The 72,089-nt window shown below is 38.9% G+C and overlaps 1 long non-coding RNA gene across 1 annotated transcript; it reads right to left on the reverse strand.

The window, feature by feature from the left end:
• Positions 1-1,200: 1,200 nt before the first annotated feature.
• LOC122813546 lies at positions 1,201-28,291 on the reverse strand. The gene is made up of 3 exons (XR_006366704.1): positions 27,989-28,291; positions 14,209-14,307; positions 1,201-1,230 (listed from the first exon to the last, which is right to left on the reverse strand). It is a non-coding gene; the product is annotated as an uncharacterized LOC122813546 (long non-coding RNA).
• Between the last annotated feature and the right edge of the window lie 43,798 nt (positions 28,292-72,089).

Genomic DNA, 72,089 nt, shown 5'->3' on the forward strand with positions numbered 1-72,089 from the left:
GGGTCAGTGCAGGGGTGTCACACAGCTCATCACTAATTCTCAGCAATAACTGCTAAAAAACATGAAAGTGAAAAGTAGTCCACACATTAGCAAGATCATAATTCTGTTCAGAAATCCCATCTGCAGCACTGTTTAGATTGGCTGCTTTGGCATGCCATATTTTTATTTTATTTTATTTTATTCACACTCTGTTTACTGACATAAGGTGCTGGTTAAGGTATAACCATTTGCAATGCCATCCTGGGTAACTTGACAGTAACAACAAAGGTGTTGTTGTGTAAGTGCAAACAATTAAACAAGTGTCCTAGGACAAGCAAAAATAGTTAAAGAAGGACAGAAAGAACATACCAGGCAGATAGAGAAGCAATATTCAGCATTAAATGAATCACAATTTGACAAATAGTATAATCACAGGTAAACATAGGCAACAAAGAAAATATATGTTCATAGAAATAATATTTACATAAGTATACATTGTTGAATTAATTGGATTACAAGGGGGCATTGCAGAGCAAAGGTGTTATAAGACATGAATTACATATGGAGGATTTTTTTCTGTTTATGTGGTATGTCCTGCAGTGGTTACATAACAAGTTAAATATCTATTTGTGCTGTTAGCTTTTTACAAGCAGGTCACTATGAAAAGGAAGTCACCTAAAGCCATAAGTAATGCATTAACTGACAACTAATGTCAGATATAGCAGTGCACATGCTAACCACATTTATCAGATGATATAGACAGCAGCAGATAAGGTCTTGCTACTCTTCCATATTTAACTGCCACACAATGAGGCCAGTTCTTATAGACGTTCAGTATCTGTTATTTGTGTCACTAAGCCTTTTAACAAAAATATAAATACGTGCTATATAATGCATGAACGGTTGAAACACCACACCCTTTGCTAGAAATGAACAGTGCTATATTTGGTAAATTACATATATCAAATAACATGAATAAAATCACTGGTATTTCCATTGTTGTAACTTCTGGCATCTGTCTCACCCCAAATATTCATCTCATCTTATTGTGCAGATTGTTAGCTCACACATGCATGGGATAGTGCAGATTGTTAACTCACACATGCATGGGGAAAGTGCTGAGTCATAGAACAATTACAGAGGTATATGGAAAAGAAATAAGGCCAGCATGCATAATAGGGAAAGGAAATGAGGTCAGCACATATAATGTCAGATACTTACCTGATACATCTTGCATGAAGACAGCAATAGCTAAACCAGGGAAGGATTCAGACAGACATAGAGAAAGAAAGAGAAAGGGAGAAACAACATAAAAATAGATTTACACAAGAAAAGCTGACTGGTTATATATGTATAAAAGTATGTACTGTCATTTTTTTTTTTTACTTTCATCCACTGAACCATTTTTGAAATACCAGCTTGCAATGCAGTGTTGAAGTGCAATCTTGTAAAATGAAGAATAACAAAAAATGCAGTCTTCATACAATCAGTGGTCTCACACATACAAGTCTGCCATCACAAGCTCTGTTTCTCACTCCCTGGATTTAGATTTAGTATCTGTGATACAATGCAACAGTATCCACCTACAGGTATTAGTTTTCTGCTAATTGTAGTAACATTGTAGCAACAAAATAAGTTTTAGTCTTTAACTCAAGCAGGGTAAGTTTCAACAACCAGCTTAGTGTAACTTCTTCTCTTCAGACATTTTTAACCACTATTGTCCTTAACACAGGACTCAGTAAAACAGGAATATATCCCAAAATGAACTTGTTCTTCATTGGGATTTGCCTGTGGTCTCTGTTTTTGCATTCAAGGCATATGCTGAACAATATCAGCAGTCAGCGCTGTGTCACATGACCCTTTCCGCATATCTGATGCAGCCCACACACATTAAGGTGACTGCTGCCCGCATAGTGTTTAACTCAAAGATTATGGGGCTGGAGATTCAATAAAAAATTAAGACAATTTAGAATTATTCCATTTCTTTCTTTATTTCTGTTAAGCCACGTAATGGGGGCATGGTCTGCTGCAGGTGTAACTTCTCTTCCTAGCAAGTAGTATTTAAGGTGCTGCATGTTCACTTAATCAATGGGCAATCACTTCCTATTGCTCAATAACATTTCCCGGTGTAACTGAGCTCCACATAATGTAAAAGACAGGATTATCCTCCACAGCTTTTGAAGCCAGTAGCCTTTTCTTAAATTAAAAGTGGACAGAAATCTTGTTTCACCAAATTTTTCTTCCAAATTCGGGGATGGGACAAGAATCAAATTTAGACATGCTATTTAACTTTTTGAAGGTTTTAAAAAAACATATAGAGCTATCAGGCTTGGAGACCCATGCAATATGGAACTGAACTGTTGCACTCATTTTGTGATTCCTCTATAAATCCATGTTTAATTTTTTTTTTTTTTTTTTTACTTTTTCTGTAACTGCATAGATATCTGGTATTGTTTCAGATTTTCTTTCTAACCAGACGTTTTTCTGTTGTACTGGATCATACTGATTTTGTCAGGTAACTCTGGGAAAATATCCTTATTCCCAAAGGCAAATTCCTTTACTTTTTTGTTTCTCAGACATTGACAATGTTTTCTCTACTTTCACTTCAGGCCATGTAATGGAAGACATATCTTCCTGTGCAAATATGCTTCTTACAGATGTTCTGCTTTCCCTCCCTTGTCATAATATGGTTATATAAGTGTTCCTTTTTCTCAGCTGTATTCCTTAACATTCAATTGTCTTTTTCTGAAATCTCTGAAGGTCCTTGACAATTTACTATGAATTTGTTTTCAGTAGGGGGCATTAACACAAGTACTTTAGCTGCTGGCCTGTATTCCCTGATATATTCATTTTTGCTCTTTGCAGAACCTGCTGGAGGGGCAGATTTATCTCCCAGAGGTTACCACACCTTTGGAATGGACTCCCACTTCATGTCAAACAGAACACCTCATTGGTCATCTTCAAATGCAGTCTGGATGATTGGATGGGTAACTGTAAATTCACAATGGCGGTTCTACCTGTGTGCTTCTTGGACAGGGGTAATTGGTGCTGATTGTGGAAATAAGGTAAAACTTGGCTAGGGTCATTAGCCTAGTAACTTCCTATGATCATATGATCCTATGCTCTTTAGCATGTTTACTCTGTTCTTTCCACATGCTCTCCTTCTATAGGCTTTATAGTTCTTAACCTATAATACTGGCCTGTACAATACTCTATCACATTTTAAAAGGATAATTTTCCTTCTCCTAGGTTTGATTTCATACATCTAGTAAGCATCAGTTTCTAGTTACATCTAAGTACTTCTTTTACAGAGAAGAGATTATTTCAGATGTGGTCCCATTTCCTTCTATCAACTTCTACAGTGTTTTGTAACATAAATTTTTAAACATTTGTTAAAACACTCAACTACTCTTTTAGTTTCATAGTGTACATAGACGTGCTTAGTTGTTTTACTATAACAAAGTGAAAAAACTCTGTGCATAAATGGGCTACTTTGGTCAGTAAGTATTGCTTGGGGAAATCCTACCCATGAAAAACAGTACTAGACCCTTTGTAGGAACATTGGCTCTGGAAATTGTCATGCATAGTTTGTAATTATTAGAACATATTGGTGGTGGTCCTTACTCAGGTTTTATAAGTGAACCCCCAATGCTTATTGGTCTGCATTGAAATGGGATGTCCCCAGTTTTTGGGAGTGTTGGCATAATGGTTAAGGTAGAAACACCAAAAAGCATTAAAATGAAGAACCAGCCAAAGGGAAATCTACAGCCACTTTATTAAAGGAGTTAAGCAGTTTCTTCCCACAATATTTAGCAAGGGACTTCATCAGAACTAAAACCACTTAAAATCCACAGCTTTAAATACAGAAGTATAATCACTAAAAATGATGGCCAATGAAACAACAAAACAGCCTTGTAAATGCTTCAGTTTTAGCACACAATTAATACTAGCATAATCATTCAGCTCAGGGGAGGTAAAAGCATTTAAACGTATTTGTCACTTAAATTCACATAATTTCTAGATGCTCAGATAATATTTTGCCCTGTACATCAGGGACAATCTGCTGAATAACAAAAAAAAACAAAACAATGATCTTTAAATTCCTGAATACTTTTACATAGGGCAATTGTCAATCTAACAAATGTTCATACATCCTTTCACATAGGTACCTAGAAGTTTTTCCTATATAAAAGGCAGAACACTGTAAGCACTTTGCAAGGTACACCACATTCCTGGACTAACAATTAAAATGCCCATGAATAAAAAAATGAAAGTTACTCATTTTAAACTTATCTCCTGTAGGTATTAGATGGGGGCATTGCTTACACATCCCACATTTGAAATTACCTTTTTTTTTTGGACAGCTTGAAGGGTATGGAATTTCTTGTTTAGGCTCCTAGCAATGAGCAATAACCCTTAAGGTTCCTTTGGATTTTATTTCTTATGCAGGAAAGTTTGTCAATTTGGCATTGCCTAAAACGGCTCTAAGGGGATGGATACAGTTTTAATCAATATTTGGAAGCCTAGGGGAGAAAAGTACAGACTGTCCTCTGCAAAGCAACATGGTTTTTAACCATGTCCTCCCATGTGGACAGTGTCAGTCATAACCCAAAGCAGTTGTACATAAACTCTTAGAGTTAATCACTATATTGCATACATATTTGGATGGTGGTCTTGTGGATTTGGGCTTTGTAAATCTTGTTTCCCTCATCACTCTTGTAATTAAAATAAGCAGCTTTGCTTGGATTGCAGTGGTGTCATTAATTTCCTTTTGTTGTATTATCCATTTAATTTAGCCTAAAAGTAATCGAACTGCCTCACTCAAATATTTATTTTCTTGCTTATGTACTACCTATCATTTTAGAGAACTTCTTTTAATTCATTTGCATTTGTCTTTTTGATGTATGCCCTTTATAATACTGTCACCAGCAATATTCAATTTGGTTACAAAGGCAAAATAATTATTGCAATAATATTATCAACTATTTCCTGCTTCTAAATTATGCAACTAATCCTGTCTAAAAATAACTGAGCAGGCTTCACCATAGTTTGTCTTTTTCATTCTTCCCAATGTTTATAATGTCAATGTACAATCATAGTATGAGCTGGATCCTTAGACCTTTATATTTCCTCCCTTTACAGATATTTCACTCAGCTGAGTAAACTAAGTCCCTGTGCACAACTGTATTTTTTGTATTTACATTTGTTGACTGGGAAACTCTAACTAGGACAGAGCCTATTTTCAGCGGGGGTCCGAGGAGAAACTCTGCAACCCCATGTCTTTGGAATGTGGAAGAAGACCAGAGTACCTGGATGAAACCCACACGAATGCAGAGAGGACATACAGACTCCACACAGAAGAAACCCCAGCCAAGAATTGAACCAGAGAACCTCTTGCTGTGAAGTGACAATGTTAACCACTGCACCACTGCACCTGTATGTCAGTATGAAATTGAATCTTGTAACACACTGTTAAATTTGAATCACCATGCAGTCCCTTCCTTTCCCTGGTTATGCAGATAATTTAAGTGTGATTTACATGTTTTCTTTTTTTTTTACCATCTTTGACCCAATGGTAAGACGATCACTGACCCCCTCCTGGTTAATCAGACAGTTCCTTCCTCATACAGGAAGGAGCTGTCATTTATATAGCAATCATGAGTGGTTCAAGATTTTCTGCCGTTTTTTTTTTTTTTTTTTTTTTTTTAAGTCCTATCCCCACTCACACATTGAAGGACTTGGGAGGGATGTGCAATTGGCTGGACATGGAAGATGTAGCTTCACTTCTGCAAGGGTGTTCTCTGCAAGAATGTCCCCTTTGGTATGTACCTAATGAGGCATATCTAACAATTGGAATGTCCACAGAGGTTCCTCACTAAAAGAATACAACGCATAAGTAATATGTCCTATGCAGACTGCCTCAAGGCCCTATACATGTATTATGTCTCCTACAGGCCATTGAGGGAAAATCTGTGCCTGGCATACAAGACATTGTCAGACCCCACTCTGTTGAACATTTTGCATATCTGCAAGACAAACAGCACCAGAATTACCCATTCTAAAGACTTAAACCTTGCCTGTGATATAACTATGACATGTTGGAGAGATAGGTATGTTTCTAGGAGACTACCCCATCTCTGGAACAGGCTCCATATCCATGTGAAGCAGAGTCTGTCCCTAATCCAATTCAAGTGTAACTTGGACAATTGGATGGGGAACAGGAAATTCATCACTGGTTTGGTACATATCTCTCTAATGGACACAGGCAGCCTGAAAATGCTTCATCTCCTGGGATCCTGTTTGTAAATGTTTAATTTTCCAATTCCCTGCTTACACTTATCAGGGGTAACAGAACTTGTCAGATATTTGGGATGCATGGCTAGGCTTAAAAGCCCCTTGTGGTCATTAGCCTAGTAAACACCTATGAACCTATCTGCCTTCAAAGCAGAGGTGATGGGTTTTCTTTTTTTGACCTGCACTGGGAAAATCACATTGGCTCAGTGTGTCCCTGATTCCATGAAACCCACCAAATCCCCAAGTATATGACTGGACCACACCCTTTACTCCTGTCTCTCCATCCCTCTGGACCACAAAATGGACTTTCATTGGATAAACATTATTACAACTCTCAGACATTTATTTGCATGTAACTCACACATAATCAGTTAAAATGAAAATTGTTTAGACATTCTGCTTGTAATATTGGTTAGGTAAAAATCACTCACTCACACGTTTTTCCTCATAAATGAAAACACCTAGTGGATTTTTTTTAATCCATAGTACAGTACACACACACACACACACACAAATATATATATATATATATATATATATATATATATATACATACACATATATATCTTTTTTTTTTTTTTGCATGTTGTGGGCTTTGCTTTTGATGACTAATGGAGGGTCAACTCCCTGTCAAGGCAAGGGCAAGGGCCCCAAAGGCCCCAACACATTACTCTACACCATTGGTGGTCTACTACCTACATACACCAAATAAAAAAAAGTGCCCTCTAGAGACCGCGCCTAGGCGGCCGCCTAGTTGGCCTATGCCTAAGGCCGGCCATGCTAATGGAATAACAACATTCCAGCAAAAGTCCTTACTAAAGCTTGAGCAAACCTGGTTAGGTTGCAGTACAGGTAAATGCCTGTCTTCAAATAATTAACAATTTTGTAGCACTGAGCATTAAAATCCATTTCTTAGTTCACAAGTCAGATATCATATTGGCACTTTGGCCATACCTTCAAGGTAAGAAAGAAATGCCATGTATTTTGAGATGTGTCCTGGTAGTAAGTAAATAAGTCACAGCTAGCCAGTTCATTAACTCAGTTTCCAACCAAAATCAGAGCTGTTAAAGTATTAATTATCTGGACTTGTACATTTTTTGGGAGCTATTTTTAGTGATTATTTTTGGGAAATGCTTAGTTCCACCGTAACCTGTAAAGTGGAAATAGCAGAAATGAGAAGGATGTTACTCCATTTGGCATTCGGTCAGTTTAGTTTATCATTCATTCTGCAAGCTGCTTTGATGCAAGAGTTTGCTGGATTGGACACATTGAAACTGACAGCTACTGTTCAGTTATGTGGCTACTTATCGGCTTTATTATGTTTCTTTGCTGCTGCTTTTTTTATGCACTCCTGACTGAACAGTGACAGGCTAGGGCATTTGTCATTTAGTACAAGCATAATATATACACACACACACACACACACACACACACACATATATATATATATATATATATATATATATATATATATATATATATATATATATAGGCTCCATACACTAGATCAAATTTTCACTAATTTGAAATAGTGCATGGAATGCTCACTGCAGCGAAAGTGCACTTAATCGAAAGTGCACTTACGTGAAGTTCAGTACAACGAACGGGTGTTGTAGTGAACGTCCATGCAGTACTCACGGACCTTAAGGTTAGGGCAGGGGTCATAGTAAGTGGATGACCCGTACCCTAACCCTAAGGTCCGTGATGACTGCAACGCAGTGAAGGATATAGCAATGTCCTCCACTATGGTGCGATAGTCACGAACTTTAGGGTTAGGGCATGGGTTAGGGTAATGAGAGCGCTTTACTAACTATCCCCTTACCCTAACCCATGCTCTAACCCTAAGGTCCATGACTGTTGCACCATAGTGGAGGACATAGCTTGTTTTTTTATGTCCTCCACTGTGCTGAGGTGTTTACAGTGAAGTGCACTTATGCAAAAGTTCACTTTCTTTAAAGTGAACTTTCGCAGAAGTGAGGCTTCCTATTACAAGTTCAAAGTAGTGAACTTTCCTTCTTGTAATAGGAATATATATATATATATATATATATATATATATATATATATATATATATATATATATACACACACACACATATACATATACATACATACATATAAAAGTGCAAAGTGCACTCCTCTTTTCTTAATATTCTTTGCAGTGCTTGTGATGTGAACACTTCTTTTCAAGCTGATTAGCTGCCACATTCATTTGTAAATACTCTGAAAAATATTAATCCTGTTTAATTCAGGGAAATACTTCTGCTGTCTGTATTTAGCTGTTACTTCTGAGAAGTAACTAAACAAAACAGTGATATAATGGAATATACTTTCCTAGAAAAGCATATAAATAATATGATAATTTTAACATTAGTCTTCTGATCTCTTTCAGGAAAGCAGATACTACCATGTGAATGTATACAGTTTTTATCAAAATTTCAAGATGTGATAAAAGTTTTACTGACATTGTGAGATATTTCTATATTTAACACATTTATGTTCTTATTTCTCCAATCTTACTTTAACCTAATATTAGTGTGTGTGTGTGTGTGTGTGTGTGTGTGTGTGTGTGTGTGTGTGTGTGTGTGTGTGTGTGTGTGTGTGTGGAGGGGGTGTTTATGTTTGTTTGTGTTTGTGTGTGTCTGTTTGTGTCTGTGTGTTTGACAGAAAGATGCAATAAAGGAGTCTGTTTTGCCATGATTTTGTGTTCCATTTTCTCATGATACCGGGTTTATCATTTTGTTACCTTTTCATTGTTTGCAGATTATACTAGGCATGTAATGCTGTTGTGACAGTTAGCTATGTAAGCACACTGTTGATGACGTGTCATGGTGTGACATATAAAAGTGATTCAGAATAGCTGGGGCAGTTTCCTATTACTTCGTCCAAACTGTCATTCAGTGACATTGCCACCTGATGCTTACTGGACAGAGTTAGAGGCTATCAGCTGTTTAATGGTAGGTTTTCTTATGAATAATTTTCCACTGAAAAAAGTAAGTTGCAGCAGACTTTTCCTGAAGGTTCTTGAGAATTTATGAGCAGTATTTATTGAGCGCATTATAGGAACATCGGAATAATAAGCAATCACAATGAACAAAAGATGCCTAGTCATATGTACCTTTAAGGAGACACACTTAAAATATTGTGTTTCCCTTCCCAAACACTTGATAATGCTAAATTCATAAATCATGATAACCCCTGTGTAAATTAGTGAATACAGTTGGAGTTGGCGTGTCATATCATCGCCTTTCTCAATTCAGGGCCACTCTCCTACCTTCTTATGCAATACCATTTGAGAAAATACTTCTAGAGTTACTTCATGAAACTCTGTGTGGTTTATTTTATGTCCTTCAACATGTATTTATTTAATGTGATTGAACCTGACCCTGCTGTATGGAATTCATCTGCTTTTATACTTTTAAATGTCCACATTAGCCACTCCTCCCCTAAAAATGTTATTTTAATTTTATAATTCACTTATTTATTTATTCATTTTTATTTATTTTATATTTGTTTACAGGGAAAGACTGACTGGGAAAAATTGCCCGTTTTCAGGGGAGGCCCAGGGGGAAGAAAAGCTCCACATAGTACATCACAACACAAAATATATCCAACATAGCCATTACAAAATACATATACATAATGCACAGAAAGCAAGATATAGGTGGTTAATGTGAGACAGGAATACACACTAAAGTGTCATGCATTATGCAACTGTAGAACTTTACCATGGAATACCCCATTTACAGCTAGTTATGAGAAAGGACTAGATATTCATTAAGTAAGTTAGTTTGGGTCTTGCTAAATACTGAAATAAACAATTGCATTGCAGTATAAGACATGTGTATGAGTGTGTGTGTGTGTGTGTGTGTGTGTGTGTGTGTGTGTGTGTGTGTGTGTGTGTGTGTGTGTGTGTGTGTCTTAATTGTGGGAGGGTTGAAAATGTTTATTTATTTGATCATTTGTTTGTTTAATTTATTATTAGTTGATTTATTCATTCTTGTAAATGGTAAATGTCCTGGTCCGTGGGCCATTGTCGGCAATAGCTATGGTCAGCAGAGAAACACAGACTGACATAACAACTCAGAGTGCCCAGTAAAATATATAAAAACATATAACTGTTACATGCTGCTGACTGACAAGCTTCAAGGCTGTCTTCAGCACTATCAAAGCGTCAGTCCTAAATGTTCACCTGGTTTCTGCTTTTTCTTTTGTTTTAGTTTCATTTCTTTGCAGCTTTTCACATGCATTCAGAGCAGAGTACATCCCAAATTTCCACATGTATTGACTTTTTTCTTCAAAAATTGGCTTAATAAAAATCTGTTTCACCACCCTTTCTCTTTATCATGGAAGAGTGAGAAAGTCTTCTTTTTCTTTCCGCTGTCCCCATTAGGGGTCGCCACAGCAGATCATCTGTTTCCATTTCTTCCTGTCCTCTACATCTTGCTCTGTCACACCAACCACCTGCATGTCCTCTCTCACCACATCATATACTTTATCTTAGGCCTTCCTCTTTTCCTCTTACCTGGCAGCTTCATTCTTGGCACCCTTTTCCCAATATACCCAGCATCCCTCCTCAGCACGTCCAAACCAATGCAATCTCACCTCTCTGGCTTTGTCTCCAAACCGTCCAACCTGGGCTAACCATTTAATATACTTAGTCCCAATCCTGTCTATGCTCATCACACCCAGTGCAAATCTTAACATCTTTAACTTTGACACATCCAGCTCTGATTCCTGCCTTTTACTCAATGCCACTGTTTCCAACCCATATAACATAGCTGGTCTCACTACCCTCTTGGAAACCTTTCCTTTCACTCTTACTGGTACCTGTCTGTCACAAATCACTCATGACGCTCTTCTCCACCCACTCCACCCTGCCTGTACTCTTCTTCACCTCTCTTCCACACTCACCATTACATTGAACTGTTGATCACAAGTAATTAAACTCATCCACCTTTACCACCTCTACTCCCTGCATCCTCACCATTCCTCTCTCCTCCCTCTCATTCACACACATATATTCTGTCTTAGTCCTACTGACCTTCATTCTTCTCTCTAGAGCATATCTCCACCTCTCCAGGGTCTTCACAACCTGTTCCCTACTCTCACTACAGATAACAATGTCATCCGCAAACATAGTCCATGGGAACTCCTGTCTGATCTCGTCCGTCAACCTAGCCATCACCACTGCAAATAAGAAAGGGCTCAGAGATGATCCTTGATGTAATCCCACCTCCACCTTAAACGGATCTGTCACTCCCACTGTAGACCTCACCGCTGTCACACTACCCTTGTACATATCCTGTACCACTCATACATACTTTTCTGCCACTTCCTCATACAATACCACTCCTCTCTAGGCACCCTGTCATATGCTTTCTCTAAGTCCACAAAGACACAATGCAACTCCTTCTGACCTTCTCTGTACTTCTCCATTAACACTCTCAGAGCAAACATCACATCTGTAGTGCTCTTTCCTGGCATGAAACCATACTGCTGATCACTAATCATCACCTCCCTTCTTAACCTAGCTTCCACTACTCTTTCCCATAATTTCATGCTGTGACTGATCAGTTCTATCCCTCTGTAGTTACTACAGCTCTGCACATCACCTTTATTCTTAAAAATTGGTACCAAAATACTTTTTCTCCACTTCTCAGGCATCCTCTCACTTTTCAAGATTTCATTAAACAATCTGGTTAAAAATTCCACTGCCCTTTCTCCTAAACACCTCCAAGCTTCCACAGGTATGTTAACTGGACCAACAGCCTTTACATTCTTCATCCTCTTAATAGCTATGCTTACTTCCTCCTTGGTAATCCATTGCAGTTCCTGATTCACTATCCCCACATCATCTGACCTTCTCTCTCTCTCTCATTCTCTTCATTCATTAGCCCCTCAAAGTATTCTTTCCATCTGCGCAACACACACTTCTCGCTTGTGAATATGTTACCCTCATTATCCTTTATCACCCTTACCCACTGCACATCTTTCCTAGTTTGGTCCCTCTGTCTAGCCAATCAGTACAGGCCCTTTTCTCCCTCTTTAGTATCCATCCTTTCATACAACTCTTCATATGCCTTATCCTTAGCCTTCACCACCTCTCTCTTTGCCATGCACCTCATCTCCTTATACTCCTGTCTACTTTCTTCATCTCTCTGACAATCCCACTTCTTCTTCGCCAACCTCTTTCTCTGTATACTCTCCTGTACTTCCTCATTCCACCAGCAGGTTTCCTTGTCCTCCTTCCTCTGACCAGATGTCGCACCAAGCACCTTTCTAGCAGTCTTCCTTCTAGCTTTGCTGTAGTTACCCAGCTGTTCGGTAACTCTTCACTGCCACCCAGTGCTTGTCTTAACTCTCCTTTGAACTCCACCTCACAATCACCCTTTTTCAATTTCCACCATTTGATCCTTGGTGCTGCCCTCACACTTCTCCTCCTCTTCTTGATCACCAACGTCATTCTACAGACCACCATTCTATGCTGCCTAACTACACTTTCCCCCATCACCACTTTACAGTCTCCAATCTCCTTCAAACTGGCCCTCCTGCATAAGATATAATCCACCTGTGTGCATCTCCTACCACTCTTGTATGTCATCCTATACTCCTCCCTCTTGTTAAAATACGTATTCACCACAGCCATGTCCATCCTTTTTGCAAAATCCACTACCATCTAACCTTCTGCATTCCTTTCCTTAACACTACACCTAGCCATCACTTCCTCATCCCCTCTGTTCCCTTCACCAACATGCCCATTGAAATCGGCTCCAATTACCACACTCTCACCCTTGGGTACAGTCATCACCACTTCATCCAACTCACTCCAAAATGTTTCTTTCTCATCCATCGCACACCCAACTTGTGGAGCATGTGCACTAACAACAGTCATCATCACACCATCAATTTCCAACTTCATAAACATCACCTTATCTAACATTCTTTTCACCTCCAAAACACTCTTGGTATACCATTCCTTCAGGATAACTCCTACCCCATTTCTCCTCGCATCCACACCATGATAGAACAATTTGAACCTGCCTCCAATATACTGGCCTTACTTCCCTTCCATCTCATCTCTTGCACACACAATATATTAACCTTCCTTCTCTCCATCATATCAGCTATCTCTTTCCCTATACCAGTCATGCTGCCAACATTCAAAGTCCCTACCCTCACTACTACACTCCTAACCTTCCTCCTCTCTTCCTGCTTTCGGGCATGCCTACCCCCTCTTCTTCTCCTTCTCCTCCTTTGGCCAACAGTAGCCCAATTTCCACCAGCACCCTGTTGGCTAACAGTACTGGTGGTGGTCATTGTTAACCCGGGCCTCGACCGATCCGGTATGTAAATCTGTATTGTTTTCCAAGATTGAGAAAATAATATACATATTTTTTTTTTTTTTTGCATCTGTGCGCTCACAATATAAAGAGTCACATTCAAGGCATTGGATATACGTTTGTGTTTATATTACACATCTCTTCATTCAGTACTATCTTAAAAGTAGACTGATAGAAATGCTGATGATGACTTCCCCACACCCCAGGAGACAACATGCTGCAGTTATACAATGTTAGCTTGGGACCCTTGTAGGAACAGTACAGGTATTCAACCATGAAATCTCTAGTCTTGCAAAACTGTGTGTATAAATGCTTGTATATTCTCCCACTTAAAAAAAATTACAAGTACAATATCCTATTCCTTCTAATGCTGGAACAAATAAAACAATTCATTGCTCCTTACTAAGAATTAACTCTTGGTAAGTTATTAACATCACTATCATGAAATATTTACGCAATGAAAGGTGACTTCAGTATGTTTTTTTCTTACCGATAATACATTAAAATACAAAATAGTTATGCTTCAAAATATGAAAAAAAAAATCAGTATTTGTTTTTCTTTTTGATAATACTGGAAATATAATCTACTCACAGACAGAAATAAGGATGACATTGACATGTGCCATGTTTGTGCTTCTGTATTTGATGACTGTTTTGACAGAAAAGGAGTTTCAGACTTCCTGAGGAGATACTGACGAAAAAGAAGAAAAGAAAGTGATTATGTTAGCAACTCCATGACACTTTAACAACTCCAGTTCTAAGTTTCATTACAGACACTTTGTTTCTAAGTCTAGGTCCCTCTTTGGCTTCCTCCTTCCTAGGGGATCTTCAAGGTCTATAACTTCACTATGAGAATCAGCTTGTCACAATGATGCCCACGAAGTTAGTGGGCTGAGTATATGTGGCCTGGTTTAGCCTGTGCAGGTGTGGCAGAGTTAAGGATCATGGGCACCCTGGTTACACCAGGAATCTTACTGATATACTTCTAGCAAGGAAGGTACACACTTATTTTTTTATTTATTCATTTAACATTTGTTTTAGCCCTATTCTCAAATCAAATAGCCAAATTAAGGAACTCTCTACCCCACACCCTCCAAAACACACCTGAATGTAGCAGTTTTAAACAACTACTATTTGAACATCTATCCTGGAACTGGTATTGCTCCTGTACCAAACCTGACTGACAAGATATCTATAACTCTCTCAAAACACTGTCCACTCCTTACCTCATTTTCTCCCTCTCCTCAGTGTTTATTACTACTCAAAAATAAATATATATAAAGGAAATCTCATTTTGTCATAACAATTATTTAAATTGTACGCACTACTAACTTTATTTTTCTCACAGTGATCTTCACTGAAATGCTTATGTTTTCTGTATCTACTAGAAAACTGTATTGAATACTACTTTGTATAGACTAACTAGACGATGTGCATTCTGCATCTTACTGTATGTATACTATTGTACTATCTAATTATTGTATATTGCTTATATGTCTGTGGAGCTTTTCTCCCCAGGCCTCCACTGAAAATGGGCTTCTGGCCCAGATGGGCTTTCCCGGTAAACAAATGTAAAGAAATAAATACATTTACCAGGATGGTTGAACTGGACAACAGTGTCCATTTTCAGTGAAGGCCTAAGGATAACAACTCCAGCAAAGTACATTTTTACTAACACGTCTAGTACAATAAAGAAAAAGTTTACTATACAGCTTATATGTATCTACTTACAGTCTAGCAGAAATCACTAAAGCAATGTATATACATAGAAGATTAATCAACAAAAATATATACATGAGAGATGAGATTAACACAAAGTACAAATACAGTACAGCATGTCTTAGATTTTCTTAATGCTCTACAGTTCATCTAGTATGTCATCTGACAGAATACAGTTTACAACTGCGAGGAAGACAAAGGGATATAGCTAAGCGAGAAGGAGGTTACAGGACTTATATAGAGTGTATAGAATTGTAGTTAGAGGTTATATCTGATCTGTAATCTGCTTGCAAAGCAGATCAGTAAAGATATAAGTGAAGATGACGTTACTCATCTATACTGCGTCAACAGGATGTACTGTCTATTTTTTTTTCCATAATAAATCTTTATTGTTATATTATTTTCAAACACAAGTAAGAACAAAAATAACATATATTCACAAATCAAGCATTAACTAATATCACTAATAACCACACTCTATATACAATGTTTATAAGAATGCTTCCATGTAATACAGTTAAATATAAAAAAGCATAAGAATAAATGCAAGTAATAGACAGTTGATTACTAAATTCTCTCCACACACATAAATAATTATTAATATTTCCAAGTTGAAAATACTATGCTAGTATAATATTAAAAATCTGTTCCCAAATTTTTGGATTATTGACATTTTTATTTTGTGGGTTTAATAGTAATTTATGAGCCAATATATGTTTTGTCGCTAGAACTCTAAAGTTCTGCCATGAAATTTTAGATGGGTCTAACCAATTTGAAGCTATATAAAGCTTCATTAATAGAAAAATATTAAGGTACTGTCTATTTTACTTTAAACAAACAATAAGTTCAGCATATCACAGAGGAATACACAATCAGTTCCTTTGCCAACTTCTAGCTGAAACATTGAAAGTTACCTCTGTGTGAGGAGACTGAGACTTATACACTTTAATATGAGAGGGAGTGCAATGACACCAGTGTTTGCCCTGTCACTGACACCTTCCAGTACCTGATTGTTAGCACTGCCATAATCATGCACAACATGGAAAAGGAGACAGTGTCTGCAAGCATTGGAAAGGGCTGCAGTGGTGTAAATCCAGGGGGAAAGTCATAGACAGAAGAGGTAGTGAAATGAATGAACATGTGAAAGAGATGAAAACTTGTAAAGAGAGATATGAACATTTGGTAAGTGTAGACCTGGTCACTAAGCAGATTATGCATACCAAGGGAGATACAAAGGCCTGGTTTCATTGAAATGAGCTTTGGGGCCTAGACTTTGTAATACATAAGAGGAATTGCAGTAAAGGTAACAGATCTATGACTAACTGAAATGTCTTGGTACTAACTGAAATGTCTTGGTACTAACTGAAATGTCTTGGTAGTCTTTGCTCCTTCCCAACTGTCTGTCTGATGCATTTTAACATGAAGTTTCAAAATTTTAAGGCCAGCTAAAACTTGGCAAGGGAACTGAATGTGTATTCCTCTGTGATATGCTGGACTTATTGTTTGTTTAAAGTAAAATAGACAGTACATCCTGCTGATACAGTATAGGTGAGTAACGTCATCTTCACATATCTTTTCTGATCTGCTTTGCAAACAGATTACAAGATGATTCTACATACAGTGATGGGGTGGAGACTAGAAGGATGAAGGCTTAGAGAACTAGCACTGATTCACTACAAACCTCATGTACAGAAAATAATGCAATAGGCATGCCAGATTTTTGTGAGCATACCATTACTTTTTTATGGATATAAATGAGTGCGTCACCCAGTTATGAGCAAAGTAAAATGCATACAAGAAGGAGAAGACAGGTCAAATGATTTCAAGCTTCTTCCTCTTCAGTGAGTCACCATAAAAGTAGACCAAAAGGCATGCATCTCAACTGCTATGGTTTAACATAGCACTATGATTTTGGCCCTCAGATTTAGTGTTATTCCTCTGAGATTGTTGCTGTTACTCAGTTAGACCTGTTTTTGGATTGATACTTATTAACCTAAGCCTATACAATGATTCAATACCACTAACTATATAAAGTCTAGTATACAAAATCTTCCACTATGAAAAATAAGCATGTACTCCTCTTTCTCATCCTTCGCTATGATTTTTAATGGTCATGATTGAGAGTTATGCCAGAAGCCATGGTGGTGCAGCGGTAGTGCTGTCACCTCACAGCAAGAGGTTCTCCCGTTCGATTCTTGGCTGGAACGCCTTCTGTGTGGAGCCTGCATGTCCTCCCCGTGGTCGAGTAGCATTCAAAAGACATGCATGAATGGGTGTGCCTTCGTTGGACATCGGGCTGGCACCTCGGCACCGTAAAAATCAACTGCCAATCATTAGTGGACTGGAGTTCCGCTGTGGCAACCCCTAACCTGGAAAAGCCGAAACAAAAACATTGAGAGGTATGCCAAATGGTTGCAAAACAAGCAATCAGGATGATTAAGGGGAAATTCTACAAAAGGGAATGTCCTGAAAAAAATCAGGATATTTGAAGAATTATCTAATTTCATTTTCACTCCACCTGTCTCACTTGTACAGTGGTGCCTTCCTGTGCCATATTTCAATGTGCAGCATTCATTTATTAAGCGAAATAAGACATAGAAAAATGCACTGAAAAAACATCATTGCCTTAACAAAGGAAGCATTTGTAACTCTTGAAATATAAACCAGAATTCCAGCATTCTTTGTTTTGTGTTTAAATCTTAATAGGCCTTCCTTTATCTCTCAACATTTTTGGTCAAGAATTCTGGACAAAGACAAAAATACTTTTTTTTTTTTTAATATTGTCGCCTTACAGTTAGACGTTGCCCGTTCGATTCTCAGTTAGAGCATCTTCTGTGTGGCGACATGTGTGAATGGGCGTTCCTTCATTGAAGGTTGTGCATTAGGCCCGGCAAGCCAGCACGTAAAAATCTACTGCCAATCATTAGCGAACCGGAGTTCCGCTGTGGTGACCCCTAACCGGGAAAAGCCGAAAGACACAATTCTAATTGACTTAAAGTAAATAGAGTAACAGATTTTGCATCAACATGCATTTTCTGAACAATATGAATAAAACTAATATCTGGCATTATTGACTGACTGTAATACTTAATATTTTACGATAAAATCAAATACTTTATGAGGGACAAGGTAGCAATATGAGGCAAAATTAGGAACATTCTGCAAAATCAGGGACAGTTGAGAGTCATGATTCACCAGTATGGCTGCAGATCCTCACCTGTATTATAATCATTAGTTGTTTATTTGCAACAGAAAGACTCGTTTGTTGCATGGCAGTGATACTGACAGCTAATTAACACGTCCTGGCCTTTGTAGGCTGTTTGGAAATCATGCTTTGTGTAATTCTGCTAAGTGCTGAGTCAGTATTAAATAGTCTATGGGGAGTTCCATATGATTCCCACAGTGCTTGTATTAAGAGATGTTTATAGTTATGTTTTTATAAGTTAGATCTGTCCCCTCTACTCTCTGACATAGCTTTATCTTTCCCTCAGTGCTAGCTACACTGTGGCCATGCTCTTGATTTAAAACTTAGTTTTCTGTTTTCTGGCCATTGAAAATACTTAAGTGCCTATGTGCCATCAGCTCTAAAGAGAAAATCTGTTCTTCCTACCAAAGAGAAGTTTTTTATTTATGTTAAAAAGAAAAAAATAAGAAATATAGTAAAATGTGTGCATTTCTTATTGTGGCCTTTGTAATAAAACGCATAGATTATTGTTACATATAACAAATCTAACTTTTATAATTATCTTAAATATCTCAAAATGTGTTATTTTAAAACAAATATTTCATGAAATGCTTTTATACTGTGCTTGATTAAAATACTTAGAGGATTCTCTTTTTTTGTTCTAAATGTAGATCTACCTTACATTTAAAACTGTTTTCTGAAAGCTACAGACCAAAAAGAAAAGAACCACCTTTCGTGCTCTGTATGAAAAAACAAGTTCCATCAAAGAAAGTTCTTGCCTAAATAATGTAGTTGTTTGCCACCACTCCATGGGCTAATCACACTGCACTCATCTTAATTTGTATAACAAGCACTGGGTTTCTAGTATTGCAAAGAAAATCTGTAAGTTTTTCAAACTGAAATGAACTGTCCTGCACTATGGGTAAGCTAATGAAAAATGATAATATATTAGGTTCCACAGCACTTTTATTACTCTATGTAGCACTGTGACATGAACTGACCTGTTTACATATAAGTGGTGGTCAGTATCTCATCATTTCTGCTATATGGTCAATTAGCAACGCCATTCTTTCTACTATTTCCTTTCAGGGGTATCATAGGACGCATTAAATCGTCATTCCGAATGACTTAGTAATTCACCAGCTTATTGGCCACAATATTCACCAGCATGTTAATATTACTGGATGTAATTTTCTGTCTCCTAACCTTCCCTCTGTTTGAAAATACAAGTTATATCATTTTTCACCCTTGAAAGCTTATTATTTAAATACTAATCAACTGCTATACCCCTGTCTCTCATTTAACAATATTGACTTGCTGTCATTTCATACTTTCCACTTCAGCTTGATCTGTGGCGTCATGGCAAAGTACCCAGTTTTATTACTCACAAATATTTACTACTGTATTATAAAGTGACTTATGTGTATGCAATATATGCTGATGTAGATACATCACAATAACGCAGTATTTATTTTATGTTAACATACTGTATTGAAAGTTTTTGTTTACTTCTATGCCCCTGTACTACAATTGCTTTCCTATGTGACTTTCAGTCTTTGTATTAATGTATGACATTGTATAATCTGATGTAAAACTTTTATTTCTGGGCCACTTCTGAAAAGCGCTTTTTTTGCCCAGTCAGACTTTCCTGGTCAACAGATGTGAACAAAAAATAATATTGCATGACAATTAGTCCCATTAACTTTGAATCAAGCACCTTACTTTTTCAGTTCATTATACCTTTTCCTTTTCATATATACATGTTAGAGCAACCTCATTCATTTGTATGGTTCTCCTTCTCATATTACACAATATACCTGACTTAAATGAACTCCAATACTGATGTAAAGTTTCATCTTGTGGATACCTTAAAAATTAATCTGTACCAGGGTAGGAATTCCCCAGCCTCAAACCATGTTTTGCTTGGTACTTTATTAGGAACCAGCATAATGGATTATTTTGATAGTGACATTATACCTTACTTTCTGGACAGACTTCTTTCAAGGTTGAGTAGATTTATTAACTGTAATTAATAACATATATAGCCAGTTATTTAAAATACATGTCCATATTCAAATGTTACAAACATTACTCTCCCTGATATTTATAGGTTCATAGGTGTTCACTAAGCTAACGGCCACAAGGGTCTTTTTAAACCTAGCCATGTATCCCAAATCTCTGATAAGTTCTGATACCCTTGATAAGTGTAAGCAGGGGCCTGAGTGATGAATCATTTACCAGCTGCCTGTGTTCATTAGAGATATAGATTCCAAACCAGGGATGAATTTCTGGTTTCCCATCCAATTGTCCAAGTTGCACTTGAATTAGGTTAGGGAGTAACTCTGCTTCACATGGATGGGAAACCCATTCCATAAACGTGCTAGTCTCCGAGATACATATCTATCTCTTCAGCAGGTGCTATTTATATCATAGGCAAGGTTTAAGTCCTTAGAACTGGTAATTCTGGTGCTATTTGTTTTGTGGCTATGCAGGAGGTCCATCAGAGTTGGGTCTGAAAATGCCCTGTATGCCAGGCATAGATCTCCTCTCAAAAGTCTGTAGGAGACAGAATACAGGGATAGGGCCTTGAGGCGAATGGCATAGAATATTTTACTTACACCTGTATTCTTTTAGTGAGGAACCTCTGTGGACATTCCGATTATTGGATATGTCTCGTTAGGTACACACCAAAGGGGACATTGTACTCAATGATAGGTCTTATGAATGTTGAATACAGTGGAACAATAACTTCCTTGTTCTTAGATACCATACATTTGTTTATAGTTTGTGCAACATAGAATGATTCCCTCACCACTGTAGACACATGATGGCCAAAGGCTAGATTACTATCTATGTGTGTTCCCTAAGTCCCTGACTACTGCGTCACCTATAAGGGGTGTGTTGTCAATATGAAAGTTACCAGGGATGGATGACTCCCAAAAAAATACTATTATGCATTTCTTGGCATTTAGTTTTAGTCCATTTCTCTAACACCATCTTTTGTCTGTGTCAGTCCCTCCTGGAGAACATTTGTGTCTGTGTGAGATTCAATGACAGCTCCTAATTTGCAATCATCTGCAAATTTAGTCAGCCAGAGATCACTGGCATTGACCTTGACTTCTGAGAAGTAAATGCCAAAAAGGAACAGACCAAGGACTGATCCCTGAGGGACTCTACTTGTGACTGGCCTCTTTGTAGAGGTGGACTCCCCAATTCTAACTTGTTTAGTCCCGTCTGTGAGCCAGTTGGCTATCCACCGGGTGACATAATGGTTTGTATCTAACCTCTTGAGTTTGTCATTTGCCTGGCATGGCACTTGAACATCTATGTTAGAGTACAAGTCATCGTATTTGGCTTTGTTAACCTACAACATGTCACTGCGTGCATTATCAACATGTAACTTGCAGAACACTCTGTATATACATCTTCATGTCCTTTGCATTTTACCAACATCACATTAAAAAACATCTCCTTATATGGAGTAGATTTTTGCATCTCTTCTATACTTGAGTGAGAGAAAGAGAAATGTAATTACCCAGACATTTATTTATGTATTTATTTACTTATCTTTGTTGACAAATAAAGACCATCTGGGATTGATACCCTTTTTCAGTGGAATCCCGGGGAAAAAAGCTCCAGTATTGACATATAGAGGCAATATATGGTATGTTTTCATTTTCAACATTGTATATAATATTTTCATCTTTGTGCCTTGTGTGGAAGGTTGGGCATTGCCTGGCAACTTGACTGTAAAACACCACTGCCAGTTATGAGCGGACAGGTGATGCACTGTGGCGACCCCTAACCGGGAAAAGCTGGAAGAAGAAGAAGGAGAAGATATAATATTTTCATCTCCGTTATGTATGCATTTTTTACATACATAATTAGGTGTAACAAATGATTAATGCTAACCTTGTATCATAAAATTTGTGACTACAGGGAGAGGAGAAAATAAGAAATTAACTCTGTGTTTGTATAAGGTTGTAGCAGACAGAAATACAAAGGAAAACAGGGGAGACAAAGACTGACTTTTCGGTTGAAATTAGTAAGTTACTGGTACAATGAAGGATAACAAGGGTTAAGTAGGACTAGCTAGTTAAGGATATAATAAGTAGTGGCATGATAAAGGAGAACAATGATTAAGTAGTAGGTAGTTAAATGTTTACAGCAGCAGACAGGAAGGAAAGTGTAATAATCACCACATGGGTCTTTAGTACCAAGCAGCTATTGTTTTGTCAGAGATATTTTCTTCTGGTTCGGAAATTGTCCAGCTGTAGAGCAAGAGTAGAGCCAAATGCCCTGCAGATGGTGTTTTAGCAGACTTTTTACAGCATTTGTTGTTTTCTGTAAGCTTTAACTCAAATGGGATGGAGTTCAACAGTTGTGAGACACTGTGAGAATAAAGAGAGATTCTGGCAGAGGTTTTCTGAGTTAGTTACAGTTAGGAGATGTTTGTTATTCATATCTCTCAACCGCTTAGAGCAAAACATCTGGACAAAGCCATGAATAATGGGGGGGGGGGTGAAAGCCCAAAAATAGGAACCATTTTTAAATATTGCTCTTACAAACTTAGAAAGTTGATACAATAACGGGTTTTACATTAGCATGAATTTTCTGAAGGGTATGAAATCTGAAACTTAAATCTGTCATTACTTTTTTTACTTCAATCTTTAATAATTTATCAATGATTTGACAGAAAACCGCAATTTTATTAAAACTGGACTAAAAATATGAATCTGGACATTCTGCAAAAATCTGTACAGTTGAGAGGTATGTATTGGAGTGAAGTTCTCTATTGCTGCTGTATGTTATCAATATGCTTTCTGGAGGACAAAAAGTTGGCATCTTATTTGGCATCTACTTCTCTGAAGTACAGGCCAACGCTAAGGGACTCTGGCTAACAAATTTTGCAGATGACTATAAACTGGGAGCCATTATTGAATCCCCAAATGATGTGGATACTCTACAAAAGGGCCTTACAGAAACAGATGCTTGGTGCCAGAGCCATGGGCTCAAGCTCAATGCCAAGAAATGTATAGTTATCCCCTTTGGGAAAAAACATGTACCCATGAATTACCACATAGGTGGCAGTACACTAAACACTGAAAGTGTGATAAGAGACTTAGGGACACAGGTGGAAAGTGGTCTCACCTTTGATAACCACATCACCACAACAGTCAGGAAATCCTTCTATGTGGCACATTTCATCACTAAGGGCTTTTCATCCAGAAAAAAGAAGGTCATTGTCCCACTGTACTCATCCCTCATTAGACCCATTATAGAGTACAATGCCCTGTTTGGTATGTACCTCACAAGACATGTGCAACAACTAGAAAGACCGCAGAAATACCTCACTAAAAAAATCACAGGCCTAAAGCAGATACCCTACACTGACCACCTTAAAAAACTCCAGCTAAATTCTGTCGCAATTTGTCTACTCAGAGGCGATCTCTGCTTAACATACACGGTCATGTCAAACCCAGAGCTGTTGGACATGCTATACTTAAAGAAATTCCAGTCCCTCAGAGCCACACGCTCCAGGGATCTAAACCTTGTCATCACAATAAACAAAATATGCTGGAGGGATAAGTTCCTGACCCAGAGACTCTCCAGACTCTGGAATAGACTGCCCATACATGCCAAGCAAAGCACCTCTTTGTCCCTCTTCAAAAGGAACCTTGACGATTGGATGGGAGAAAGGAAATTCACCCTGGGGATCACATCAGTCACCCTGCTAGACAGGGTTCCAGGGAAGAAAATAGTGTGGGAAGAAATAGCCAGGGAATTGTTATGGCTAGGCTTGTATAGGTTTTACGGCCGATAGCCTAGTACTAACCTAAGAACCTATGAACCTATGACAACAATGTGACTTGTAGCTAGGTTTGTTGGCAGTGGTGAGTTGAAAGAAGGTCAGCTGACTTGGAAGTTCTAGCTAATTTAGGTCCTTTAGTGCTGTGAATATGTGACAAATCTTGTTATTTTATTATATTGTGCATCAAGTGTGGACTTGAGGGCATTGTTGAGATTAACAAGTATAGATGATGCATATGACAGCGATGGGAGAAAGTGGGCTGCTGCTATGGATTTTCTTGTGGACACTATAAGACCTTGATTTGCTCTATATAGGAAGCCTAGTTTTTGAGTGTATTTTTGATAGTTTGGAGAATATGTTGGTCATATCTGAGTTTGTCATCTAGGCAGGTAGTTTGTCTTCTGGCACATGTATTTTTTGTTATGAACCAATTATTTTAGTATAGGATCTGGGAAGGCTAGAGCTTCAGAAGTGAGTTTTAGGTACTTTGTTGGTAGGTTGTCTGCTGCTAAGGTTGCTGGATTGAGATTTTTGTTGGTATTTTTATGGCATTAGTAAGAAACAATATAGACATTGTATTTTGACTGTTACACTGTTTAGGTAACAATAACACTATTTTATTTTATTTTATTTTATTTATTGCATTTACGAGTACGTCTGTCATGCCTAGCCAGGATTCTACAGATTAGAAAGACTCTTGTGTAATTTCCTGGAGGATGTTTAGTGCTGGGGCATAGCATATGAGGTTTGTATCATATTGAACTATACTTGCTTTTTTGTGGGGGTCTGGAGTTTGTTTACAAATATAATAATAAATAGAAGTGGGCCCAGCACTCCAATTGTGACAGGAAGGAAAGAGAAGAATTCATGTTTCCATTTTACTGATTGTTGTCTATTTGTGAAATAGCTATGAAACCAGGTGAGAGAGATGATTCATTTAGACCTAGGGAAGAGAGTTTACTGAGAAGCTTTTGATGGGAAATTGTGTCAAAAGCCTTTAACAGATCCAAGATGATTGCTGATACTAGATTGCAATTATAACTGTTGTGGTTGATAGCATCAGTGAAGGTAATATGAGCAGTAACTGTGCTATGACTGGGGCAGAAGCTGTATCGGGTCATGGAGAGAAGATTAGGTAAGATATTTGAGGATTTGGGAGTGGATACTTTTTTTGTAATATTTTTGATACAGGTGGTAGTATAGCTATGGTCTACAGCTGGATAGGTCAGTTGAATTTCAACCTTTGTGGGGTGGAATTATGAAAGATTTCTTCCAGTTTTTTTTTTTTTTTTTTTTTGCTATGAATTGGTTATTTAGGATAGAAACAGGGAAGGCTAGGACTTTATAAGTGAGTTTTAGGTACTTTGTTGGTAGGTTGTTGGAGTGTTTATTGCGATTTTTTTATGATGTTAGCTGGGACTGATTGGGAAGAGAAGGTTATAGTATAGGCTGGTGGGACAGCTTTGTTTAGTAAGAGAGAGTATTGAATTTATAAAGTGGCAGTTGAACTGGGTGGCTATATTGTCTTGATTGTCACTGGTTGTTGGCATGAGAGTAGTTGTTTGGCCGGGATGTGGTAGTTTGTTTTTGGAAGACCAAAATATCTTGGGATTGTTTTAGTGTGTTGACTGAAGGTTGGTGAAGTAGGATGTTTTGTTGCTGTTTATTAACTCTTTTGCAAGATTTCTTAAGTATCTAAAGTGCTGGTAGTTGGGTTGGGTTTTGTGTTTGGACCACATTTTCCATGCTTTATCTCTTTGAAGAAGTTGCCTAGTGACTTTTGTTAACCAGGTTACAGGGTTTGACCTGACTCTCAGTTCTGAGTGGTGTATGGATATTGAGGATGTTTAGGAAAGTATTATTGAATTGGGTTACACCATTATCTAGTCCCATGGTCTTTAGGGTATTCCAGTTGTAGAGCTTGATTCTGGAGATAAAGTCGCTTGAATTAAGGTACTTTATATTTCACAGCTGATTGTAAGCTACATGTTTGCATATGTTGGGATGGTTTCTGACAGCATAAGTTGGCAGATATGTAATGATAGGCAGGTATTGCTAACTGAAAGATAGCAACATTTCACTTAAGCAAATAAGCAAACCCACTCTGAACTTTTTAGCTTTTGTGAGATTGCATAGCACAATCACCTCTTCATTTAAAACCAGTGAAATACCTTTAAATAGGTTTACAAATAACTCTGCTGTAAAAGCTTCACCAAAGTATTAGACTTTCTATATATGTACCTATGTAGCATTTTAATGGTCCTTAGTGACTACCTTCAGTGACTACAATACAGTTTGTGCTTATCGACCTAAGAAGATAGTTGTTAGAAAGGGCACAGGGTTAAGGTTATGACTTGTTAAAGAAAATTTATAATGCAGTGCTGGTTTGATTCCTTTGGTCTCGATGTAAGTACTGCGTGGCACTGAGAAAGTCACTTAATCAGGCACTGCATTTATGTTGCCCATGACAAGGGGAGTATGTGCCTTCTGGGTTTTGTGATTAACAAATAAAACTGAATGGGAAAAAAACAAGTGCTGCAGTTTTACCACTTAAAAAAAAAACTGATCAATGGAAGGACCATGTTTTAGTGAAGAAAAGAGTGTAATAGTTGATGGGAACTGACTGTAACTACTCCCCTGTATGCATACTGTCTCTACCCTGGCAACAAAATACACCATGTCAGTACTTGGGTAAATTAAATACTGTGTGCAATAGATTTCTGTTTGCCAATATCCACACGAACTCTGCATATTTATCAAACTGTAGTTTTCAGTTGGACCATTTTCATAGATATGTCCAAGGAATGTTTGGAGAACACTGTGACTTGTGATTAAATATACCTGCTATGCACCTCAGAACCCCTTAATGCCTACTGCAGGTAATAAAGTAATGCACTGAAAAGTTATTGACAAATTTAACAACAATTTTTTATGAATTAAAGAAATGCAGAATAAGCAACATTATGTTGCCATAATTATGCTTCTAAACAGGTCACAACCAGCCTGTGGAAAATTAAGACAGAGGCAGCTCTGTCTAGTGAATCTTAGCTCGCTAAAATGACTATTATTAAATAAAACTAAACAAAAGCATCTCACACGGCATCTATATAGTATTGTTCATACCTCTCATCTTTGCAGAATTGTGCAGAATGTCCATATTTTGGCCTCATATTTTGGTCTGTTTCTCCTAAAATTGTTGTTTGTTTGGCAAATCACTGAGGATTGAAGTCACTAAATAATGACATACTTTTGGGTTTCAGACTTCATATCCTTTAGAAAATGTATGGTATCACAAAACCTGTTATTGTAGCAACAGTTTATTAGAGCACTATTTAAAATCTGCTCCTATGTTGGGCCTTTGTTCTCCCATTATTTTAGGCTTTGTCCAGATTTTGTGCCCTAAGATCTTGAGAGGTATGGCGTTTTTGTGACAGTTGAAGTAGATGCTGGGCTAGTCTAAATTGGTTCAACAAAAAGGCTAATATCACATATGTGGTGGTATGACAAAAAGAAAAAACATTCCATAATTTCTAACTCATTCACTATGTTATGCACACTAACAGTGTCTTTATTAAGCATATTATGGTACTGCATTATTTGTTAGTTTTTTCCAAAAAGCATCATTTGTACAGAAAACTAAAGAAACAGCACACTTACCAGTTTCTAGATGTACTATTTAAATCCTGTACTCTTGGCTTCCACAGTGCTGGGTATGTACTTTTACACCGACTGCTAACACATTTATTAAATTAATCCTTGGCTTCATACTTTATCCAGGCAGACTATGTTCTTTGGCTTCTTACTTAATATCTTCGTCAAAAGGAGCATTTTCTCATTTTCAGAAACTGCGATGATTTCAGTCTATCAGCATAATGTGGAAACATTGTTCTTCATCTCACTGTTATTACCAGGCACAGAAACTGAGTGGTGGGCTGGTAATACTTTGATGAAACACAACTGAAGAACTCAGCTGGAATTGATATTGTCAATTACTGCACAAGAACCGCACCTCAAAAAACAGGCTTCACAAAACTGGACAGGAAACCACGTTTCACATTCTCAGCTACCCACCATTGTCTTTGAAATATTCTTGCTGTTCTGTTTTTCGAAATAACTCATGTTAATATAAAGACTATATAGTCAGATGAGAAAATGACATGGATGTGAAATGAAAGCATGAAAATATTCTTTTCATTAAGGCTGCCTAAAACAGGGGTGTATTTTACAATTTTGACTGAGTCAATCCCTTCATTTATAATAATGTGATTTAAATAATTCCTGAAGCTGGAGTGAATTAAGATGAGCAAATAAAAAAACAAGGAAATAATTTTAACTAACACACACACACACACACACACACACACACACACACACACACACACACACACACACACACACACACACACACACACACACACACACACACACACACGCACACACGCAGACACACACACACACACACACTGTTTCCAGTTCCCAGCCTGGGATTACCATTTGGATGGAAGAATTGGTTGTGTAGACCATTCTCATGTCATTAGTCCTGATGGTCAGTTTATTTCACCTCATGTATCCTGAAGAGAATGTAGAACCTACTGTCACTATGCTTTTTCACTTGGGCCAATATATGGGCTACTTTCTTGATAGAATATTGGTACCCTGGGATGGGTTTTCAGCCTTTGTTACCTGCAAGTTTAGTGTAGACTTAACTTTCCATCACATGGTACATACTATGTTGACTAGCCCCTGCTATTTTCTAAGCTGATTTGTGTAGAGACTGTGTCCTACACCAGTCTCTCTCTAACACACAACCCCATGACTGGTAAGGTTGAAGGAGTTGCTAGGTACTGGGAGTGGTTATTGTGGTTTAATTTCTCCAAGATCTTTGGGTTAATAATCATCATCATCAGCCCCTTTTTTCCCATTTTCAGCATTGGGTTGGGGAATCATGTTAACTGTCACCATCTCTCTTGATTCAGTGCCACACTCCTACCTTCTTCAACATTCATGCCTGACTGTCACAGATCTTCTTTCACACAATCCATCCACCTGTTTGCTGGATGTCCTCATTTTCTCTTACCTTCTTCCTGTCTGTCCCAAATCTTTTTCATCAGATTGTCTTCTGCTTTTTTGCACATAAGTCTGAACCACCGTAATCTGTTCTCTTTGAACTTTTCTGCAATTTGAGATACTTTGGCTTCTGCTGTTATGTCCTCGTTCCTTCATCTGTCCCACAGAGTGTGTCCTACCACCCTTCTCAGGTACTTCATTTCCATCACCTCAAGCTTCTTCATCTGCTCTGCCTTTACCAACCAGGTTTCTGTACCATACAGTAGTACTGGTCACACCACTGTCTTATACACCTTACTTTTCAACTTCTTTGGCATTCTTCTGTCATAGACTACACCTGACACTCTATGACATTTGGCTGCAGCCCCTCTGATTCTAGCTTTGACCTCTTCATTCAGAATTTCCTTCTCCTCAACCACCCTTCCCAGATACTTGAATCTGTTTACCTGTTCCACTATCCTCCCTTATATCTTAATTCTCAGCTTCTTCTGATTTCTCCAGTTTTCTGCCATTACCACTGTCTTATCTGTGCTTAGTTTCATCCCATGCGCCTTCAGTTTTGCATTTTATTGCTCTATACTTTGCTGGAGTTATTGCTCAGAGTCTGCCTGTAATGTCACATCATCTGCATACAGCAACTTTGTTGATCTGTTCCCTCTAACCTGTTTGCTAATGTAGTCCATCACCAGTATGAACAGCAGTGGGCTTAGAGCTGAACCCTGATGTACACCCACTCCCACCTCTACTAATTCTACCAATGTTTCTGAGACTTCGAACCACTGCAGTACTGCTCAGATCAGCTTTGTTGTGACCTTGTTGTTATAGTATTAGAACCTCAAACAATGTTGAGACACCAGCTTATGGAAATCTTCCCTGAGCAGCATGTGTGAACAATCTTTTATGTGAATGCCAGTGACTGAAAGCATGAATACAAAGCTGCATGGAAATACAATGCCTGGCTAAAAGAGCATCCGTCAAGATAAGATAGTGAGTATGAATAATTCCTCTCTTTATCAAAGCATAATTATTAATATAAATAAATTCCTGTAATAAGAATTTGCAGGGGGTTTTTTAGAATTGTCAGCTCAGCCTGCTATTAGGATAAAGATAGAATGAAAGGTCACAGCAGCCTGAAACAAGGGTCACACACTGACACACACTGATGCATTGTAACAGCAAGAATGGCTCTTCTTTTAGAAGTTGTATAAAACATGTATTAATCAGTACTTTTCTATTTCTATCAAAACATTCATAAACTATATGTGTAAAGAATGCAAATAATGTAAAATACATGATTTGTAAAATGTACATATATGCCATAAACATCGAAGAATAAGAAAATGTATATTATCCTATTTCATATGTTGTCTACAGAATGAATGACAGGAGCAGATGTTGTGCCTTGCATATACATGCTTCCAAGCTGCAGATTTTATATGAAGTTTTTATTAAGCTTTTGTATTGTACTACTTTGTAAGTTGCAAACTTTCATTAATTCTGAATTATTCAACAGTAGCAATAATGTAAACTGCAGCTGTAACACTAATAAATACTCTTTCTCATTAGAAATGTTATGATAAGACAAGCAGGAAGAGCATGTGATGGCAAGGCAAGATGAAGCAAGAAATTATTACTCTGTACTTGTATACCAAAAAGGAAAACTTGTATAGCAATACTACAAAAAATAGTGTGCTGTAGCACTTTTAAAATAACTTGTAATAGTTGCATGACCAACTTAGAACACAATGTATATCTAAAGAGGCAGGACCACATTTGTCAAGATCTGTGTAAAAGTTCTGTACTTACTGATGTATGTTGTCAGTCAGTCAATCAGTCAGTAAACCAAGCCAGATACATGATTTGTCAGTCAGATACATGATTTCTCAGTCAGCCAAATTAGCTAGTCAAGGAATAATAAAAACTGTACTGACCCTGGGGTGCCTTGCTTTGCTGATCATTTATTTTTCTTGTTCTTCTAACTGCCAGTATTTTTTCCTCATAGGTGCAGTGCTTGTAGATAAGTTTACACTTGTCATGTTTTCTCCAAGTCTAGCAATGCCCAGATGGGCCCTTTCCTCATCTTTAGCTTCTCTCAATTATCTCACTGCAAAAGTTGTGCTGCATCCTGATCTGAATCCAAACTGTTCATCTGCCATCTTACATTCTACTATTCTGCATATATTTCTATCAATCACCCTCTTTGGTACTTTCATGCAATGGAATAGGAGTCTGATTCCTCTGTACTGCCCACAGAGGTCTAGAATGGCCTCTCCTTCTTTATTCCTGTTGCCCCACCCATGTGGACCCAGGCATTCCTCATATCCTGTTCTGTCTATCCCAATATGTGCATTCAAGTCACCCATTATCAACAGCAATTCATGTTGTCCTGCTTTATCTATTAGGTCTTGCAACTGCTGTCTGAATGCACTCTTTTCCTCACTATCACAACCATGGGGCATATGGTGAGATTATGAATACTGTGCTATCATTACTCTGTCACTAATTCTGATTATATCTCTGAATGCTTTTGGAAGCTTCTCTCTCACCACAATCCCCACACCATTTCTAGCCTTTCCCCCTCCTGAGTAGTAGACTCTGGATCCCAGGCCAAGTGGCTTTGCTGCACTGCCCTTCCATCTTGTCTCTTGGATACATAGGATGTCCAGCTTCCTCTGTAACATTGTGTCATCCACTTCCAAGCTGCATCCAGTCAGTGAACACACATTAAGTGTAAAAATTCTTAGTGCATGTTTGGCAGGTTGATAGGTTTTACATCAAGTTTTCTCTCAACAGGGCTAGTCCAGGTAACCCAGACTGGGCAACTAGACACCAAACCAGCTAGTAGCTTATTGACCCCGAGGTGCTAGGCTTTATGGCAGGCACATATTGGCCAATAGAGGTACATGCACCCCTCCCACCATTAGCCTGGGTCCCTGGCATAGGTCATGGTAGGCTGGGTCCTCAACCCACTTTTCACCGGTAACTACCCATGCCCATTTGGCAACATTAGTCAACATGACTGTCAAGTGGCTAGCCCTGCCATGGCACACAGTCTGTGATCTCTGTTCTCCTATCTTGAGGATACTGTGCACTGCAGTAGATGCCCGAAAGCAGTTAGTCTGCACAACTCTGCTGCTGTCCACAGCTCCATTCATTGGTGAGGTCATAGGTTCAAAGGTGTTTACTAAGATAACAACCACAAGGGCCTTTTTAAGCCTAGCCATGCATTCCAAATCTCTGACAAATTCTGATACCCTTGATAAGTGTAAGCAAGGGCCTGGGAGATGAACCATTTATAGGTTGCCTGTGCCCTTTAGAGACAAAAGTGCAAAACCAGGGATGAATTTCCAGTTTCCCATCTAATTGTCCAAGTTGCACTTGAATTGGATTAGGGAGGAACTCTGCTTCACATGGATGGGGGGCCTGTTCCATAGATGTGGTAGTCTCTGTGATACATACCTATCTCTCCAGCTGGTCCCATTTATATCACAGGCAAGGTTTAAGTCTTTAGAACTGATAATTCTGGTGCTGTTTGTTTTTTGGATATGCAGGAGGTCCATCAGAGTGAGGTCTGACAGGGCTCTGTATACCAGGCATAGAATTCCCCTCAAAAGCCTGTAGGAGACATAATACAGGGACAGGGCCTTGAGGAAGTGTGCATAGGACATTTTACTTAATTCCCTGTATTCCTTTAGTGAGGAACCTCTGTGGACATTCCAGTTGTGGAATATGCCTGGTTAGGTACATACCAAAGGGGACATTGTACTCAATGATAGGTCTGATTAATACCGACTACAGTGGAACAATGACTTAATTGAACTTAGATGCTATACCTTTGTTTATAAGTTGCGCAACATAGAATGATTTTCTCACCACTATAGACATGTGATGGTCAAAGGCAAGATTACTATATGTGTCTCTTAAGTCCCTGACTACTGGGTTAACTCTTAGGGGTGTGTTGTCAATATGATAGTTACCAGAGATGGATGACTTCCCAAAGTATACTATTATGCATTTCTTGGCATTTAATTTTAGTCTATGGCTCTGATACCAGTTGTTTGTCTGTGTCAGCCCCTCCTGGAAATCATTTGTGTCAGTGTGAGATTCAATGACATCTCCTAATTTGAAATCATCTGCAAATTTAGTCAGCCAGAGGCCACTGACATTGTTCTTTACTTCTGAGAAGTAAATGCCAAAAAGAAGAAGTCAAAGTACTGATCCCTGATGAACTCAACTTGTGACTGGCATGTTTGTAGAGGTAGACTCCCCAATTTTAACTTCCTTTCTACATTCATGAGGCACTAAGCCTGTTTGGAGGCTTCCTTCTCTCCATCATATCAGCTATCTCTCTCCCTATACCAGTCAAACTGCCAACATTCAAAGTTCCTACCATCACTACTACACTCCTAACCTTCCTCCTTTCTTTCTGCTTTCAGGCATGCCTTCCCCCCTCTTCTTCTCCTTCGGCCAACAGTAGCCCAGTTTCCGCCAGCACCCTGTTGGCTAACAGTACTGGTGGCAGTCATTGTTAACCTGGAGCTCGACCCATCTGGTATGGAAATCAAAGAGCTTTGCCTCCAATGACGTTGTGTAAATACATCTCTCACATACAATATCAGTTTGTTTGAGAATTAACTGGTTGTCAGTAAACATGAGACAATTTCTACATTGTCTCAGGATGCCCATATCAACTAAGCCAGTAATGGAGACATCCGGAAAGTTTGTATCCATGGCAACAGACCCTTTTTTATTGATTAGACAGTTGGAGTGAGAATATCAATCACTTTCAGGAGTATCTGGTTTGCAACTATGTGGACAGTGCTTGCCACTGCAAACTAGTTTTCCTGTGTGCAATTAGGTATTGGAGAAATTTCAATTGTGCTTTTAGAGGTGTCTGAGTCTGTACAGAGCACTGCCAAACACTTGAAGGGAACTTAATGTCCAGACTCTGAACATTTAAGGATGAAATATTTAGGCAGATATTCTGAAGTTAGAAACAAATCAAGCAGTACTTACTGAAAACAAAGAATTAGCTTGTCAAGAATGATGAAAAGAGGGAAGTCATAGATTTAATATGATGGGTTTAGATGAAGCTCTATATGTGATGCAAATGTTTCTTCTTCATAGCCTGTATGAGGGATACAGCTTTGTGGTGACCTAAATAGTTTGAGTTAAGTCCTAATTTTTTTTGTAAGAAATCCTTGTGGTGATTCCAGTTGTGATAAGTGTTTGGACAGGTATATCCAGAAAGGTACATTATATTCAGCGATTGCCCTAATCAGAGCTGAGTACAGTGGAATAATTAAATTCATAGACCTGGGCATCCTAACATTAGATATAAGCTGTATGATGAAAAAGGACCTTCTTATAATAGTGAATAAGTGTGATCAATGGGCAGTCCATTGTCGACAGAGGTTCCCAGATCCCTGGCTACATGATCAATTATTAGTGGGGTGTTCTCAATGTGATAGTTACAAGAGAGGTCATACTTTCCAAAGGATACTATTATACATTTCATAGCATTTACTTTAAACTCGTGGTCTTTACACTAGCCATTTGTTTAGGAAAGATCCTCTTGGAGGATGTTAGTGTCCTCTGGGGAATTTATGATGGCACCATGTTTACAGTTTTCTGCAAGCTTGGTCATCCATAAACATTTAGCATTTGTTTTGACATCCAGGAAGGAAATGCCAAAGAAGAGTTGCCCAAGAACCGTCCCCTGCGGTCACCACTAGTGACAGGTATTTTGGAACAGGTAGAGTTGCCCACCCAAATTTCCTGGCTTCTGTTTGTGAGCCAATTTATCTAATGAATTACGCATGTATTTTACATTTAGCTGGGAGAATTTCTCCAGAACATCTGAGTGCGGGCTGGTGCTGAATGCCTTGGCAAGGTCTAGATATGCAGTGTGCACTGATCTGCCCTCATATACTGCCTCCATAACCTGGTTAAGTAGGCAGGATGTGTCCTTTATGAATCCAAACTGACTTGGTTAAAGAGTTGGTAGGTTACCAAAGTTGTTATTTATTAATTGCTTAATGATCCAGATAAGGCTGATAATCTGTATTGACAATAGACTGCCCTTTGAACACAACATATTCACTATTGTAAGAAAGTCCTTTTTCATCACACAGCTTAGCTGGGTCCATTGAGCCCCCCACCTTTGTGCAAGGGAATGACTTATAGGTTCATAGGTTCATAGGTTGGTACTAGGCTATCAGCCCTAGGGCCTATACAAGCCTAGCCATAACAATTCCCTGGCTATTTCTTCCCACATTATTTACTTTCCTGGCCCCCTGTCTAGCAGGGTGACTGACGTGATCCCTGGGGTGAATTTCCTTTCTCCCATCCAATCGTCAAGGTTCCTCTTGAAGAGGTCCAAAGAGGCACTCTGCTTGACATGTATGGGCAATCTATTCCAGAGTCTGGGGAGTCTCTGGGTCAGGAACCTATCCCTCCAGCATGTTTTGTTTATTGTGATGACAAGGTTTAGATCCCTGGAGCGTGTAGCTCTGAGGGATTGGGATTTCTTTAAGTGTAGCATGTCCAACAGCTCTGGGTTTGACATGGCCTTGTATGTTAAGCAGAGATCGCCTCTGAGTAGACGATATGCGACAGAGTATAGCTGGAGTTTTTTAAAGTGGTCAGCATAGGGCATCTGCTTTAGGCCTGTGATTCTTTTAGTGAGGTATTTCTGAGACCTTTCCAGTTGTTACAGATGTCTTGAGAGGTACATACCAAATGGGGCATTATATTCTATAATGGGTCTAATGAGGGATGAGTACAGTGGGACAATGACCTCCTTTTTTCTGGATGAAAAGCCCTTCGTGATGAGGTGTGCCACATAGAAGGATTTCTTGACTGTTGTGGCGATGTGGTTATCGAAGGTGAGACCACTGTCCACCTGTGTCCCTAAGTCTCTTATCACACTTTCTGTGTTTAGTGTACTGCCACCTATATGGTAATTCATGGATACATGTTTTTTCCCAAAAGGGATAACAATACATTTCTTGGCATTGAGCTTGAGCCCATGGCTCTGGCACCAAGCATCTGTTTCTGTAAGGCCCTTTTGTAGAGTATCCACATCATTTGGGGATTCAATAATGGCTCCCAGTTTGCAGTCATCTACAAACTTTGTTAGCCAGACTCCCTTAGTGTTGACCTGTACTTCAGAGAAGTAGATGCCAAACAAGAGTGGCCCCAGGACTGAACCCTGAGGTACTCCACTTGTCACTTGTCTGTAGCTGGATTTGGAGTCGGCTACTTTTACAGTGTGGGTTCTATCAGTAAGCCATTTAGCAACCCATTGGGTGACATAGGGATTAATGCCCAACTTAGTAAGTTTATCTATGATTCCAGAGTGGGGATGGTGTCAAAGGCCTTGGCAAGGTCTAGATAGGCTGTGTGGACCACCTTACCCTTGTCCATGGCTCTGGAGACTGATTCAAAGAAGTCAATCAGGTTCAGGAGACAAGATCGGCCCTTCACAAACCCAAACTGGGTGGGGTCCAGTGTTTGAAGGTTGCCAATGTCTTTGTTTATAAGTTCCATGATAATACACTCCATGGCCTTGCAGATAAGGCTTGTCAGACTGATGGGACGGTAGTTTCTGGGATCCAAGGTGGATCCCCCCTTGTGGATTGGGATAACTGTAGCTCTGCGCCACTCAGTGGGCACGAAACCTGAGGTGAAGCTATGATTAAACATGACACTTAGGTGTTGCTGTCTTCTATTCAATGGACACAAAGCCTGTTTGGAGGCTGATATAAAATAGCCTCTGTAGGATGTCTGACAAGTTCTGTTTCAGACTGACCAGTTGACAGCTTGGTATGTTATCCAGTGCTATGGAGGCTTCCTGTCCTTGAACAGTTCCTTGAGGACTTGTTCTTGGAAAATTTGAGTTGATGTAGATGCAAGCATATGATTTCATGATTTAGTATGATATAGGGAATGAAGCTAGAGCTAAATTTGTCTACCTGTAGATTGGTTATGTCATATGCATCTGAGTATGTGATGTTATCTACTATTAGTCTGACTCAATGCTAGGCATTCTGCCTGAGGTTTCTAACTTAGATAAGAAGGTTTTGTGGATATCTTTCACCTGGGTGGCTATTTTTCCTGATATCTGACCTCAGATAATCTGATTAGGAGTTTTTTGTTTAGTTCAGTAAGAGTGTTGAGCATCTTCAGAGTTAAATTTATTTTTGTTTTCAATGATTTGTTTTTCGTTTTTGATAGAGTCTGTTTATATTGAGTTTCTTCTATAGGGGTTTTGCATTACATTTACTTTGGAGGGGTGGAGATTTGTCTATGCAGCTATTTACATGGGCATAGAATTTGATGACAAGGCTAGGTTCATACCTACCTCAGACACATAATTTGAGAACTCCTTCATGTTCCTCTTCATATGATTCAGGGAGATACTTCTCAAGTCATACTGTCTGTGTGCCATATATAGGTTCATAGGTAGGTACTAGGCTATCGGCCCAAGGGCCTACATAAGCCTAGCCAGCAAGGTTCCATGGCTTATGCCACCCAAGAAAGTTATTTTCCTGTGCCACTGTCGAGCAGAAACACAGAAGTGATCCACGGGGTGTATTTCCTATTTCCCATCCACTCATCAAGATTTTTCTTGAAGAGTGCTAATGAAGAACTTTGCTTGACATAGATGGGTAGCTTGTTCCAGAGTATAGGAAGTCTCTGGGACAGGAATCTATCCCTCCAGCATGTCCTGTTTATTGTAGTGACAAGGTTTAGGTCCCTAGAGCGTGTAGCTCAGAGGGATTGGGATTTCTTTAGGTGTAGCATGTCCAACAGCTCTGGGTTTGACATAGTTTTATATGTTAGGCAGGGATCACCTCGGAGAAGGTGATATGCTACGGAGTAAAGCTGGAGTTTTTTGAGGCAGTCAGTGTAGGGCATTTGCTTAAGGCCAGTAATCCTCTTTGTGAGGAACTTCTGTGGCATTTCCAGCTGCTGCAGATGTCTTGTGAGGTACATTCCAAAAGGGGCGTTGTACTCTATAATGGGTCTAATGAGTGTCGAGTAGAGGGGAACAATGACCTCTTTTTTCCTGGATGAGAACCCTTTTATGATGAGGTGTGCCATGTAGAAGGACTTCCTGACTACTGTGGCAATGTGACTATCAAAGGAGAGACTACTGTCCACCTGGGTCCCAAGGTCTCTTATCACGCATTTGCTGTTAAGTAGATTGCTGCCTATGTGGTAGTTCATGGGTACAGAGTTTTTACCAAAGGGGATGACACTGCACTTTTTGGCATTGAGCTTGAGGCCATGGCTCTGACACCAGGCATCTGTCTCAGTGAGGCCCTTCTGTAGGATGTCCATGTCATTTGGGGACTTGACTATGGCTCCTAGTTTGCAGTCATCTGCAAACTTCATTAGCCAGAGGCCTTCTGTGTTAGCCTGTACTTCAGAGAAGTAGATACCAAACAGGAGAGGTCAAAGGACGGAACCCTGTGGTACTCCACGTGTCACTGCTTTCAGGTCAGAGCAACTTTTACAGTGTGGGTTCTACAGTGAGCCGGTTGGCAACCCATCTGTAACGAGCAGGGATTTTATACCTAGTTTAGTGAGTTTAGCTTTAATTCCAGTGGGGGGTGGTGGTGTTGAAAGCCTTGGTGAGGTCAAGATGGCTATGTGAACCCTCCTCTACTCATCCACCGGCTTTGGTGCCTCAACTCAAAAAAAAGATCATTCAGGAGAGGCATGATGCCTTTCACAAACCCCTGGGGGAACTGGATCAGAGTTTGGAGGTTACCAATGTCTTTGTTTATGAGTTCCATGATGATACGTTCCATGACCTTGCAGACCAGGCTCGTCAGGCTAATAGGTCGATAGTTCCCAGGATCAGTGGTGGCTCCCCCTTTGTGGAGTGGGATAACTGTTGCTGTGCGCCATTCAGTGGGCACAAAGCATGATGCAAGGCTATTATTGAACATGGTGCTTAAGTGGGGAGCCAGTTCGTTCTGAAGTTCGTGTAAAATGCAGCCTGGGATGTTGTCCGGTCCCATGCATGCTGTGTTTTTGGCTTTAGAGAGTGCAGCTTTGTCCTGTGTAGTTGTGATTACAGGGACTCTGCATTCTTCCTGTATAGATTTGGGCCCTTTAGGGGGTGAGAGTGGGGTAAAGTTAGCACTGAACCTATCTGCCAGGATGTTGGCAATATCAGTTGGTTCTGTAATTTCTGTGCCTTTGTGCAGTAACTCAGAGCAGATCTGGGTGTTGCCATCTAGATTCTTGACATAGCTATTGAATGCTTTGTGTTTGTCCTTGGATTTAGTGGTGATTTTGTTTTCATAGCTAGCTTTGGAGAATCTTATAAGGGATCTCAGCTTCTTACTGAGGCTGACCAGGGAGCTCCTCCACTTATGGGATTTTACTCTCTTTTGCAACAGTTTCTTTCTTCTGTTGTACAGTTTGTTTATGGCAGGGGACCACCAGATTGGCTTCCTTTTTTTATCTTATGTACCTGTGATTCAGGGTCTTGAGTGCATGTGTGATGTGGCAAATCCTGGCATCTGATAGACAAATGAAAGTGACCATTTCTTTGTGCAGCCTGGTGAGGGGTGCATCGTTGTCTCACTATGGAGTCACTTATGACAAGGATACTGGTCTATGCAGAGGTTTGCCTTATAGGGTTTTGAACTGAATCAATATGGCTCCTAGATGTATGCTTCATGGTGGGTGCTGTCTGTGTGTTTGGATTTCTGAAGGTCACTGAGGGTATTTGTTTCTTAGGTTGCATTCAGAAGGCCTCTGTTGTTTAGGTAGGTTACTTTTAAGAGACAGTGCATGTAGGTTTATGCGTTTGCTCTGAGACACATGTGAATGGTGCTGTGTGCTACTGTGTGGTACTTTGTGGTAGTGACAACCTGCTTGTTATTTGTAATGACTATGTCTGATATCTTTACCTTCGATAACATATGATTACATCTCTCACACTCTGTGTCAGTTTGTTTAAGTAGTAAGTGATCATCAGTATCTTGAGACAATGACTGCATTGTCTCAGAATGCCTATTTCATCCAAGCTGGTTGCAGAGACAAATGGGAAGTACAAATGTGCAGTTTTGGTTGCTTACTAATGTGGGCTAAAGGGGGGGGGGGGGCAACCATAATGTTTAGAGTTGATTTACTTAAGTCTGTCTGAAACAGCAACCTGAGTCTACACACAAAGGGGCAGCATGCCAGTTAGTGAAAGACCAAGGCCTGTTTGTGTAACTACTGACAAAATGTTTTGGCTTGTAGGTGAAGCATTGATTTGGGTATAGAAATGTTTGGATAGAAAAAAAAATGCTTTCAACACCACACCAGTAGAGTAACAGAAATTTGTTTAGACTGTTTATGAGATCATCTTTGACATGCAAAAATGTACCACCACTAAACTCTGCAGTTTATAAAGGTATAACTGGGAGGAGGGTTTAACTAAGGTTTGTAAGACAGAGTTCAAAAGTGAAAGCATTTGCATCTGTCAAATAAGGCATTGCACATTACTCCACATAGCAGCACCAGCCACTGTTTAAAATGAGTGGAAGAAGTGAAAGAACCAATAAGAAAGTTCCCGGAGCTCAAGTCAATAATGCCTACCCCTCAGAGCAGCAGAAAATTGCTGCCTGCCACCGAATAACCACTACTGCCTTCAGCAAGTTTATACTTAGAGAATAAAAGAACTAAAAACTGTGCTTTAATGTAAGAATAGGTGACCACTTAAATTGGGTTAATAGGTTATTGATTTTGCCAGAGGTATAGCTCTTGTTATTTCTGACCTTGTTGTAGGAAATGCTTTTGCTGGAATTTAGTTTGCTTCAAAATAACATAGACTCAGTTTGTAATCACTAAAGCTGTTTGGAAGAACACCTGATTAAATATATTCAACAGTCTTGTTAATATCTATGGCTTAGAAATGTGATCACAGTTTTATGATGGAAGGAATAGGGCATACCACAGATGCAAAGTGGTAGACTGCCAGCTAAGGAGAGCAAAATATTTTTAAACTGGAGCTTTTCTAAACGGGGCCCCGATGAAAATGGGCTTCTACCCAGTCAGACTTTTCCAGTAATGGAATGACAATAAATAAATTAAATTACTCTTGTATAGTAATAGCTGTATTAGACAGAGAAAGACAGTTATGTTTTCATTTATTGACCTGATTTTTAACTTCATTTTTAACAGTCCGTATCTACTTTAGCTAAGGTCTTTAAGCCTATATTAGTAATTTCAGTACATGAATACACTGCATTTTGCTGTTTAAGTGGTCTAACTGTTGTTATAAAGGCCTGGTTTCATTCTTGTGTACTGAGTGTATATAGGTCCATAGGTTCATAGGTTATAAAGGCCTGGTTTCATTCTTGTGTACTGAGTGTATATAGGTCCATAGGTTCATAGGTTATAAAGGCCTGGTTTCATTCTTGTGTACTGAGTGTATATAGGTCCATAGGTTCATAGGTGATAAAGGCCTGGTTTCATTCTTGTGTACTGAGTGTATATAGGTCCATAGGTTCATAGGTGATAAAGGCCTGGTTTCATTCTTGTGTACTGAGTGTATATAGGTCCATAGGTTCATAGGTGATAAAGGCCTGGTTTCATTCTTGTGTACTGAGTGTATATAGGTCCATAGGTTCATAGGTTATAAAGGCCTGGTTTCATTCTTGTGTACTGAGTGTATATAGGCCCATAGGTTCATAGGTTATAAAGGCCTGGTTTCATTCTTGTGTACTGAGTGTATATAGGTCCATAGGTTCATAGGTGATAAAGGCCTGGTTTCATTCTTGTGTACTGAGTGTATATAGGTCCATAGGTTCATAGGTGATAAAGGCCTGGTTTCATTCTTGTGTACTGAGTGTATATAGGTCCATAGGTTCATAGGTGATAAAGGCCTGGTTTCATTCTTGTGTACTGAGTGTATATAGGTCCATAGGTTCATAGGTTATAAAGGCCTGGTTTCATTCTTGTGTACTGAGTGTATATAGGTCCATAGGTTCATAGGTTATAAAGGCCTGGTTTCATTCTTGTGTACTGAGTGTATATAGGTCCATAGGTTCATAGGTTATAAAGGCCTGGTTTCATTCTTGTGTACTGAGTGTATATCATGCTGGTTCAGGGCTTATCTTTGCATTGGGACAGTTCCATGCCAGTCAGCAAAGAGCATTTTTTTCCTCACACCCAGCCTGTTGTAGTTGTGTTCTTAAACCCAGTGTACGTGTTGTTGCCTGCTCTTATAATAATCTGACAACATGAATCCCCTCCCTCTCCCTGTTTATTGGCTATTGACAATAAACACATATCATTTTGCAAAATCTCTTCCTTTCAACTACTCACCACACTAAAAGACCTTTGATAAATCTTTTTTAATATTGAGTGTGCTGATACCACACTATTTATAGTATCACATTTGTGAGTATATATATATATATATATATATATATATATATATATATATATATATATATATATTGTTTTGCAATAATTAGTTTACTGATTCTTGCTGGTAGTATAAGAAGGTTTCCAGGGTAGATGTTTTATACTGAAATTTATATACTCAGTAGCAAGTCCTAGTTGTTTTGCACTGAAATTTAAATACTTGGTAGCAGGTATACCCAAACATTACTCTCAAACCAAACTTCAAGCGATTATAGTTACCCCTGCCTCCACAGTCATTCCTTTAAGTATTATTAACCAGCACTTCCCCACAACTTCTCTTGCAAGCCTGATTGAGATGGGCATTGTGAGACAGTGTAAGAATTGCCTCATATTGTCTGACAGTCATCTATTACTCAAAACAGCATAACACAGTGTGTGAGATGTAGATATATAATACCCTTGGAGGCAAAAATCTCACACACAGTAAACTCAGACATCAAAATCTTCAGCAGTACACCATGAATCACACCTCTCCTAGGCCAGCACAATGCACATAATCCGTCATATGCTGAGGTTGTAAAGATTAACTTGCCTAAAGTACAAGACCTCCAAAACACATGCACTAAGTACTCTCAGCATATTAAGCCTGCTTCCTCACATAGCACAAGGAGTCCCAAAGTCACAGATGCTGAGCCCATAAGCCAGGCATCGGCCCAATCAGACATTCTTATGTGTGACTCCATTGTAATACTTACAGATGTGCCTCTTAGCAGGCGGAGCAAGGAAAGGGTGACAGCTAGTTGCCTGTCTGGTGCCAGGATCCATTAGATGAGACATGTACTCAAGTCTTTGACCCACAAGTATCGGTATGACTCTGTCATAATTCATGCCAGTGTCTATGCCTTCCTAGATTATATGAAGAAATGTATGATGGAGCAAAGAGACTGTGCTTCCAAGGCAGGTATGAGCATAGCATTGAGCAGCATTCTACCTTCTGCAAGGATGATGCGACAATACGAGCAAAAAATAACTCACTTCAGTAACTGGCTTAGTTTGCTTAGTTTTTGGTGTTATTCAAAGGGGTTAGAATATTTTCAGCCTGGGAGGATGTGATTGGCAGACCACGCTGCTTTGCCAAGGATGGTAATGCATCTGTCTCTCTAGGGTTTTGATGATTGGCAAAGACATTGTCTATTCCCATAGTGCCTTTTTTAGGCATTGCCAACCTGATAAACGTACCAACATAATGAAACAAGCAAAGGAAAATATGAAGCTACTACTGATCGATGCTAGGAGCATGAACAAGAAACTTTACTCCCTACAAGGCCTTCTCACCCTAGAAGACACTGACATCTGTCTAGTGACTAAGACATGGTTTAAAATAGCAGAGAGCAATCTGGCTGTGCAGGGCTATAATGCCTTGCGCACATTTAGATTAACTACTACACAGCAGGGGAAAAGGGAGAAGAGACTGGCTTCTTCCAAATAATCATAAGAATGGTTTCATAGCATATATTAGGCAGTTACAAGAACTAGAATCGCTCAGTATTAAACCCAGTACCATTTTCCTAGGTGATCTAAACTTTCCAGCTCTAAACTGGGAAATCTGCAGCACCTCTAGTGCACAAGCACAGAGATTCCTGGACTTTTGTCAGTACAAATTCCCTGATTCCCTGGAACAATTAGTCAGAGTACCCACTGAAGGAATAACATCTTTGATGTTGTCCTTACTAATACAGGCAAATGTTGCACCATTCCCTTGCATGCCTTCATCACTTATTAGGTCTGACCATAAAGCAGTTGCCTTCAAAATAAAACTAAAACCAGAGTCCCCTTCCACCCATCGTGCCTTTAGAAATTTCTTGAAGACAGACTTCTTACTCCTAAGTGATACATTGGCTAGTTCAAGATCCTTACCAAACCCATGTAATTCCACTGAATACACAGAAATGTACACCACCGCACAGTACCAGCATTGAAACAGCTGCCTCGGTAGGAAAAAGTGCAGGGCAAACCCCAGAAACAAACACACATGGGGGAACAATAATATTAGCAAGCTTTGAAATAAAAGGAAATAATTTTGACTAACAGTAAGAAGAGTAATTCCCAAAATGTTAGAACCCTTGTCACTGAAATGAGCAATTCAGGAGCATACCTCTCAACCTCTTAGAGCAAGATATCTGGAAAAAGTAATAAAAAACAGAAGGACAAAGGCCCAAAAATGGGGATAATTTTTAAATATTGCTCTTATAAGCTTAGAAAGTTGATTGAATAATATGCTTTCCATTAGCATGAATTTTCTTCATGGTATGAAGTCTGAAACACAAATGCCTGTCATTATTTCCTGATTTTCATCCTCAATGATTTGCCAATCCTTTGACAGAAAACCAAGCATTTATGAAGGATAGACCAAAAATGTGAGGCAAAAATCTGGACTTTCTTCAAAAATCTGGACAGTTGAGAGGTATGAGCTTCATAAAATCTAGGAAAGTCAAGTTTGAGGCTAAAATACCTACCCAAGCCAAAGACAGCCACAAGATAATTTTTTATCTTTGCAATCTCGAAAGCCCAATATAGTAACATGATGAGCTAATTATGAACAATGTGACCTACACTAAGGCTGAAGATTGTGAACCTACTGGCTGATTAATATAGCTCTAACTTTATCCCTCTCTCTCCTCCATTTGTCCCTCAAGATATACCTGAAACTGGCTTGCCTCCAGCTATCACACAAGACTAAGTCCTAAACATGCTATCAAAAGCTAAAAATACTGCATCGATGGATCATGACAATATCCCTGGATGCATCTTGAATAGCATGAAACACAACTTAGCCATATCCCTAACAATACTGTTCAGTCTCAACCTCCTTACATGTTTTGCACCAAGCAAATAGGAAAAAAACTACAGTCATTCTCTTGTATAAGAGAAGACCTTCCACAGACCCAGGCAATAGACACATAAGTCTAACTCGCCTCATAAGTAAAGCCATGGAAAGACTTATCATGGAATTAAATCAGTCAGAACATACAGAATCTCTGAACACTGGACCAGTCTCAGTTGGGATTTATCAAGGGCAGGTCAAGCTTACTCACTCTGGTGGATTTTTTTGAAAAGGTCACTAAAGCAATGGATGGAGGTAAATGGTACACTGCACACCTCAGCCTGGCCAAAGCTTTTGGCACACCTTCCCATTCAAGCATAGTAATACAGCTAAATAAACTGGGAATAAACCCATATGTCACTCACTGGGTTGCCAACTAGCTCACAGATAGGATACACATAATCAAAATCAATGAACTTATCTCCACAAATAGCCCAGTCACCAGTGGAGTTCCCCAAGGTTCTGAGCTGAGACCTCCCCTTTTTGGCATCTACTTTTCCACAGTAAAAGCGAATACCAAACTAGCTTACTAAGTTTGCAGATGACAGCAGGCTAGGAGCAGTCACTGAATCCCCAAATGACTTAACCAGCCTGCAGGACATTTTTTCTCAAATAAGAACCAGTGTCACAATCATGGACTGAAACTAAATGCCAAAAAAAGCATTATTGTATCCTTTGAGAAATTATCTACCCCAAGTAGTTACCACACTGACAACACATCCCCAAGAGTTGACACATTTGTTCAGGATTTGGGAAATTATGTGGGCAGTGATCTAACATTTAACTAACATGGGTCTATTGTTGTAAGAAAGTCCTTCAGTATTGCACAGCTTATAAACAAAGGGATTTTGTCTAGATCTAAGGATGCCATTGTCCCCTTTACTCAATCTTCTTTAGGCCAATCATTGAATATAATGCCCCCTTACATGTGAATCTGCCCAGGCACATGTAACAACTAGAATGCCCACAGAGATACTTTACTAAAAGGATACAAGGCCTAAACAACATGTTCTACATGGTCTAACTTAAAGCTCTGTCACTATGCTCAGTATCCTACAAACTGCTAACAGGTGACATGTCTGGCATACAAGGCATCTTCCAACCCATTATTGATGGATTTACAGCACATCAGCAAGTCAAATAGCATCAGCAATACTCATTCTAGGGATCTAAACCTCTTCAGGATCATCAACACAAAGATTTGAAGGAGCAAGTATATCTTATAGAGAATACTGCTGCTGTGGAACAGAGTTCCCATCCACATAAAACAAAGTTCTTCCTTGTCCATGTTCAAGTGCAATTTAGACCTATGAACCGGAAATAGAAAATGCCCCCAAGGACTGCCTTCTGTAATACTAACAAACAGAGGTTGTTCCTAAATGCTTTCTTCCATGCATGAGTCTCCTCAAATTATCTGCGGTGTGATAGTTATTTTCATTAGGGCTAATATGTAATTGTTGGCCATGGGAATGGGTAAGACCCCTCTATATACACAGGGGTAGGGTATTTCAAGTACAAAAAGGGAAACTGGCAACACTTAAAATGGTTCACAAGGGCAGTTAGCCTAGTACTTACTTGTGAATCTATGAATCTATCATACAGCTGCCTAGATGCAATATTTTTTGGGGAGCAATTGGCCTTCAGTGCAGTACAGACTTTGGCAGCATTAATTAATTTAAACAAGTGTGTGTGTGTGTGTGTGTGTGTGTGTGTGTGTGTGTGTGTGTGTGTGTGTGTGTGTGTGTGTGTGTGTGTGTGTGTGTGTGTGTGTGTGTGTGTGTGTGTGTGTGTGTGTGTGTGTGCGTGTGTGTGAGACAGAAAGGTTGGCTTACTCATTTTTTGGTCTTGTACTCAAAAGCCTCCTTTTTGGTCTTCAGTTCTGGGCAGGAGTGCCATTCCAGCAGACAATCCAAGGTGCCATTCAAGACACCCATGGCTGTGGAAAGAGGGATATGTCCTCAGGTAGTAGAAGGAGGAACATATTATTTTATTGGGGATCATCTGCCTTTTTTTTTGATGGTCTGGGAGTTGTACAATATGTAATAATAGCAATAATTTTGCTTTTTTATTTCATTCAAATATCCAAAGTCTCCATGTCACATATGTATGAGATCTGATTTTTGTGAGTCAAGATACTTTTACAAATAAACCATAAACTGAGCAAGATGCATTGAATTACAGAATTCACGGTTACAACTTTTAAGATTTGCTTCTGCAGGAAGACTGCATTCATTTACAGCTCTGTTAATTTTCTATACCAATGTAAAGAATACTGTACCTCACAGTAAAAGAGGATACTTAGAGCTATAACAACTTCAGACTTAGTATACATTTTTCCTAACTGGCACATTCATTTTAAAATATTCCAAACATTGCAAATATGCCCCCCAGAAGTCAATACAAGCCCATATCCACAGCTGCAGTGTTGATATTATCTTTTCTGAATACACATGACATGCTGTGCAGTCCTGTATGTGAACAGTCCCACCCCTAGAAACCCTAAAACCACATGGTTTAAGTTTTGTTTAGTGCACCTGTATGTACATTAAACTACATTGTCACTGCTCCCTAACAAGGCCTGACGAACTGTCTCACAGCATGAGACTTAGCAACGTGCTAATGGCAGTCAACATAGCAGATTAAGGCTATAAGCTATTAAAGAGATGATTTATATGGTGCTGGGTTTGATTCCCTCGGCCTTCATTTTTACTTTGTGACCATGAGCAAATCACTTAACCAGACAGTGTTTTGGGCCAGTTGGGAATTTGGAATAGGCTCTTTAGTGGTCTTCTAGATTTCATACATTATAACTATGGTTAAACCTAAGTGACATTAAAAATGCTATTCATTGGACTTCTAAAAAATTGTCCATGAGTCACTCAAAGGGATAAATTTTATTTTTTTTGTTTGTTTGTTTCACTTTATCTGCAGTCAGTAGGCTAATCTCTATCAGGCTATTTGCCATTGACGCAGTAATTAATTAAATATGCATTTAGTTTTGTTTAAAAAAATCATGTATCTTATTCATATATTACTGAGTATTTGCAAGGTATTTTAGGATGATATGATAATTAAGTGTAAATTGCTGAAAGAAAGAAACAAATGTTTCCAGCAGTGCAGAATAACAAAGGGAGAGGGTTGCTTTCTTGCAACTTTTCTCAAAGGGGAAAGAAAGTTGTGTATGGGTGAGCAGATCAGATGTACTTAAAATTAAGCTGTAATTGTACTGTATATATATATCAAATGAGTATCATAAGCATTCAGTATACATGAAGGCTGTGTTGCAAAGAAGGAAGTCAGCAAGCTGTATAACAACGAAAATTTAAGATGTGAGGTTGGTACTCTATTAACTATATGCAGCTGTTTATTTTGGCAGTGAAAGATGTAGAGGAGGACAGATAAACCATTAGCAAACGAGTTTGTACACTTACAATATTAATATGAACAGGACAAATAAGTAATATGGGGATATATTAAAACATGATGATATAATATCCAAAAATCCAGGGGATTCTTTACTACAGATAAAGAAAACAAGAGGATCTAAAAATATTCAGTCTCCAAGCATACCTTGCAACCTCTTACAGCAAGAAATCTGGGTAAAGCCATAAATAATGAGGGGACAAAAGCCCCAAAATAGGGACACTTTTAAATGTCACTCTTACAAACTTAGAAAGTTGATAGACTAACAGGTTTTACATTAGCATGAATTTTTTTGAAGGATATGTAGTCAGAAACTCAAATGTCTACATTATGTTCTGACTTTAGTCCTTAATGATTTGTGAGAAAACCACAATTTTATGTGAAACCAGCCAAAAATGTGAAGCAAAAATCTGGACATTCTGAGAAAATCTGCATAGTTGAGAGGTATGTCTCCAAGTTGCATTACTCAGTCATAATAAAACATTTAGTGTAGTGCCATTCTTAGCAATACTGCTAAAAACCCCAGGGTTGGGGGGGGTTGGCATAATCATTAATGAATTTACCTTACAAACACAGGGTACAAGGTTTGGTTCTCATCTTTGAGGAAAATTGGCTTGGCTTAAATAGCCCACAAAGACAGTTAGCTTAGAACTTACTTATAAACTTTGAAGTTAAACCTATACCTAATCCTGCAAAGTTAACTACCAAAGAGTGGTATTCATAGTCTTAACACAAATGCATTAAGGCTATCGGTGCTGTCTGCCAATACGTGCAGCAAAGCCACTATTTGTAGACGCCACTTATCCTAATGCACGATAGCTGCAGATAAGCATAAACAAATGAAATCATAATGACATGCATATGCTAATGAAACATTCTTTTACCTATCTGTGATTATTCTTTTACCCATCTGTGAGCATTCTTTTACCTATCTGTGATTCATAGTGAAATGTTCTCACCATTTCACATCATGCTTAGATACAAGATAGATACTAGATATAAAGGGTAATCTCACCAATTGTATCTACTTTGCAATCTGCCCAGATGCAGTCATCACTTGCTGCTAGCCTTGCCACTTCCCTTTGTGAGCTACTTATCTGAGCAGAGAATAGCACAATATCATTGTGAAAATCAGGAGATACTTGATACTTTAACAGTGGACAGTGAGCATGTATGAATCCATGGGGTAGAGTAAGAATGCCTGGACTTCTTATCCCCGTGGATACTAAGGTATGCATAACCCTTGCTATACTTGCCATGGGGGACCTTCCAGACACAAACAGGGGCATTTGGGTCTGGTATCTCATTGGCTTCTGCCTCAAGGATACTGGAACAGTTCTTGGATGTACTCAACACTTGTGAAGCAGTACATCTATTTTTGGATGTCACCTCAGGATGGAGCTAAGACTATGATGAACTTTTATGAGGTGACACATTTCTCTGAGGTGCTTGGTGAGATAGATTGCATTTATGTTGCAGTTAAGGCCCCATCCGGTCTACAGGGGGAGTAGTACCACACTATGAAGGGCTACCACTACATCAATTGCTAGATGCTAGCTTGTGGTTCATGGGGGTGCATCACCGAAGTCTATGCCCAGCATTCTGCACTGCACATGATTCCAATATCTGGGCCACTAGCTCACTCTACCACCTCTTCCTGCATGGTAGGATGTCCAGTAGTCATCTTGTTAGTAAGTTGATAAATATTTTTTCTTTTTTTTTTTTTATTTAAGTTTTTATTTAAGTAGTTATTCATGACAAAATGTGCCCTCACCCCCCAACTCTCCTTTATTTATCTATATTTTTCTTTCAGATGATGCTGGATAACCACTGCAGCCAAGGCTCATGCCACCAGTGAGAAATCCAAGTGGAGCTGCAGAAGGGAGCTTTAATAAAGCCCTGTTCCAGAACTGTGTCATCATTGAAAGGGACTTTGGCTCCTGAAGAGTAATTGTAGGTGCCTGAAGGAATCTAGGGGGTGCTTTCAGTATGACCTAGCTACTGCATGCAGGATTCTACTACATGTTGCATTCTGCACAACGTGATCATGCGCCATTCTGGTGGTGAAGTGACCCATGCTGTCACTGCAGATCCCACCTCCAGTCCTTCTATGATTAATGGTGACCAGCTGGCAGTAGTAGCAAGGGGACCCCATGTGGCAGGGTCATGCATGGCATTCAGGTTAGTGTTGCCTTTCTTGTGAAAAGCACATAGAGTATAACTAATGTATGCAAAAATATGTTCTGGGGTTAGGGGTTCGCATAATGGTTAAGGTGTTTTCTTCATAGACACAAGATACAGGGTTTGATCCTTACCTTTGGGGAATTTAACTAGGCTTAAAATAGCCCAAAAGAGAAACAAGCTTAACACTTATAAACCTGTTGTGTGGTGCATTATCTATTGTCAATGTTCATCTGACATTCCTTTTCATCTTCAAGTAATTATTTTTTTTCAGAACAAGTAATCATATTATTGATTGTAAAAGTCATGTTGGAGTGCTCACAGACTCCTGCTCTGTGATGTTGTAAGGTATCATATAACCACTAATTCCATTTCTAGCTATTTTGAACAATAAATTCAAGTCATGTTAGTTCACACCTTGCAAATGAAAGCAAATGTATCATTCTCATTTTGTATATTCTGCAATGTGTTCTCAGTTTGAACTATTTGTGAAGTGGTGAGGGTGAAGTAGCAACAGTGTTTTTTAGATGGCAGGATACTCATTTTAATCTGTAATTGTCTTACTAGTATTTCCCAGAAAACATGTGTATTACTGTTTTGAAGTTGTAGGCAACTGTCATCTGTGACAATGTCAGTGCATACAACATTGATGGTGTTAATGGCTGCAGTCTTATCTTATGACATACAACTTTCTTTCCACAGTTCCATAAGGTTTTAAGCAGTGCCATTATAGGAATGAAATGCATACAGGTAAAGTGTCCTAAGTCCCCATCCCCCCTTTTTAATAAGTTATTCCTCTTTCAGATAAACATTGGCCTGTGTTTGTTGGTAACATAAATGTCCCTAATGAATCACAGTAGGTCAAAGTCCAAAGTGTCATGTGATTTTAAGAGGGGCTGTCATGAGATCTGAATGGCTAGTTAGTCCAAGGTCATGACCTACTTGATGCATGTGATCTTGCAGACACTGATGTGATAGTGCTGTGAGAGCAGGACTGCAACCTCACATGAGAGGTTCTGCTAAGTATAGATGAAGACTAACATGGCCTGCATGAAATCTCCTTGCTTGTTCACTAGACTTATTACAATACTTTCATGATATGCACTTGTTGTCTCATGTGAACTGCTCCTATGTGTCCAGACAGTACCCTGTCCTCTCCCCCTTCCTAGATCAATTCCCTTTTGAGTCTGGTAAATCCTAACTAGTGTACAAATAGAGGTGACCACAGATTTTTGGTGTGCCACCATACTATACATAATTGTGACTGTGGCATTTTCCCTATATATGCCATTTCCATGCAGTCTTGAAAATATGTCCTGCAGTATTATGACCATTTTTAGCTGACTCTCTGTGGCAGTACTCTGAGTCTTAACAATGTCATGACATGTTTGATACTGGACAACTAATGTGTTATGTATTTCCTGGGGTAAGTTTCACAAATTCCTACATCTGACCTTTATTAAAAGTGTTACTGTGGACACTGTGACCTCTGAATGTCTGCCATCATCCTAAAAGTGTTAATCTGGGTTTGGAGATACTTGTGTTCAAGTACATGGTTTTATCCGTGATGCACTGTCACTTCCTGCAACGTTACTAACATTTTGTGGGGTGTGAGATCCTGCAATTAAACTTGAGAGCTGCCTGCCACTTTCCTCAGACAGCCTCTTAAATATAACAATGCAATCATCATCACCACCATCACCTTCAACTTAATGTTTTTAAATAAACCTTCCTGAGGAGAGGACACTTCCAAAATGGCTGCACACTGAGTAACAGCTTAATTTTAGATTTCTCAGTGCGAAAACATAAACTCAGAAAAGAGAGCCAGTGAATTTGTCTTTTTGGGTAAATTTCAGTAACTGACTAATAATTGCACTACTTGGATGCCAGCACAAAAGAAATTCAGAGAACCTGAAAGAAAATCAATCACAAAAGGTGAGGAAAAACACTGAGTGGGAAGACTCATGCAACTGCTTAGCAAAAAGCAGTACAAGGTCCACCTTTGATGCAAAACATTACTTCCAGTAATCTTGAGGAAAAATAAGTCAAATGTGCTCAGAGCTGATTAAAATAAATGAAACAGTGAAGGAGCGCATCAGGTCAAACAGCAAAAGGCTGGAAAAAATAGAAGAAAGTTTAAACAGATATTCAGAGGAGCTGATAAAAATGCAAAAATCAGAGGTTAATATGAAGAAAAGGCTGGCAGAGTCTGAGACTGCTCAAGAAGAGATGTTTCAAAAATGGTAGACTTACAGGACAGAGCACACAGGGAAAATCTGAGATTTTCTGTTGTACCAGAGAAACTAGAAGGAACAGACTGTATTCATTTTATGAAAGCAAAAATAAGCAACTGAAGAGGACAAACTTATCAATGCCATCAAACAGCAACAAGAATTTATTTGTAATAACTTTGCTGATAGAATCGTTAACCCTCTTTTTGAGAGTCTACTCGATGGGATAGCGGTGTTTGAATGCAAATTATTGCAACAAAAGAAGATAAAGATAATGAGGGACATAAATTATTTTAAACGGGGCCATGTCTTTATGTGACCGAGATATGGGCAAAACGTAGAGACTGTAAACCGGAATGGTTCTATGCTCATTGAAAGGACAAGTGACACAATTGCACCTTTGAATGTATGTAATAATGGTTGAATGTTTCTGCTAGAGTTAATGTTTTTAATGACAATAACAATGTTTCTAAAGACAATGTCTTAAATGATGATGTGGATATTGAAGTATGTGAATGAAATGTACAGTCTGTGTCGAATGACAATGCTGAAAATATTGCTTTAATTCTCCTAATGGGGCCTCTGTTAATCATCAAATCAATGATTTACATAATACCCCGGTACAACAGGATTTGAATTTGTATCCTAGTGTGGTCATCAAAGACACAGTAGCTGCGTCTGAACCAGTGGTTCGACCTAAGATACATACTGTTAAACCTCCCTATGGGTCTACCAGTGTAGGTGAAGGTATTTCTTTTCCCTTACCTGTGCAGGTAGACAAGGGAGGGAGATGGACTCGGTCGATGAGCCGAGGACGGCAGAAACACAAGCATTCTGGAGAATACAACTCCAATCAAACGTTAAAGAAAATGTGGGGGAAAGTAGTAGATCATTAGTTATGAATATTTCAGCATATAGGCTCTCATCTGATGAGGAAAATGTTTTGTCAAAGGGTTTAAATTTTATTCCTACTTGTAGAAGTAGGTTGGCGGACACCATTCTAGATTTAAAGGTGTTTTGTCGGAACATTATGCTTTGGTTATGTTATGGTGATAGCGACAAGCAAGTTGAACAAATACAGTCATTCTCATCTTTCTCTTTTAAGCGCACGAGTAACTTTGTTCCTGAAAATCATCTTCTAGTAGAAGTTTACATGAAACTTACAGAGGATGAATTTTTTAAATATTATGATAATACAGACATTTATACTCATCAGGCTGTAAAGAGAAGACATAACTTGACTTATAAAGAGAAAATAGCATTGAAACAATCACAGGACAATGATTTCATTACAATGAAACCTGCTGATAAAGGCGGTTTGATTGTAGTTATGGATAGCACCTATTATGTTAGTTATATGTTAAATTTATTGAATGATGATAAGTTTTATTCTAAAATCATAGTTAATGAGGTACACATTTTATTTATTTTACTTTTTATTTTATTTTACATTTGTTGACCGGGATAGTCCGACTGGATGCATGTCCATTTAAGGGTAAGCAGATACAGCATTACATACTACCAGCATTACATATTGCAAACAGACTATTTACAGAGATTACATAAGTAAGCAAGTTAAACAAGTTCCACAGGTTAAAGTTAGTCCTGAGCACAAGTCAGGATTAAATTAAATTACACAGTAAACTGGTTAACAGATTTTTACATTATTCGAGTTAGCCAGCTTGATACATGACATAGCCAGTTAAGTGACAAATGTTGTTTGAGTCTAGTTTTAAATTGACCTAAGGTGGATAATATCAGCTGGAAGTGAGTTCCAGGATCTACTTACAGAGTTTGCAAAATTGTTATAGGGGTGATAATATTTTTAAGCAGGAGTATTGTCGAATTATAGAGGATTTTATAGGCCATAATCAGTTGGTTATACTGGATTAGGCTAGGTAGTTCAAGCCAACCAAGCTGATTTAGATTGATGCAATGATGTGTCCTAAAACAGTCTTGTTCAAATTCGAGAGTAGAGGGATGCTACAGAAGGGTTGAAAGAAGGTGAGAGCGAGCTATGGCAATTTTAGCTGGAGGGGTTAGGAAGGCTTTTATTCTGTAAAGTGACCCTAGTTTTTTATTGATGGTTTTGATAGTTTGGTTAACATGTAGGTCAAATTTGAGATTATTGTCTATGATGACACCTAATAGTTTTGTAGATGGGTCAGGGGAGATTATTGTGCAATCATTTGATTTTATGGTAAAGGTGGTTGGTGAAAATAACAGCATTTTAGTTTTTGGGATTTAGGATCAGATGATGTTCAGAAAGCCAGTTTTCTATTGTATTAAAGGTGGTCTGGGTAGCTGACCATAACTCTACTGGACATGTGGCAGAGCAAATCAGAGTAGAGTCATCAGCATATTGGATACAGCTGACTTTTGGGATGACAGTATAAAGGTCGTTAATGAAGATGGAGAACAGCAAGGGCCCTAGTATAGAGCCTTGTGGTATGTTAGGTAGAAGGTTAGAGAGTTTGTTCTGCCAGAGGACAGCCTGCTGTCAACCATTCAGGTAGGAGTGAAACCATTGGAGGGCTCCAGTATCTAGACAGAATGTTTGCAGGGTGTGGATTAAAAGTTGGTGATCAACCATATCGAATGCCTTGGAAAGATCCAAAAGAGGGCTGAGGATATATAATTATATTATGGTTTATGGTGTTAGTAAAGGCTAGGAGGGCTGAAGTAGTGCTGTGATGAGGATGGAAGCCATGCTGAGTGTCTGCCATAAGGCAATTTTGGATTAGGTGGTGCATGAATTGTCTATGAATACATTTTTCCATAATCTTTGCAAGTGGAGAGTATAGCTATTGGCCTATAATTGAAGAATTCAGTAGAGCTGCCTCCTTTGTGAAGTGGGATTACATAGGATATTTTCCAGATGGTGGGAATTTTAGCTTCTACTATGGTTCAATTGATTAGTATTGAGACGGGTAAGCAATAGCATCAGCTGATTTTGTAGGTACTCGGCAGGGAGTTGATCAGCAGAAAGTGTAGTGGGTTTTAATTTTGATAAGTGAAGTAGCGACTGGTTGGAAGCTGAGCAATAAATAGGTTTCTAGGGGTGCTACTTTCAGGACCAGGGGAGCTAGGAGGTAGTTGTCTAGCTAGGGCTTGAATTGTCTCAGTAAAGAATTGGTTAAAACTATCAGAAACATCTTCAGGGTTTTATCAATAGTAGCAGCAGGGATTGGGGTTGAAGTTTGTCCAGGATGTAGTAGATTATTTAAACCTGCCCAAAACTTCTGAGGGTTATTTTGATTTACTGTCTGTAAATTACAGTAGTATTGTTTTTTGTCTTGTAAAATTGATTTTTTGGTTTCGTTCCTGGATTGCCTGTATTTAATGTGATCTTGAGGGTCTTTAGAAGAACGCCATAAAGCCCATGCTTTGTTTCTAGGGGTAATTTTGAGTTTAGACTCTATAGAAAGCCATGGTGCAGTTTTTGCCTTGGTTCTCTTTGAACGAACAGGTGCATGCAAATCAAAGGATCTCAAGGAATTTGTTGTTAAAGTATGCTACTGCTTCCTCTAAGTGGAAGTGTTTTAGAATAGACCAATTACATGAGTTTAGTTCTTGTTGGAATTTGGCAGGGTCAAAGTTTTTATTGTTTCTAACCTTTCTGAGTAAGGGTTGTTGGGAATAAATGGTTTTGTGCTTAATTACATATGTGAGAAGGTGATCGCTTAGGCCATTAAGGAGGGTACCAGAGGTGTACAGTTGGGGGTGACTGTTTATGAGTACCCAGTCAAGTATACTTTCTTTTTGGTTGGGTTTACCTATCCTGGTAGGGGTGGATATGATTTGTGTAAATGCATGCAGGTTAATATGGGTGGTTGGGGATTCTAAGGAACAGGTGCCCTAGTCTATGTTAAAGTCTCCAAGTAGTAGGGTTTCTTGGGGGTAGTGACATGATAACCAGTGCAGGATATCTTCAAATGTAGATATATTGTTACCTGGGGAATGTACATACAGATGATATTAATGCATTTATTTTTATTAAGTTGCAATTTGGTGGCAAGAATCTCAGAGTTATTAGTCTGAGGAGGTTGTATTACATCTATGGTGACATTCAACTCAGATTTATAGAGTACAGCTACCCATCCAGCCTGTGTATGTTGTACCCAGGTGGTAACACTTCATTGTCTTTAGTGTTAGGTTTTAACCAGGTTTCAGATAAACAGAGAATCTCAGGGGAGTGGACATCTAGAAGTGCATGCAATTCATGTACCTTGTTATTAATGCTTCTAATATTGAGATGACAGACTAGGAGAGAGTTAGTTGGCCTATAAATTGTAGGTTTGTAGCTTAGATTAAAAGTAGAGGGGGTATGTGTATCTGAAGTGAGTGGGCCAGGGTTGGGGTGAATATCACCACCAAGTATTAGGTTGAATCTATACTTGGTGATGAACTTCAGGAATTTGTTTATTAGTTTGTGGTAGTGTTTGGATCTAGAGCTAATGTGCCTGGGGTTGAGATGTTGATAGACTGAACAAGATGTTGGATAGGATCTGGTACTGTAAGTATGGTTGAAGGTAGAAGGATTTACAGCTGGGGTGATAGTATGGCCTTTTGGGAAATGAAATCCCATAAGAAACTGGTTTTCATACAAGGTAAGGAGGTATGGTGTGAACAAGAGGGATGTGAACAAGAGGGGTAGTAAAGAGGAGTATATCATTATATGTGATTCAGCTAGTGAGTGAAGGAACTGTTTTACCTGGTGATGCAACACCAGAAGATAGAGTGGTGAGGTAAAGGTACTGGAAGGGGGATGGGAGAATGCCAGATGAAAGCTAATAGGTGCTATTAAATGTAGGTAGTAGAATAGGGGTAGGTGGAATTATCCCAGATGAAAGCAGATAGGATCTAGAAAGTGGGGGAGTGGCTATAGTACTATAAATTTAGAGGTGCATAGTGAGGCTGGGGCTATTGCAGTTTACAAGGTTTCCTAAGGTGTCCTAAAGCTATAAAGTATTACAGCTCTAATGTAAGAGTCAATTTACTGCAGTTACAGGGGAAGGAGGCAACCACTCAAGTAGAAACAAAGAGCCCTATGGCTGACCAATATGGTGACCTGCTTAATTACAAAGCACTGTAAGTGAAAGCTTAACAAATACTTTTTGTGTAACCTACTCTGTTTAAATGTTGAAAACAACTGATTGCAGTCCTGTAGACACCGTTTTGTAGGGAACTGTAGAGTTCAGTCTGTTTAAATGATGAAAACAACTGATTGCAGTCCTGTAGACACCGTTTTGTAGGGAACTGTAGAGTTCAGTCTGTTTAAATGTTGAAAACAACTGATTGCAGTCCTGTAGACACCGTTTTGTAGGGAACTGTAGAGTTCAGTCTGTTTAAATGTTGAAAACAACTGATTGCATTCCTGTGGACACCGCTTTGTAGGGAACTGTAGAGTTCAGTCTGTTTAAATGTTGAAAACAACTGATTGCAGTCCTGTAGACACCGTTTTGTAGGGAACTGTAGAGTTCAGTCTGTTTAAATGTTTGAAACAACTGATTGCAGTCCTGTAGACACCGTTTTGTAGGGAACTTTAGAGTTCAGTCTGTTTAAATGTTGAAAACAACTGATTGCAGTCCTGTAGACACCGTTTTGTAGGGAACTGTAGAGTTCAGTCTGTTTAAATGTTGAAAACAACTGATTGCAGTCCTGTAGACACCGTTTTGTAGGGAACTGTAGAGTTCAGTCTGTTTAAATGTTGAAAACAACTGATTGCAGTCCTGTAGACACTGTTTTGTAGGGAACTGTAGAGTTCAGTCTGTTTAAATGTTGAAAACAACTGATTGCAGTCCTGTAGACACTGTTTTGTAGGGAACTGTAGAGTTCAGTCTGTTTAAATGTTGAAAACAACTGATTGCAGTCCTGTAGACACAGCTTTGTAGGGAACTGTAGAGTTCAGTCTGTTTAAATGTTGAAAACAACTGATTGCAGTACTGTAGACACCGTTTTGTAGGGAACTGTAGAGTTCAGTCTGTTTAAATGTTGATTGCAGTCCTGTAGACACCGTTTTGTAGGGAACTGTAGAGTTCAGACAAAGTCATACCAGGTCAGCCAAGGGGGGAAGAGAGAGGGAAATCCTAAGCACCTAGATTTGAAAATGATTATGAATTCTGTTTATAATACTTTAAAAGATGTGTATAAAGGAGGTCTCATTACCAAGGACATTTTTGATTACTTATGTGTTTCTAATCTGCTCATTCCGATAATACAGGGGCTCCCAAAAATTCATAAAAACCCATCTAATCCACCAATGAGACCCACTGTGGTGGGTGGGGGCTGGGTTACTGAGCCCCTTTCAGTTTATGTGGAGAAGCACCTTAGACCTATTATAAATTTGAATAAGTTTGTCCTTAGAGACTCAAAACAATTTCTTATTGATCTATATGATTGTCATAAGGATGTTACTGATTTAAGTAATGTGTTCTTTGTTACTCTTGATGTACAATCCCTCTTTACAGTGATACCAAATGATTTGGGTATACAGTATATTTGTGAATATTTAACTCAACATAGTACTTTTTCATCTGTTCAAATAGATCTGATAACTTATTTTTGGAACAAGTTTTGGAGAACAACATTTTTACTTTTAATGATAATTAAAATATGATAATTAATGATACTTTTAATTATACATAGAACGGCATGGTGTCGCCATGGGTACCCCATGTGTGAATAGTTATGCAAATATGTTTTTGGCACACTGGGAAGGAACAGTACTTAGTGTCACTGATGAGTTTAAGACACATGTTCTGTTCTATCGATGCTTTCTATTATGGAGAGGAAGTTTAGATGACTTGGTGAAGTTTCATAATGTACTCAATAACATGATTGGCTGTTTAAAATTCACCATGAACTGGTCTCTTACTAGAATAGAATATCTGGATTTGTATATAGAAAAACTGGGGAATGGTTTAGTTAACACAGGAGTGTTTCGTAAACCATGTTACAGGAATTCATTTTTATTGAGATCAAGTATGCACCCAGGGTACATTTTTAAAAACTTGATTAGAGATCAAGGTGTCAGAGTCTCTAGGTTAAATGCCATGGACCATTGTTTTTTCTGAAGAACTTACTAATTTAAAAGATAGACTCTCATCAAGAGGATACACTGTAAATGAGATTTCAAAGAATTTATTAGATATTCAGTCTTTACGTAAAGGTAAAGCTGCTCCATATTTTGGTCCACGAAAGGAAGACTTTAGTAACAGTGATACAGGTAGACCCTCTTTTCTTAAGGTTCCCTTGTATTATACTTTGGACAATAAAGAATTAGCAGAAATCTTTGGCAAACATTGGTCTGTACTTGAAGTGGACGATGATATTAGTAGAATAGTTGGTGATCAACCAAGATTTACTTATAAAAACAGAAAAAATTTGAAGAGATTATTATGTCATAAACAGGGTTTGTTTGTGTCTTTCGGCTTTTCCCAGTTAGGGGTCGCCACAGCGGAACTCCGGTCCGCTAATGATTGGCAGTAGAGTTTTACGTGCTGGCTTGCCGAGCCTAAAGCACAACCTTCAGGGAAGGAACGCCCGTTCACGCATGCCACCATAAACAGGGTAATAATCGTAATAATTATAGTAAGGGTTGATCCGTCCATGTGGTACATGTAACTTCTGCAATTATATTGATAGTTCTGATAAGTTTCATCATCCAGATCTGCGGAAGGATTTTAGTTTTCAAATAGAAGCCACATGTAAAACTTCCAACCTTGTTTATTTAGCGGAATGTCAGCTCTGCCATTCTTTTTACATTGGCAAGACTAACAGGGTCCTTAGGGATAGGATCCGAGAACATGTTTACCACATTAGGAAACAATCGGATCATAATGCCTTAGCTAAGCATATAGCTCGCTCTGGAGATGATCATTACTTCGCATTTAGAGTTATTGAGATTATTTCTACTAGTATAAGAGAAGGAGATATTAGGAACCATACAGAGTTCAGAGAAAATAATTGTATTATCACACGCAGGGCAAATAGGGGTCATGGCCTGAATGAAAGGGCCACCATTAAACCTTTACTTAAAAAGCGTAGGATACCAAAATAATTGATACTAGCAAGATCTGCTTTTACTGTATTTGTGTTTTTTCCTACTTTATTTTGCTTTTGCGTCATCTTAAAAGTACTCAATTGTATTTATTACTGCTTGGTGTAACTTATTCTAAGCCTTTTAGTTTAAGCACTTGAGCATTAGACCAATTGTTTTACATTAGGAATGTCTGTGGGCTGCACTGTGGTGGCAGGGCAGGTAGCTTACATCCTTCTAAGTTGGGAACTGCTGATTGAGGGCTCAGTGTCTGTTATTCTAAAACTGTATTAGTTCTGGTTTAAGCACCAGGACTTCAGGCCAGTTATTTTACATTAAGAAGGTTCATGGTCTGCACTCTTGTGGGAGAAGAGGCTGGACTCTGCCCTTCTGAGCTGGGAATTTCTGGTTAAAGGCTTATAGTGCCTGCATATTTGAACTATTTCTTACTGTAATTGGTACACCTTGTTTGCTGTAGCATAGACTAGATCCAGACCTGCTGAATCTAGTTTTGTTTGTATGCTTGTTATTTCCCTGAAAAGTTAATTCCACCTAAAACGCGGCTTTTCAGCGCTTCTGTGGATCCCTAGTGATATCTGCATTGCTTACTGTACTTATTTCCTTGTTTCACTTGAAATAAAGTTACTGTTTGTCATTTTTGCATGTAAGTTACCTGGCACTTGCTCACTAAAGCAATTATATAAGTCAGCACTAAAAAATTAAAAGCACTACACCCTCACAAACTCCCCCTGGAGTATCTTGCTCCCCATTGGCCATTTTGTTCAATTATAAAGAAATTCCCAATACTATTCTAGCATGTCCAAACGTCAGTTGTCAATCTCCTCTCCAGTCCAGCTGGTGAATCTGGGAATCTTGAGGCAATGTTACAACTGTCTCATGTACACAGACAACCCTCTCCTCCTCCCAACAAATTCCAACACATGTGAGAGATGCAACCATATAGCCAAACTGGAGGCTAAGCTCTCTCAACTCAGTACTGGTGTAACCAGTCAGGAGGAGAAGGAAACCACACTCACTACAATTCCAGTCTCACATAGACCTACCACGACAGCAAACCAAACACATAAACACACAAAAACATACTTGGAGGCTCTAAATAAAAATCTGCCTAAGCAGCAGAGACCTCCAAAGCAGACACCCAAGCAACCACTACCCCAAAACAAAACACGTGCAACACATAGCTCACAAAGCCAGTGTGCCGAACAGTCACAGCCCTAAAGGCTAAACAACACACCTGATACACTTGTAATAGGTGACTCTATCATCAGGCACACTGACGTCCCACTCACCAGGCTAAACAAGGAGAAGGTCATGGTGAGCTGCCTGTCGGGCGCAAGGATCCACCACATAACACAAGCACTCAGGTCACTCCAAGGCAAGTACAAATATGACTCAGTCATTGTCCATGCTGGTGTGAATGACCTGAGACGTACTTCCCTGGACTACATGGAAAGTGACATAGAGGAGCTCTCTGAGCATGTAGCCCAGGCCGGTATGACCCTGACCTTGAGTAGCATCTTACCCTCACCAACAATGATGCCACAGTATGAAGACAAGATGATCAATTTCAACAATTGGCTTAAGTATTGGTGTCATTCAAAAGGGATCCAATGCCTGTCAGCCTGGGATGACATGCTCGACAAGCCACGATGCATCGCTAGGTACAGCTTGCACCTGTCACCCCTGGGCTTTCGGATATTGGCAAAGGCTCTTGTTATCCCCATAGTGCCATTTTTAGGCAAGGGTCAAAAGACAAACCCACCTCCATAGGTATCACAAGGGATAAGAAACTAAGAGTAATGCTACTCAATGCCAGAAGTCTAAACCTCAAGATGCACACACTCGAAACTCTCCTTAGCATGGAGAACATCGATATCTGTGTGGTGCAGTAACAGAAACCTGGTTCAAGGCTCTCGAGAGCACCCCAGCACTACCAGGTTATACCTCATACCATGCTTTTCGGCCCCAAAACTTGGTCCGAACCACAAAAGGAGGGGGAGTATCAATATTCGTCAAAGATACCCACACCTCCAGGTTGGTGGCACAGCACGAAGCATCAGAGACTATCCATGTGCAACTAACAGTGGGTAAAACTGCCTTCCAGTTTATAGCCTGCTACAGACCACCCTCCCAAACCCAGGAACCCCACTCGGCCTTCCTGAGAACACTGGAAAATATGAAGGTCTCTCCAAACACCATTATATTGGGTGACTTCAACTACCCAACCATAGACTGGGAGCATTACTCTAGCTCCAACACCCTAGCCCAAAGGTTCCTAGAATTTATAAACTCAAATGCTATGGAACAACTTGTTACCACTCCCACAAGAGGGGAAAACATACTGGACCTGATCATCACCAACATGGGGACTCTATGCTCCAGACCAGAAGTGTATCCCTCACTGGTAAGATCAGACCATAAACTAATCTCACTGGATATTCACATCCCGACCCCACCCCATGTCCAGAAAACCACAGTGAAAAACTTCTCTAAAGCAAATTTCACACTCCTCAAAACCAAGGTGGAATCCTTCAAAGCCCCCGGGCCTGTGGATAATACGGCCCAGACCACAAAATCCTTTATAATTGCACTCTATGAACACCTTCAGGAATGCATGGATCATGCAATCCCAAATAAAACCAAGACCCAATCCTCCAAAGGCAGATGTCCTGTCTGGTGGACCCCAGCCATAAACAAGCTATACAATAGAAGGAGGAAGCTACTACATGATAGAGCAAAATCCCAAAAAGGGAAGGCATCTCTGATCAGTATTAGCAAAAAACTACGGGCACTCATAAAATCGTCTAAGGCCAGCTTTGAGAGAAAAATTGCACAGGACACTAAGGATAATCACAAGGCTTTCTTTAGTTATGTTAGGAACCTGGGTGGGAATTCCCAGATATGCTCAGAATTAGTCCAAAATGACAAAAATACACCGAACCCACAGACATTGCCAACATCCTAGCTGACAGGTTCAGTGCAAACTTCTCCCCCCCCCCACCAAAAGGGCAAATATCTATCCCAGCAGAGTGCTGCCCCCCTGACATCTCAGATGCTCAGGTAAGAGCTGCCCTCTCCAAAGCAAGAAACACAGCATCAATGGGACCAGACGGTGTCCCGGGCTGCGTCCTACATGAACTCCAAGAAGAGCTAAACCCAAACCTAAAACTACTGTTCAATCTCAGCCTTACTACAGGATATGTACCCAAAGAGTGGCGTACAGCAACAGTGGTCCCTCTCCACAAAGGTGGTGCCTCAACAGATCCTGGAAACTATCGCCCCATAAGTCTCACTAGCTTGGTCTGCAAAGCTATGGAAAGGATCATCATGGACCTTATAAATAAAGATATTGGGGACCTGCAGACACTGGATCCTACCCAGTTCGGCTTTGTTAAGGGCAGATTCTGCCTTTTGAACCTGGTCGATTTCTTTGAAACAGTCACCAAGGTCATTGACAAAAGGAAGGTGGTCCACACAGCCTACCTGGACCTCGCAAAAGCCTTTGATACAATACCCCACTCAGGCATTATAGATAAGCTCATCAGCTTAAATATAAACCCCTATGTCACTACATGGGTTGCAAACTGGCTCAATGACAGAACCCACATGGTTAGAATAGCTGGAGCCATGTCAGACTCCAAACCAGTTACAAGTGGCATCCCACAAGGCTCAGTCCTGGGACCTCTCTTGTTTAGTATATATTTCTCGGAGGTACAGGCCAACATGGAAGAACTGTGACTGACCAAGTTCGCAGATGACTGCAAACTGGGTGCCATAATAGACTCTCCAGCCGACACAAGCATCCTCCAAAAGGGCCTCATAGAAACAGACAACTGGTGCCAGAGGCATGCCCTCAAGCTAAACGCCAAAAAGTGTATAGTCATCCCCTTTGGCAAAAACAAAGTGCCCACAAATTACCACATAGGTGGTAATCCATTAAGTACAGAAGAAGTAATTAGGGACCTGGGGACCCAAGTTGATAGCAATCTCTCATTTGACAACCATGTGACCAAAGTGGTTAGAAAAACATTTTATATAGCCCACCTAATCATGAAGGGATTCACATCTAGATCAGGGGAGGTCATTGTGCCTCTTTACTCATCCCTCATCAGGCCCATAATTGAGTACAATGCCCCTTTTGGGATGTACCTTACCAGACACCTGCAGCAACTGGAAAGACCTCAAAAGTACCTCACCAAGAGGATCAAGGGGCTCAAACAGATGCCGTATGCTGCCCAGTTGAAGAAACTCCAGCTCTACTCAGTGGCATACTGCCTGCTCAGAGGCAATCTGTGCCTGATGTATAAAGCCATGTCCAACCCGGAATTAATGGACATGCTGCACCTCAGAAAATCCAAATCCCATCGAGCTATGCGCTCGAGGGACTTGAACCTCAGCACTGAAATAAATAGGACATGCTGGAGGGACAGATTCATAACCCAGAGGCTCCCTTCACTCTGGAATAAAATCCCAGTCCAGGTTAGGCAGAGTCCCTCATTGACTCTCTTCAAGAGGAATCTTGATGAGTGGATGGGAGATTGTAGGTTTACCCCGGGTATCACTTCTGTGTCACTGTTAGACAGAGGCACAGTATACTAACCTTGAAAAAGGGCATAGCAAAATTAATTTAAAATGGGTGGCGAAAGCCATACACACTCTGGCTAGGCTTATAAATGCCCTAGGGCAGATAGCCTCATATGAACCTATGAACCTATGAACCTATGAATATATAAAATAAAACATATATATTCCCTGTGTTTTGTTAGACTGCACATCCTTAGTATGCCTTTAGATATATATATTTTTAATTTTCTATTATCATTTGCATCTGAATTAGTTTCTAGATGCATTCATGTAGATCAAGAATGCTTATATATGTTATTTTCCTGTGTACCTTTAAATAATTTTCTTTTTTATTGGGATGTCTCTGTGATTGGTTTTAACTCTTTTGAACTTTTTTGAATTTTTATATAAGGACCACAATTTGATATTAATGTTTGTCAGTCTGAAAAAGCTATTTAGCGAAAGTGCTTACTGTGTGTTTTTTACAATAAATATTTTATGAATTTCAACGTCCTGGTGGTACTTGGCTGCTTTGTTGTTATTACTACTTTGTTTTTGATTAAAATAAATGAAACACTGAAGGAGCGCATCAGCTCAAACAGTAAAAGGCTGGAAAAATAGAAGAAAGTTTAAACAGATACTCAGATGAGCTGATAAAAATGCAAGACTCAGAGGTCAATATGAAAAAAAGGCTAGCTGAGTATGAGACTGCTGAAAACGAGATGTTTCAAAAATGGGAGAATTACAGGACAGAGAACACAGGGAAAATTTGAGATTGTCTGTTGTACTGAGAGAGAGAGAGTGAGAGAGAGAGAGAGAGTGAGAGAGAGAGAGAGAGAGAGAGAGAGAGCGAGAGAGAGAGAGAGAGAGAGAGAGAGAGAGAAACAAAATAATGCAAAAGAGTTGACTAGGAGAACCAGGAGTATGTTTAGAAATGAACCAGTGACTGGATTTGGGAGATGGAGATCGACAGCAAGAAAACCAGAAAGTCAGGAATTGATGAAAAAATGTGGGATTGGATTACAAAGCTTTAATTACATTTGTGAAGTATGAAAGAACAAGAAAACCTGTAAATATTAGACTTTTTTTACTTTAACTTGTAGGGTACTCCAAAGCATATGCCCTCCTTCATATCATTAATGTTTGGAAGAAGATGCAGGAGACGGAAAGAAGAGGAAAAGAGTTTACTCTAAGTGAAACAAAAGTTTATTCTTAACAGTAAGTTTCTGATCCTGGATCCTGGATTCACTCCTGTGCTCTTCAGCACATCTGGCAATGAGCGTCCTTCAGCACTCGTTGTTTCCGTAGTATGCACAGGTTTTACAGGATCAGGTTGCTAGCCCAAGGCCCAACCCTCTTCAGAGGATGAAGTTTATGATACATAACATTAATTGCATGCAGACAGATATGCTTTTTCTGTTGATTTTGTGTGTAATAGGGATATTAAAGTAAACAGATGCACCTATTTTTTCCTTCTTCTTGTTCATTTAAGAAGTGTAGGCACTACAATATAAAAAGAGAAGAAATTCTGGACAAAAGAGCATAACTTAAGAAAAACTGATATGCCTTTTCTTATTGTTGCTTTGGAGAATGACTGGACTAAGGCCCTTGTCTTGATTTAATAATAAGTTTAAGGGGAATAAAATAAATAAAATAACACTGATTATAATACATACTTATTAGCTTTTCCCTCTATCACATAAATGTTTACAGTGCAATATAAGTAGTGGAAGGCAGCTGTGTATCTGGTTCTCATGTTTCTATAAAAACAATCTCATAAAGGGCTCAACAATAGCTAGGAGATGATGTTTTCTGCATGCATTGAAGGTTGCTTCATTTTGGAGAGGAAAAAAAGATAAAACATAAAGCAGACAACACTTAGTGGAAGTAGAAACACATGAGCTGATCATGCATCCTAGCATGGACAACTTTCAGTCTCATGTTGTCATTTTCCTTTTTCTCAAGTTGCTGCTCCTAGATATGGAAGGCCAGCCTATTACAGAAATTACTAAAGGTAAAAAAGGGAAGATGGAGCGCAAACAAGGAACAGAGGTTCTAGCCCAACTCTTGATCTCTCCTGAAGCAAAAGGAGTGGGTAGGTGGGCAGAAAATTGAGGTAGAGGTAAAAATGGACAACACAGATACAACATTATGGTGGGTGCATAACTTTTTTTATCTGAGGTTGTAGTCTTCATTCATTCCTCAACTGATGGGAAACAGCCCCTAGCTACTGTAACCTTGGGAGACCCTTATTGAAGGGTATTTTGCAGCACTCATAGGTTCATAGATTCATAGGTTGGTACTAGGCTATCGGCCCTAGGGCCTATACAAGCCTAGCCATAACAATTCCCTGGCTATTTTTTCCCACAGTATTTACTTCCCTGGACCCCTGTCTAGCAGGGTGACTGATGTGATCCCCGGGGTGAATTTCCTATCTCCCATCCAATCATCAAGGTCCCTTTTGAAGAGCGCCAAAGAGGCACTCTGCTTTACATGTATGGGCAATCTATTCCAGAGTCGGGGAGTCTCTGGGTCAGGAACCTATCCCTCCAGCATGTTTTGTTCATTGTGATGACCAAGTTTAGATCCCTGGAGCGTGTGGCTCTGAGGGATTGGGATTTCTTTAAGTGTAGCATGTCCAACAGCTCTGGGTTTGACATGGCCTTGTATGTTAAGCAGAGATTTCCTCTGAGTAGATGATATGTGACAGAGTATAGGTGGAGTTTTTTTAGATGGTCAGCATAGGGCATCTGCTTTAGGCTTGTGATTCTTTTAGTGTAGTACTTCGGCGGCCTTTCCAGTTGTTGCAGATGTCTTGAGAGGTACATACCAAATGGGGCATTGTATTCTATAACGGGTCTAATGAGGGATGCATAGAGTGAGACAATGACCTTCTTTTTTCTGGATGAAAAGCCCTTAGTGATGAGGTGTGCCACACAGAAGGATTTTCTGACTGTTGTAGTGATGTGGTTACCGAAGGTGAGACCACTGTCCACCTGTGTCCCTAAGTCTTTTATCACACTTTCAGTGTTTAGTGTACTGCCACCTATGTGGTAATTCATGGGCATATGTTTTTTCCCAAAGGGAATAACTATACATTTCTTGGCATTGAGCTTAAGCCCATAGCTCTGGCACCAAGCATCTGTTTCTGTAAGGCCATTTTGAAAAATATCCACATAATTTGGGAATTCAATAATGGCTCCCAGTTCCACTCATGAATCAAAGGTCACTGTGTTCTTAGAAATTAAATCCAACTTGTAATGAGTAGTGAAAGTGTGGGGATTAACCCAAGCTGCAGCTCCACAAATATTATCTAAAGAGTCTGTGGACCAAAATGCTGTAAAAACTGCCATAGACCACATCGAATGGGGTCTAGGAGGTTTTGTTAAAGATAATCCTAATTTACCATATACAAAGGTTATACAATCAGTCAACACTTGGCCACTGTAACTTTAGATACTAATAATGCAGAAAACTGGGTAGAAGCAAAACCAATAGTACACCAATGAGAATGAAAGATTTATTGTAATGTTAAGCGCTTTTCGTTTGCTCTTTCCGCAAACTTCATCAGACAATTTAAAAAACAGAGTCAGGATATATATATATATATATATATATATATATATATATATATATATATATATATATATATATATATATACCTTCCTCAGTTTGAATAACAAATTAATTAAACAAATCAGTTAATTAAGCAAGCAATTGACATTTACATACTGACATGCTTCTTTCGTTTTAAAAGTTCCAAGACTATCCACTGAAAATTGAAATTAAAAACAATGATAAAAATACTAGTAAACATTTAAAATCACATTCATGTAAACTATTACCATAATGAACTGTAATGCTAATAGTCTGAAAACAAACTATTGTAGGTTCATCATTCATATTACTGATTTCCTCCAGAAAAAAGGTGTGGCGATGGGTTCTCTCTGTGGAGCTAGCATAGCTAATTTAGTGATGGCCCATTGGGATTTGAGTATGTGCTTAAAAATGATAGTATCAAAAATAGATTGGTTTTGTACACCAGGTACCTAGATGATATTTTTATCTTGCTTAATGGAGATAGAGAATTCAGTGAGACAGTTGTAAATACTTTTAACAGCTCAACCGAGTTTCTTCGGTTCACTTCTACCTTTGATACCAACACCATAGCCTACTTAGACATTTGTCTAACAAAAAATTACAATTTGAAAAGCTATGAGGCTAAAATACACAGGAAGGAAACATATTCTAACACTTTCCTTCACTTTATGAGCTGCCACCCTTTTCACCAGAAACGTTCAGTAGTGAAGGGCCAACTAGTGCGAGCAGCTCGTATTGTCACTACTGAACATGATTTCCAAGAGGAATGCCAACTTTTGAGAACTATGTTTATACACAGAGGTTACCCTTTACTATTAATCTCTGAATTGATTTTTGAAGTTAGTCATAAACGTACTAATGGAATGTATAAACCGATTTTGACAATAGAAAAGCACCCTACAACACTAGAGTCAACTTTAGACAGTATAGGAAGTAATGCACTAGTTGAATTGAGCAGTTCAACTACATTCAATACAACAGGAACTAAGTTTATTACGACTTATAATACATTCAGTTACCATTGTATAGCTATATTATGTAAGAATTGGGGCATTTTCACAAGTAACCCAAGCATTTTGAATAAATTGGGTGGATATCCTGGCACTACATTTAAGAAAGGTAGGAACTCGAAAGCCCTATATGAGCAATGTAAAAAGAAGCTACCAAAAATTCCAGGTATGTACAAATGTCAGAACTGTAATTATTGTAAGTTAGTAATAGAATCTAATAGATTTCAAATACGTAATTTTGAATACAAATTAAAGAGTAGGGCTAATTGTAATACCAAGATGGTAGTTTATTTAGCTCAATGCCAAGGATGTTTGGCATTCTACATCAGTAAAACGGAGAGGAGACTCCTTGACCGTATGTATGAACACTCTTATGCCATTAATAAGAACAAGCAAGACAATGCCTTGGCTAAACATTAGGCAGAATTTCCTGGACATCTATTTAGATTCTTAGTAATTGACCAGCCAGCTCCTGACACAAGAGGTGGTCCTATACCACTCCGACTAGAGGAAATGGAGTTATTTTGGCAGATTAGATTAAATGCTTACAGTCCACCAGGTATTAATGAAACCTGTAGTTTAAGTAGTGTACTTAAGCTTAAAAGCCTTAAGAGATGAATTAGGGTGGACTTAGTAAGTATTGTGTGATAGAACAATAGGTTGTTTATAAACTTACTTCCTAATTGATTATAGTTTTCAATGTATACAGTATTAATATTACATTAGACAACATAGTAATATGAATGATGAACCTAGAATAGTTTGTTTTCAGACTATTAGCATTATAGTTCATTATGGTAATAGTTTACATGAACGTGATTTTAAATGTTTACTAATATTTTTATCATTGTTTTTAATTTCAATTTTCAGTGGACAGTCTTGGAACTTTTAAAACGAAAGAAGCATGTCAGTATGTAAACGTCAATTGCTTGCTTAATTAACTGATTTGTTTAATTAATTTGTTATTCAAACTGAGGAAGGTATATATATATCCTGACTCTGTTTTTTAAATTGTCTGATGAAGTTTGTGGAAAGAGCAAACGGAAAGTGCTTAACATTACAATAAATCTTTCATTCTCATTGCTGTACTATTGGTTTTGCTTCTACTGGGTTTTCTGCATTATTGGTTTGGAGTCTTTTTAACTTTAGATACTAGTTTGCCTAATCTGGTAGGAGAAAATGAAACAAATAACTGGTCAGATTTCCTAAAGTCTTTGGATCTATGAAAGTAAAAACAAAGTTGTCTATGTACATCCAAAAGGTATAACATATAATCCCTTTTGTTTGAAAAACTGGCAAAGAAAACTGGGAAGTCAATGTGCATCTGATACCTAATGGAGGCAAACAAGATCCAGGG

This window comes from Protopterus annectens, chromosome 1.part1, assembly GCF_019279795.1.
Source record: "Protopterus annectens isolate FY-2018-M chromosome 1.part1, PAN1.0, whole genome shotgun sequence".
Lineage (NCBI taxonomy): Eukaryota > Metazoa > Chordata > Ceratodontiformes > Protopteridae > Protopterus > Protopterus annectens.